General features: G+C 44.3%; 7 non-coding genes across 7 annotated transcripts; all 7 read left to right on the plus strand.

The window, feature by feature from the left end:
- The first annotated feature begins 1,360 nt into the window (after nt 1-1,360).
- On the plus strand, nt 1,361-1,432 carry TRNAC-GCA (transfer RNA cysteine (anticodon GCA)). Its single transcript has one exon. It is a non-coding gene; the product is annotated as a tRNA-Cys (tRNA).
- A 434-nt stretch (nt 1,433-1,866) lies between these two features.
- Nucleotides 1,867-1,938, plus strand: TRNAR-GCG (transfer RNA arginine (anticodon GCG)). The gene has a single exon. It is a non-coding gene; the product is annotated as a tRNA-Arg (tRNA).
- Nucleotides 1,939-4,398: 2,460 nt separating this feature from the next.
- TRNAS-GGA (transfer RNA serine (anticodon GGA)) lies at nt 4,399-4,470 on the plus strand. Its single transcript has one exon. It is a non-coding gene; the product is annotated as a tRNA-Ser (tRNA).
- Nucleotides 4,471-11,223: 6,753 nt separating this feature from the next.
- Nucleotides 11,224-11,295, plus strand: TRNAS-GGA (transfer RNA serine (anticodon GGA)). Its single transcript has one exon. It is a non-coding gene; the product is annotated as a tRNA-Ser (tRNA).
- A 936-nt stretch (nt 11,296-12,231) lies between these two features.
- TRNAC-GCA (transfer RNA cysteine (anticodon GCA)) lies at nt 12,232-12,303 on the plus strand. The gene has a single exon. It is a non-coding gene; the product is annotated as a tRNA-Cys (tRNA).
- Nucleotides 12,304-22,163: 9,860 nt separating this feature from the next.
- Nucleotides 22,164-22,235, plus strand: TRNAC-GCA (transfer RNA cysteine (anticodon GCA)). Its single transcript has one exon. It is a non-coding gene; the product is annotated as a tRNA-Cys (tRNA).
- A 935-nt stretch (nt 22,236-23,170) lies between these two features.
- TRNAC-GCA (transfer RNA cysteine (anticodon GCA)) lies at nt 23,171-23,242 on the plus strand. The gene has a single exon. It is a non-coding gene; the product is annotated as a tRNA-Cys (tRNA).
- Nucleotides 23,243-72,089: the final 48,847 nt, after the last annotated feature.

The following is a 72,089-nucleotide window of genomic DNA, read 5'->3' on the forward strand; positions in this document are numbered from 1 at the left end:
GCACAAGTTTTATTTAAACGTGACTTATGAAGTAAATTTGCTTTCTTTCTATAAAGTTTAAATAAGAAAATGAAGGAATAAAATGGAAAATTATTTCCTTTAAATAGTGATTAAAAAAATTATGTAAATCGTTTCATTTAATACATCGGACTCTCTAAAACAAAGAGTCATTCTGTGTAATAAAAATTCTTGAGTATTTTGTGTGCTTTATGCAATCATCAAAGTCTTTTTTGGAAAAACTAAAGCACATCAGAGTAAAGGAAGTGCACCACTATGTAAAAGTTTCTAAAAATCTTCAAATTTTATGTATCAAAAACAAAAAAACATTATTTCTTTTATTAATATGTAGGGGGTATAGCTCAGTGGAGAGCATTTGACTGCAGATGAAGAGGTCCTTGGCTCAAATCCGAGTGCCCCCTGTAGTATAGTTTTCATAAAAATGTAACAATTTTCAAACCTTTCAATAATATCATTTAGACAGCTTATCCATATCAGGCTGAACTTAGCACAAGTTTTATTTAAACGTGACTTATGAAGTAAATTTGCTTTCTTTCTATAAAGTTTAAATAAGAAAATTAAGGAATAAAATGGAAAATTCGTTCTTTTAAATGGTGATTAAAAAAATTATGTAAATCGTTTCATTTAATACATCGGACTCTCTAAAACAAAGAGTCATTCTGTGTAATAAAAATTCTTGAGTATTTTGTGTGCTTTATGCAATCATCAAAGTCTTTTTTTTGGAAAGACTAAAGCATATCAGAGTAAAGGAAGTGCACCACAATGTAAACATTTCTAAAAATCTTTAAATTTTATGTATCAAAAACAAAAAAACATTATTTCTTTTATTAAAATGTAGGGGGTATAGCTCAGTGGAGAGCATTTGACTGCAGATGAAGAGGTCCTTGGTTCAAATCCGAGTGCCCCCTGTAGTATGGTTTTTATAAAAATGTAACAGTTTTCAAACCTTTCAATAATATCATTTAGACAGCTTATCCACATCAGGCTGAACTTAGCACAAGTTTTATTTAAACGTGACTTATGAAGTAAATTTGCTTTCTTTCTATAAAGTTTAAATAAGAAAATTAAGGAATAAAACGGAAACTTCTTTATTTTAAATAGTGATTAAAAAAATTATGTAAATCGTTTCATTTAATACATCGGACTCTCTAAAACAAAGAGTCATTCTGTGTAATAAAAATTCTTGAGTATTTTGTGTGCTTTATGAAATCATCAAAGTCTTTTTTGGAAAGACTAAAGCACATCAGAGTAAAGGAGGTGCACCACAATGTAAAAGTTTCTAAAAATCTTCAAATTTTATGTAGCAAAAACAAAAAAACATTATTTCTTTTATTAATATGTAGGGGGTATAGCTCAGTGGCAGAGCATTTGACTGCAGATCAAGAGGTCCTTGGCTCAAATCCAAGTACCCCCTGCAGTATGGTTTTCATAAAAATGTAACCTTTTTCACACCTTACAATAATATCAGTTATACAGCTTATCCATAATAGGCTGAACTTAGCACAAGTTTTATTTAAACATGACTTATGAAGTAAATTTGCTTTCTTTCTATAAAGTTTAAATAAGAACATGAAGGAATAAAATGGAAAATTATTTCCTTTAAATAGTGATTAAAACAAATATGTAAATCATTTCATTTAATACATCGGACTCTCTAAAACAAAGAGTCATTCTGTGTAATAAAAATTCTTGAGTATTTTGTGTGCTTTATGCAATCATCAAAGTCTTTTTTGGAAAGGCTAAAGCACATCAGAGTAAAGGAAGTGTACCACAATGTAAAAGTTTCTAAAAATCTTCAAATTTTATGTATCAAAAACAAAAAAACATTATTTCTTTTATTAATATGTAGGGAGTATATCTCAGTGGCAGAGCATTTGACTGCGGATCAAGAGGTCCTTGGTTCAAATCCAAGTGCCCCCTGTAGTATGGTTTTCATAAAAAAGGAAACCTTTTTCACACCTTACAATAATATCAGTTAGACAGCTTATCCATAATAGGTTGAACTTAGAACAAGTTTTATTTAAACGTGACTTATGAAGTAAATTTGCTTTCTTTCTATAAAGTGTAAAGAAGAAAATAAAGGAATAAAATGGAAAATTCTTTCTTTTAAATGGTGATTAAAAAAATTATGTAAATCGTTTCATTTAATACATCGGACTCTCTAAAACAAAGAGTCATTCAGTGAAATAAAAATTCTTGAGTATTTTGTGTGCTTTATGCAATCATCAAAGTCTTTTTTGGAAAGACTAAAGCACATCAGAGTAAAGGAAGTGCACCACAATGTAAAAGTTTCTAAAAATCTTTAAATTTTATGTATCAAAAATAAAAAAACATTATTTCTTTTATTGGTATGTAGGGGGTATAGCTCAGTGGCAGAGCATTTGACTGCAGATCAAGAGGTCCTTGCTTCAAATCCAAGTGCCCCCTGCAGAATGGTTTTCATAAAAATGTAACCTTTTTCACACCTTACAATAATATCAGTTAGACAGCTTATCCAAAATAGGTTGAACTTAGCACAAGTTTTATTTAAACGTGACTTATGAAGTAAATTTGCTTTCTTTCTATAAAGTTTAAATAAGAAAATTAAGGAATAAAATGGAAAATTCTTTCTTTTAAATAGTGATTAAAAAAATTATGTAAATCGTTTCATTTAATACATCGGACTCTCAAAAACAAAGAGTCATTCTGTGTAATAAAAAGTCTTGAGTATTTTCTGTGCTTTATGCAATCAGCAAAGTCTTTTTTGGAAAGACTAAAGCACATCAGAGTAATGGAAGTGCACCTCAATGTAAAAGTTTCTAAAAATCTTTAAATTTTATGTATCAAAAACAAAAAAACATTATTCCTTTTATTAATATGTAGGGGGTATAGCTCAGTGGAGAGCATTTGACTGCAGATGAAAAGGTCCTTGGTTCAAATCCGAGTGCCCCCTGTAGTATGGTTTTTATAAAAATGTAACAGTTTTCAAACCTTTCAATAATATCATTTAGACAGCTTATCCACATCAGGCTGAACTTAGCACAAGTTTTATTTAAACGTGACTTATGAAGTAAATTTGCTTTCTTTCTATAAAGTTTAAATAAGAAAATTAAGGAATAAATGGAAAATTCTTTCTTTTAAATGGTGATTAAAAAAATTATGTAAATCGTTTCATTTAATACATTGGACTCTCTAAAACAAAGAGTCATTCTGTGTAATAAAAATTCTTGAGTATTTTGTGTGCTTTATGCAATCATCAAAGTCTTTTTTTTAGAAAGACTAAAGCACATCAGAGTAAAGGAAGTGCACCACAATGTAAAAGTTTCTAAAAATCTTTAAATTTTATGTATCAAAAACAAAAAAACATTTTTTCTTTTCTTAATATTTAGGGGGTATATCTCAGTGGAGAGCATTTGACTGCAGATAAAGAGAGGTCCTTGGTTCAAATCTGAGTGCCCCCTGTAGTATGGTTTTCATAAAAATGTAACACTTTTCAAACCTTTCAATAATATCATTTAGACAGCTTATCCATATCAGGCTGAACTTAGCACAAGTTCTATTTAAACGTGACTTATGAATTAAATTTGCTCTCTTTCTATAAAGTTTAAATAAGAAAATTAAGGAATAAAATGGAAAATTCTTTCTTTTAAATGGTGATTAAAAAAATTATGTAAATCGTTTCATTTAATACATTGGACTCTCTAAAACAAAGAGTCATTCTGTGTAATAAAAATTCTTGAGTATTTTGTGTGCTTTATGCAATCATCAAAGTCTTTTTTGGAAAGACTAAAGCACATCAGAGTAAAGGAAGTGCACCACAATGTAAAAGTTTCTAAAAATCTTTAAATTTTATGTATCAAAAACAAAAAACATTATTTCTTTTCTTAATATGTAGGGGGTATAGCTCAGTGGAGAGCATTTGACTGCAGATGAAAAGGTCCATGGTTCAAATCAAAGTGCCCCATGTAGTATAGTTTTCATAAAAATGTAACAATTTTCAAACCTTTCAATAATATCATTTAGACAGCTTATCCATATCAGGCTGAACTTAGCACAAGTTTTATTTAACCGTGACTTATGAAGTGAATTTGCTTTCTTTCTATAAAGTTTAAATAAGAAAATTAAGGAATAAAATGGAAAATTCTTTCTTTTAAATAGTGATTAAAAAAATTATGTAAATCGTTTAATTTAATATATCGGACTCTCTAAAACAAAGAGTCATTCTGTGTAATAAAAATTCTTGAGTATTTTGTGTGCTTTATGCAATCATCAAAGTCTTTTTTTTTGAAAGACTAAAGCACATCAGAGTAAAGGAAGTGCACCGCAATATAAAAGTTTCTAAAAATCTTCAAATTTTATGTATCAAAAACAAAAAAACGTTATTTCTTTTATTAATATGTAGGAGGTATATCTCAGTGGCAGAGCATTTGACTGGAGATCAAGAGGTCCTTGGTTCAAATCCGAGTGCCCCCTGTAGTATGGTTTTCATAAAAATATAACCATTTTTACACCTTACAATAATATCAGTTAGAAAGCTTATCTATAATAGTTTGAACTTAGCACAAGTTTTATTTAAAAGTGACTTATGATTAGAGTTGAGCGCGGTTCTAGGTTCGAGGTTCTCCAGTTCTAGGCTCGAGTGATTTTGGGGGCTGTTCGAGATCGAACTAGAACTCGAGCTTTTTGCAAAAGCTCGATAGTTCTAGATACGTTCGAGAACGGTTCTAGCAGCAAAAAGCAGGGCTTTTTACAGCTACATTGTGCAGGGAGCAATCCTGGCAGTCTGCCAGAAGCTGGTAACCAAGATAAACATCGGGTATCCAACCAAAGCGCTTTGGTTAGTAACCCGATGTTTATCCTAGTTACGTGCAGGAAGCCGACACTTCCCCGCCCAGCTCGCTCCGCCCCCTCCACCCCGCGGCATTTATACATACACACACACACACACATGGCCCCGCTCGGCTTACCTGCGGTAATGAAGTCCCGCCATCCCGACCTCAGCACTGTCACTGTCCTCCAAGGCCGCCGCTTGTCACATCACCTTCTCTCGCTTCCGACCCGAGACTGACTAGCGGTGACGTCACGGGCCTCTCGCGATACTTGCTGTGAAGACGGCGGTCATTGAACTCGCTGACAGCAGCACTTGTCATCCCCTGCAGTGACCTGGGCTGACCCATTGATGTTAGCTCAGGTCACTGCATTGCTCTTCCAGCCAATGGGGAACATCCTGCTCTTCATTGACTGGGACAGTGTGGATCGTCATGGCAACCCCTTGGATTACACCAGACCTGGATTTGTTTTTCTTTCTAATAAATTGGTTAAAGAGGGAATGTATTGGGGAGTGTTTTTTCAAATAAAAATGTGTTTGACGTCTATTTTTTTTTATTACTGACTGGGTTGGTGATGTCGGGTATCTGATAGATGCCTGACCTCACCAACCCCAGGGCTTTTTGCCAGGTGACATTACACATCTGGTATTAACCCCATATATTACCCCGTTTGCCACCACACCAGGGCGCGGGATGAGCTGGGGCGAAGCACCAGGATAGGTGCATCTAATGGATGCGCCACGTCTGGGGCGGCTGCGGCCTGTTATTTTTAGGCTGGGGAGAGTCCAATAACCATGGACCTCCCTAGTCTGAGAATATCAGACCCCAGCTGTCTGCTTTACCTTGGCTGGTGATCCAATTTTGGGGGGACCCCTACGTGTTTTTTTTTTTTTAATTATTTATTTAATTTAAAATAACAGCATGGGGTGCCCTCAGTTTTGGTATACCAGCCAAAGTGAGGTTGCCAGCTGTGGTCTGCAGGCTGCAGCCGTCTGCTTTACCCTACCTAGCTGGCTACAAAACTGGGGGGAACCCTAAGTCATTTTTTTTTTCCTTTTTTTGGCTAAATACAAAGCTAAGCACCCCTTAGTGCCACATGAAAGGCACCAAAGGGTGCAAAATTACAAAATGCAGGAGAGTGGGACATTATGTTTCTTTCTGCCATTATAATGACAGAAAAGACTGATATGAAGTGCACAAGCACAGGAAAATCACCAGAGCGCTCTACGCTGTGAAAAGCAGTAGAAAATGGCACTGGAGTGAACATGTGACCGCCTTATGTAGGATGAAGCTATGGATCCTGGGTAAATTTATGCATTTACCCTCATTCAGTTTTTTTGCAGTACACAAAAAAAACGGAAGGCACACGGATAACAAACAGATGACATACGGACCGTCTACGGAACGGAAACGGATGCCACACGGATGCACCCGTGAAAAAAAACGGACTGTTTTTTGCAGACCACAAAAATGGATCGGTCGTGTTAATGTAGCCTTATTCTCATCTGCCGTTTATAAACAGCAGGCAGAAATAAGTGAATAGCGCCCCCCGGCGTCAGAAAATCTCCGGGGTTTCAGGGCTAGCTGAGACCCTGGAGATCATGATTCAGGACGGTTTTTCCGGTCCCCGCTCACGTGATCACAGGTATACACCGTACACCGATGATCACGTTACAGTAAATGACAGCGCCGGTAAAAAATTATTTATCTCCCGTCTGGCATGAACAAACACTTCTCCACTTCTTCTCCACTTCTCCACTTTTTCTCCACTTTTTCTCCACTCTTTCTCCATTTTTTCTCCACTTTTTCTCTACTTTTTCTCCACTTTTTCTCCACTTTTTCTCCATTTTTTCTCCACTTTTTCTCCATTTTTTCTCCATTTTTTCTCCACTTTTTCTCCACTTTTTCTCCACTTTTTCTCCATTTTTTCTCCACTTTTTTTCCACTTTTTCTCCACTTTTTCTCCACTTTTTCTCAATTTTTTCTCCACTTTTTCTTCACTTTTTCTCCACTTTTTCTACATTTTTTCTACATTTTTTCTCCACTTTTTCTCCATTTGTTCTCCATTTTTTCTCCACTTTTTCTCCATTTTTTCTCCACTTTTTCTCCACTTTTTCTCCATTTTTTCTCCACTTTTTCTCCATTTTTTTTCCACTTTTTCTCCACTTTTTCTCCACTTTTTCTCCGTTCTTTTCCTATGGTCGGTCTACCCATTAGCTCTGCCATGCATAGTGTAGCTCTACACCTACTGCACATGTTACTTTATGATTGACATCTCTTTCGTACCAGAGCTGTCTAAGCCTACTCTGACCCCATATTTGTCATTACTATATTGTCCTTGTACTGTATTATGACATTTGTATCATGTGTTTCATTTCTTGCTGTGTTACAATTTTTTTGCTGCATCCCAATTGTACCTTTACATTGTTTGAGTTTATGTTATTGTTCTCTCACTCTTATGTGATACTGATTATTGTCATTTTTCATAATTACATGCAGATAAGTCCAATCTGACGAAGGCTCAGGCCGAAACGTCATTTGTAACTTGTTTTGGACAAAAACATATATGCTTATGAAAATTTTTTTTTCTTAATACGGACCAATAAAGAGTGATTTTGCATTACTATCCGTTGTGACTTACTGACTTAGTCTGGGAGATTTAGAGTGCCGAGGTTACTCACTAATTTTATCTATTATTACCTCTGAGCACCTATATACCAGTGAGCAGAGCTTCCTCTACAGTAGTTCTCCTGATTAGGCATGCCCTTACCTCATGAGCAGGGCATTGCAGCTTTGGTAGCAACCATTACGACATGGACTCTGCTGCTGTGGACCCGGGGAGAGTGAGTGCAGATTCATTGCACCCACACTCCTCACATGAAGGGTCCGCACTCCTAGAAAATGGGGGATACGTTCCCTGAGTGTCTCCCCCCCATATTTTATATGGTCCAGAGTCGTCGTGGGACCCCTTTATTTTTTTTCTTACAATAAATTGGTGAAAGAGGAAATGTTTTGGGGACTGTTTTTTCAAATAAATTTCTTTTGTCGATTTTTTGTTTTTGTTAGTACTGACAGTTTATGATGTTGGGTATCTAATAGACGCCATGACATCACAAACTGCTGGGCTTGATCTCAGGTGACTTTACAGCTAGTATCAACCCGATTTATTACCCCGTTTGCCACTGCATCAGGGCACGGGATGAGCTGGGGTGAAGAGCCAGGATTGGCGCATCTAGTGGATGCGCCACGTCTAGGGTGCCTGCGGCCTGCTATTTTTAGGCTGTGAAGGCCCAATAACTATGGACCTTCCCACCCTGAGAATACCAGACCACAGCTGTCCACTTTACCTTGGCTGGTGATCCAATTTGGAGGGGACCCTACTTTTTTTGTGTAATTATTAATATTTATAAAATAATTATAAAAAAAGAGCCTGGGGGGACCTCCACATTGGATCCCCAACCACGGTAAAGCTGCCAGCTGTGGTTTTCAGGCTACAGACATCTGCTTTACCCTAGCTGGCTATCAAAAATGGGGGGACCCAACGTCATTTTTTTTTTAACTATTTTTTAAATAGAAAAAATTAATGGGCTTCCCTGTATTTTGATTGCCAACCAAGGTAACGACAGGCAGATGGGGGTGGCAACCCATAGCTGTCTGCTTTATCTGTGCTGAGAATCAAAAATACCGCGGAGCGCTATGTCATTTTTTTTAAAGATTTATTTTTACAGCACTGTGATGTCCAGCAATCAAAATACAGGGAAGCCCATTTTGTTTTTAGTTATTTAAATAAATAATTAAAAAAAATATATATGGGCTCCCGCTGCATTTTTTGTATTGCTAGCTAAGGGTAATCCAAGCAGCTACTGGCTGCTAACCCCCACTGCTTGGTGTTACCTTCACTGGCAATGGAAAATCCAGGGAAGCATTTTTTAATTTTTTGGCCAAAAAACTACAAAAAAAGGACGTGAGCTTCGCCATATTTTTGTATGCTAGCCAGGTATAGCAGGCAGGTGCTGGAAGAGTTGGATACAGCGCCAGAAGATGGCGCTTCTATGAAAGTGCCATTTTCTGAGGCGGCTGCAGACTGCAATTCGCAGCAGTGGGGCCCAGAAAGCTCAGGCCAACCTGTGCTGCGTATTCCAATCCCCAGCTGCCTAGATGTACCTGGCTGGACACAAAAATGGAGCGAAGCCTACGTCATTTGTTTTCTAACTATTTCATGAAATTCATGAAATAATAAAAAAAGGGCTTCCCTTTATTTTTGGTTCCCAGCCGGGAAACTGGGGGTTGGGGGCAGCCGTACCTGCCTGCTGTACCTGGCTAGCATACAAAAATATGGCGAAGCCCACATAATTTTTTCAGCAAAAAACTTCTGCATACAGTCCTGGATGGAGTATGCTGAGTATGCTGAGCCTTGTAGTTCTGCAGCTGCTGTGTGTCTGTATGGAGAAGAGCAGACAGCAGCTGCAGAACTACAAGGCTCAGCATACTCCATCCAGGACTGTATGCAGAAGTTTTTTGCCCACCAAAAAAATGACGTGGGCTTCGCCATTTTTTTGTATGCTAGCCAGGTACAACATGCAGCCACGGGCTGCCTCCAACCCCCAGTTGCCTATTTGTACCCGGCTGGGAACCAAAAATATAGGGAAGCCCTTTTTTTTAATTATTTCATGAAATAATTAAAAAACAAATGACGTGGGCTTCGCCCCATTTTTGTGTCCAGCCGGGTACAACTAGGCAGCTGGGGATTGGAATCCGCAGCACAGGTTAGCCCGAGGTTTCTGGGCGCCTCTGCTGCGAATTTCAGTCCGCAGCCGTCCCAGAAAATGGCGCTCTCATAGAAGCGCCATCATCTGGCGCTGTATCCAACTCTTCCAACAGCCCTGGAGCCGGGTTGCTTGTTGGGTAATCATGAGCTAATACTGGCTTTGTTTTACTAGCCAGTATTAAGCCAGAGATTCTTAATGTCAGGCACGTTTGACCCGGCCATTAAGAATCTCCAATAAAGGGTTAAAAAAAAGACACCACACAGAGAAAAAATACTTTAATAGAAATAAATACACAGACACATTAGAGACTCCATCTTTATTACCCCCTGTCAGCCCAATAAATCCCCAATAAACCAGCGCTGATAAGAGGTTTTTAATAGAGGCTTAAATTATAAGCAGCAATTTCAGCGTTCCAAGTGCCTTTAAATGAATTTGAAGAAACTGCACTTCAGGATTGTAGAGAGGATTGTAGTGAGGATGAGGTGCCCCAGCCCATTACTTGATGGGCTGGGGCACCTCATCCTCACTACAATCCTCACTAGTGTAGTAGTAGTGACAATTGTAGTGAGGATGAGGTGCACCAGCCCATCATGGGCTGGGGCACCTCATCCTCACTACAATCCTCAATACAATCGGGAAGCAGCGTGCAGCCTTCACTCCGTGAGTGATCAGTGCTGCTAGCGGTAACAGCGGTAACGCTGACAGACGCGTTACCATAGCAACGGTGCTCCCGGAGCCGCGGTTAGCGGTGACGTCACCGTTAACTGCATTGCTATGGCAACGGTGATCTCCGTTAATGACCGGCTGTGTCAGCCGGTCCCTAACGGAACGGGGAGTCAACCGTGTGCTAGAGCATATCGCCGGTACACGGCGATACACAAATGTGCACCATGTACCGGAGAGATGCACTCGCAGGTCCTACATGACGTTTCATAGTCATGTGACCAGTCTGTAGCCAATGAGATAATAGCCACGTGACTGGTCACATGGCTATTTTGACGTCACGATAGGTCCTGCATCTCTGCTGGCAGTGCCGGTCACCGGGAGGATTCAGCAATCATCGGATGGAATAGCGGCAGGAGACAGAGTGCAGGAGGGATCGCGGGGACCGGTAAGTGTTATGGCAATGTTTATTAACTGTTTGTGTACATTTATCATGCATTTTTATGTGTTTGTGATTGCCTCCCATTATAGCCTATTGGTTCGAATTCGGTTTGTCGAACGTTTGACGAACCGAACTCGAACGGGACCCCAGTTCGGCGAACCGACCTCGAGCCGAACCGCGACCGGTTCGCTCATCTCTACTGATGATGTAAATTTGCTTTCTTTCTATAAAGATTAAATAAGAAAATTAAGGAATTTAATGGAAAATTCTTTTTTTTAAATAGTGATTAAAAAAATATGTAAATCATTTCATTTAATACATCGGACTCTCTAAAACAAAGAGTCATTCAGTGAAATAAAAATTCTTGAGTATTTTGTGTGCTTTATGCAATAATCGAAGTCTTTTTTGGAAAGACTAAAGCACATCAGAGTAAAGGAAGTGCACCACAATGTAAAAGTTTCTAAAAATCTACAAATTTGATGTATCATAAACAAAAAAACATTCTTTCTTTTATTAATAAGTAGGGGGTATAGCTCAGTGGCAGAGCATTTGACTGGAGATCAAGAGGTCCTTGGTTCAAATCCTTGTGCACCCTGTAGTATGGTTTTCATAAAAATGTAACCATTTTCACACCTTACAATAGTATCATTTAGACAGCTTATCCATATCAGGCTGAACTTAGCATAAGTTTTATTTAAACGTGACTTATGAAGTAAATTTGCTTTCTTTCTATAAAGTTTAAATAAGAAAATTAAGGAATAAAATGGAAAATTCTTTCCTTTAAATAGTGATTAAAAAAATTATGTAAATCGTTTCATTTAATACATCGGACTCTCTAAAACAAAGAGTCATTCTGTGTAACAAAAATTCTTGAGTATTTTGTGTGCTTTATGCAATCATCAGTCTTTTTTGAAAAGACTAAAGCACATCAGAGTAAAGGAAGTGCACCACAATGTAAAAGTTTATAAAAATCTTCAAATTTTATGTTTCAAAAACAAAAAAACATTCTTTATTGTATTTTTATGTAGGGGGTACAGCTCAGTGGCAGAGCATTTGATTGCAGATCAAGAGATCCTTGGTTCAAATCCGAGTGCCCCATGTGGTATAGTTTTCATAAAAATGTAACCATTTTCACACCTTACAATAATATCATTTAGACAGCTTATCCATATCAGGCTGAACTTAGCACAAGTTTTATATAAACGTGACTTATGAAGTAAATTTGCTTTCTTTATATAAAGTTTAAATAAGAAAATTAAGGAGTAAAATGAAAAAATCTTTCCTTTAAATAGTGATTAAAAATTATGTAAATCGTTTCATTTAATACATCGGACTCTCTAAAACAAAGAGTAATTCTGTGTAATAAAAATTCTTGAGTATTTTGTGTGCTTTATGCAATCATTAAAGTCTTTTCTGGAAAGACTAAAACACATCAGAGTAAAGGAAGTGCACCACAATGTAAAAGTTTCTAAAAATCTTTAAATTTTATGTATCAAAAACAAAAAAACATTCTTTCTTTTATTAATGTGTAGGGGGTATAGCTCAGTGGCAGAGCATTTGACTGCAGATCAAGAGGACCTTGGTTCAAATCCGAGTGCCTCCTGTAGTATGGTTTTCATAAAAATGTAACCATTTTTACACCTTACAATAATATCATTTAGACAGCTTAACCATATCAGGTTGAACTTAGCACAAGTTTATTTAAACGTGACTTATGAAGTAAATTTGCTTTCTTTCTATAAAGTTTAAATAAGAAAATTAAGGAATAAAATGGAAAATTCTTTCCTTTAAATAATGATTAAAAAAATTATGTAAATCGTTTCATTTAATACATCGGACTCTCTAAAACAATGAGTCATTCTGTATAATAAAAATTATTGAGTATTTTTTGTGCTTTATGCAATCATCAAAGTCTTTTTTGGAAAGACTAAAGCAAATTAGAGTAAAGGGAGTGCACCACAATGCAAAAGTTTCTAAAAATCTTTAAATTTTATGTATCAAAAACAAAAAAACATTATTTCTTTTATTAATATGTAGGGGCTATAGCTCAGTGGCAGAGCATTTTACTGCAGATCAAGAGGTCCTTGGTTCAAATCCGAGTGGCCCCTGTAGTATGGTTTTCATAAAAATGTAACCATTTTCACACCTTACAATAGCATCATTTAGACAGCTTATCCATATTAGGCTGAACTTAGCACAAGTTTTGTTTAAACGTGACTTATGAAGTAAATTTGCTTTCTTTCAATAAAGTTTAAATAAGAAAATTAAGGAATAAAATGGAAAATTCTTTCCTTTAAATAGTGATTAAAAAAATTATGTAAATCGTTTAATTTATTACATCGGACTCTCTAAAACAAAGAGTCATTCTGTGTAATAAAAATTCTTGAGTATTTTGTGTGCTTTATGCAATAAACAAAGTCTTTTTTGGAAAGACTAAAACACATCAGAGTAAAGGAAGTGCACCACAATGTAAAAGTTTCTAAAAATCTTTAAATTTTATGTATCAAAAACAAAAAAACATTATTTTTTTATAAAAATGTAGGGGGTATAACTCAGTGGCAGAGCATTTGACTGCAGATTAAGAGTAGAGTTGAGCGCGGTTCAAGTGATTTTGGGGGCTGTTGTAGATCGAACTAGAAATCGAGCTTTTTGCTAAAGTTTGATAGTTCTAGTTATGTTCGAGAACTCTTCTAGCAGCAAAAAGCAGGGCTTTTTACAGCTACAGTGTGCAGGAGCCATCGCTGGCAGCCTGCCAGAAGCTGGTAACCAAGATAAACATCGGGTATCCAGCCAAAGCGCTTTGGTTAGTATTCCGATATTTATCCTAGTTACGTGTGCAGGAAGCCGACACTTCCCCGCTCAGCTCACTTCGCCAACTCCTGCACACAGCATGTACGTGTACACACACACACACACTAACCTGTCCCCAGCCAAGCAGTCCACGACACTGACATACTCAGCGCCACATGACCCCGCTAGGCTCCACCCACTTGGCACTCCACCGCCAGTACACGTGGATCCGCCCACCTGGCACTCTGCACAGATGGTTCCGCTAGGCTCCGCCCACCTGGCACTCTGCACACATGGTCCCACTAGGCTCCACCCACCTGGCACTCTGCACACATGGTCCCGCTAGGCTCCGCCCACTTGGCACTCTGCACACATGGCACTGCTAGGTTCCGCCCACCTGACACTCTGCACACATGGTCCCGCTATGCTCCGCCCACCTGGCACTCTGCACACATTACCCCGCTAGGCTCCGCCCAACTGGCACTCTGCACACATGGCGCTGCTAGGCTCTGCCCACCTGGCACTCTGCACACATTGCCCCACTAGGCTCCGCTCACCTGGCACTCTGCACACATGGCGCTGCTAGGCTCCGCCCACCTGGCACTCTGCACACATGGTCCCGCTAGGCTCCGCCCACCTGAGACTCTGCACACATGGCGCTGCTAGGCTCCGCCCACCTGTCACTCGGCACACATTACCCTGCTAGGCTCCGCCCACCTGGCACTCTGCACACATGGTCCCGCTAGGCTACGCCCACCTGGCACTCTGCACACATTGTCTCGCTAGGCTCCGCCCACCTAGCACTCTGCACACATGGCGCTGCTAGGCTCCGCCCAGCTGACACTCTGCATACACGGACCCGCTAGGCTCCGCCTACCTGGCACTCTGCACACATTACCCCGCTAGGCTCCGCCCACCTGTCATTCTGCACACATTACCCCGCTAGGCTCCGCCCACCTGGCACTCTGCACACATGGTCCCGCTTATCTTACCTGCGGTGATGAAGTCACGACCTCAGCGCTTTCACTGTCCTCCATTGCCGCCGCTTGTCACATCACCTTCTCTCACTTCCAACCCGAGACTGACTAGCGGTGACGTCACGGGCCTCTCGCGATACTTGACTGTGAAGGTCATTGAACTCAGTGTCAGGTGCTGTCAGCAGTGCAGGAGATCAGCGCAGGTAATGTACCTCGCTGATAGCAGCACTTGTCATCCCCTGCAGTGACCTGGGCTGACCCATTGATGTTAGCTCAGGTCACTGCACTGCTCTCCCAGCCAATGGGGAACATCCTGCTCTTCATTGACTGGGACAGTGTGGATCGTCATGGGAACCCCTTGGATTACACCAGACCTGGATTTGTTTTTCTTTCTAATAAATTGGTTAAAGAGGGAATGTTTTGGGGAGTGTTTTTTTCAAATAAAAATGTGTTTGTCGTCTATTTTTTATTTCTTACTGACTGGGTTGGTGATGTTGGGTATCTGATAGACGCCTGACCTCACCAACTCCAGGGCTTGGTGCCAGGTGACATTACACATCTGGTATTAACCCCATATATTACCCCGTTTGCCACCGCACCAGGGCACGGGATGAGCTGGGGCGAAGCACCAGGATTGGCGCATCTAATGGATGCGCCACTTCTGGGGCAGCTGCGGCCTGCTATTTTTAGGCTGGGGAGAGTCCAATAACCATGGACCTCCCTAGTCTGAGAATATCAGACCCCAGCTGTCTGCTTTACCTTGGCTGGTGATCCAATTTTGGGGGGACCCCTACGTGTTTTTTTTTTTAAAATTATTTAATTTAAAATAACAGCGTGGGGTGCCTCAGTTTTGCATTACCAGCCAAGGTGAAGCTGCCAGCTGTGGTCTGCAGGCTGCAGCCGTCTGCTTTACCATAGCTGGCTACAAAAATAGGGGGAACCCTACGTCATTTTTCTGTTTCATTTTTTTGGCTAAATACAAAGCTAAGCACCCCTTAGTGCCACATGAAAGGCACCAAATGATGCAAAATTACAAAATGCAGGAGAGTGGGACATTATGTGTCTTTCTGCCATTATAATGACAGAAAAGACTGATATGAATTGTACAAGCACTGTAAAATCACCAGAGCGCTCTACGCTGTGAAAAGCAGTAGAAAATGGCACTGGAGTGAACATGTGACCGCCTCATGTAGGTTGAAGCTATGGATCCTGGGTACATTTATGTATTTTCCCTCCTTCAGTTTTTTTGCAGTACGCAAAAAAAACGGAAGGCACACGGATAACAAACAGATGACATACGGACCGTCTACGGAACGGAAACGGATGCCACACGGATGCACCCGTGAAAAAAAACGGACTGTTTTTTGCAGACCGCAAAAATGGATCGGTCGTGTTAATGTAGCCTTATTCTGATCTGCCGTTTATAAACAGCAGGCAGAAATAAGTGAATAGCGCCCCCCAGCATTTTTCAGGCATAGCTGAGACTATGGAGATCCTGATTCAGGACAGTTTTTCTGGTCCCCGCTCACGTGATCACAGGTATACACCGTACACCGATGATCATGTTAGAGTAAATGACAGAGTCGGTAAAAAATTATTTATCTCCCATCTGGCATGAACTAACATGATAAATATCCTCCCCGGTCCCCTCCGGTCCCCCGGTGTTGCCAAAGTGCCCCCCCTGATGCCCTACCAGAAATCCAAGATGGCCACGCGCACAGCAGCGCGCCGGCTGCATTCACCCTACTCCTCTGATTTCTGTCGCATGTGCCATGACACATGCGACAGAAAACTCCTCCCCAGGCCGTGCCAGGTCACCCCCTATAACCCCACCGGTGTTCCCCAGTGTCCCTCGGTACTTGTGCAGCGTTGATCCCCCGCGGCCCTCTCCTTCACAATAGACACTGCCGCATGCACAGAGCGGCTGTCAGCTCAAGTTCCTGTGTTCAGACATAGTGAGTGGTGGTTATGCATTTGTAAGCTAAATGGGCGGCACAGTGGCTCTGTGGTTAGCACTGCAGTGTTGCAGCGCTGAAGTCGTGGGTTCAATTCCCACCAAGGACACCATCTGCAAGGAGTTTGTATGTTCTCCCCGTGTTTGCGTGGGTTTTCTCTTGGTACTCTGGTTTCCTCCGACACTCCAAAGACATACAGATAGGGAATTTAGATTGTTAGCCCTAATGGGGACAGTGTGTCCAATGTATGTAAAGCGCTATGGAATTAATAGCTCTATATAAATGAATAAATTATTATTATTACTGCAATGCCCTGCTCATGAGGTAAGGAACATAGTTGATCAGGAGAGCTATATACTACATTTCCAAATGGAGGGATTTGATCTTATAGTTTCCCTGCTGAATGACTACCAAACATGAGAGTCCGTTATACGCCACAAGAAAACACATCTAAATAGCGAGCTCTGTTTTTTAGTATTCATTCAGCTGGATAACTGGACTTAAAGGGGTATTCCATCTCCAAGATCCTATCCCCTATATATAGTAGGTGGAATAGCAATAATATCAGCAAATACCAATATTTGGAAATGTAGAATAGTTCTCCTGATTAGGCATGCCCTTACCTCATTAGCAGGGCATTGCAGCTTTGGTAGCAACCGTTACGACATGGACTCTGCTGCTGTGGACCCGGGGAGAGTGGGTGCAGATTCATTGCACCCACACTCCTCACATGGAGGGTCTGCACTCCTAGAAAATGGGGGATACATTCCCGTTTTTTCCTTATAATAATTTTGTGAAAGAGCGAATGTTTTGGGGAGTTTTCTTTTAAATACATTTTTTTTGTCGATTTTTTTTGTTAGTACTGACAGTTTGTGATGTCAGGTATCTGATAGACACCATCACATCACAAACTGCTGGGCTTGATGTCAGGTGACTTTACAACTAGTATCAACCCCATTTATTACCCCATTTGCCACTGCACCAGGGCATGGGATGAGCTGTGGTGAAGCGCCAGGATTGGCGCATCTAGTGGATGCGCCACATCTGGGGTGTCTGTGGCCTGCTGTTTTTAGGCTGTAGAAAAGAAAAAGAACTGGAGCATTCAAAGGGCTGCTTATAAAACATCCAAAACTTTATTGCACATAAATATTAAAAGTAGGTTTCAATTGTTACATATATGAAAGTGCTATTGAAGAACAAAGGTGAATAACCACAAAAAGTATGGGGAGCAGAGGAGAAAACCACCCTAGTAAGGGGAAATAAATTAGACAGGGACCAGGAAAAATAGGTAGGTATTCATAAGTGGCCAGCAGGTATGGCGCCCTTATCCTGACATGGTATATCACGATGTACAGCCCAATCAGCGTCAGACCATTAAACCAGGGCAGAGGCACCAAAACACAGCCAGTCACATAGAAAGAGTTAAGTAACAGTCCCAGAGCTTACAGGGAAGTAGAATAGACAGGGACCAGGAGAAATAGGTAAATATTCATAAGTGGCCAGCAGGTATGGCGCCCTTATCCTGACATAGTATATCAAGATGTACAGCCCAATCAGCGTCAGACCATTAGACCAGGGCAGGGGCACCAAAACGCAGCCAGTCACATAGAAAAAGTTAAGTAACAGTCCCAGAACTTACACATGATGATGAAGGTGGTCACCAAAGCATCCCACACCAGAGAAAAGGAGCCTTCCTACGCGCGTTTCGCAACACGGGTTATGTCTGGCTTCATGAGGGAAGGTATGAAGAAAATGCCGTTCAAGGACCTTAAGTAAGAGGTCACATGACCTCATTGGACTGACCAGGACCTAGAAAATGTGTTCCGACCAATCGGATCCCCGCGTACGCGCATGCGCACCGCACGCCAGGCATCACACGCCCCACAGCCGTCCAATGAGAAGGGAGGCCCGGAGCCCAGCATTATCTGGACTCCAAAGCCACCCCCACCCATCAGAAGGACGGCCAGGGGGCGGGCAAGGCCAGCGAGCGGCGCGCACGGGTCACGGGGATCAGAGGGCGGGACACAGCTCCCAGCCAGAGCCCGTCTTTCAGCCAATCGGGTTGCTATAATGGCGCGCAGACATCGCGCGGCGAGAATCCGCAACTGATCCCCAGCAGTCCAGCGAGGAGGGACGCAGCGAGCCCCCTGGCCCAGGGGCCCACAGCATCCCCCCACACCCAAAAGGGACGCCGGGCAAGCAGTGCGGATAAATCGGCGAAGGCGCGCACAGGAACCAGAGGACGGGACGGGCAAATGGCTGGGAAAGTATAAATAAGCCAAGTGGCAATAAATAAGTACCCATGTCATCCCATAACAATGCTACGATGGCATAGATGAACAATGACATAATAAACAAGAATATACAAAACAATAGAAATGGGAGGAAAGGGGAATATTATGAAAGAATCTTCTTAAAGTGACAGTGCATCAATATCACGGGAGAGCCATAATGGAACAATTTTCCGATATAGATGTTAGGTCCAAGTCCAATATGCAAACCACAGTAGATTTTTAATGTCAAAAGATCCTATGAAGGCAAAAGGAATAAATTTAGAACACTGGGAGTATGAAATGGGGACAATAGAAACCAATTAAGAACATTAAAAAGGAAAATTTTTACCTAAGTTAAAAAGAAAGAACGGTGCAATATATTGAATCTCAAATGACACCTCATAAAAAAGGGGCAAAATTTAGGGCCTCATTAAGGCCCTTCGGTGTTACTGTGTCCAAAATGGTGATCCATTTTAGTTCACGTTGGGCCAAAAGTTTTTTATTTTTAGGCTGTGAAGGCAAGGCCCAATAACTATGGACCTTCCCACCCTGAGAATACCAGACCACAGCTGTCCGCTTTACCTTGGCTGGTAATCCAATTTGGGGGGGACCCTACTTTTTCTTTGTAATTATTATTATTTATAAAATAATTATAAAAAAAGAGCCTGGGGTGACCTCCACATTGGATCCCCAACCACGGTAAGGCTGCCAGCTGTGGTTTTCAGGCTACAGACGTCTGCTTTACCCTAGCTGGCTATCAAAAATAGGGGGACCCAACATCATTTTTTTTTAACTATTTTTTAAATAGAAAAAATTAATGGGCTTCCCTGTATTTTGATTGCCAGCCAAGGTAATGCCAGGCAGATGGGGATGGCAACCCATAGCTGTCTGCTTTATCTGCACTGAGAATCAAAAATACCGCGGAGCGCTACGTAATTTTTTTTAAAGATTTATTTTTACAGCACTGTCATGTCAGGCAATCAAAATACAGGGAAGCCCTTTTTGTTTTTAGTTAGTTAAATAATTAATTAATTAAAAAAAATATATATGGGCATTTTTTGTATTGCTAGCTATGGGGTAATCCAAGCAGCTACTGGCTGCTAACCCCCACTGCTTGGTGTTACCTTCACTGGCAATGGAAAATCCAGGGAAGCATTTTTTATTTTTTTTGCCAAAAAACTACAAAAAAAATGACGTGGGCTTTGCCATATTTTTGTATGCTAGCCAGGTACAGCAGGCAGGTATGGCTGCCCCCAACCCCCAGCTGCCTATTTGTACCCGGCTGGGAACTAAAAATATAGGGAAGCCCTTTTTTTAATTAATTCATGAATTTTATGAAATAATTAAAAAAAAAAACGACGTAGGCTTTGCCCCATTTTTGTGCCCAGCCGGGTACAACTAGGCAGCTGGGGATTGGAATCCACAGCACAGGTTAGCCCGAGGTTTCTGGGCCCCTCTGCTGTGAATTGCAGTCTTCAGCCGCCCCAGAAAATGGTGCTCTCATAGAAGCGCCATCATCTGGCGCTGTATCCAACTCTTCCAACAGCCCTGGAGCCGGGTGGCTTGTTGGGTAATCATGAGTTAATACTGGCTTTGTTTTTCTAGCCAGTATTAAGCCAGAGATTCTTAATGTCAGGCACGTTTGACCCGGCCATTAAGAATCTACAATAAAGGGTTAAAAAAAAACACCACACAGATAAAAAATACTTTAATAGAAATAAATACACAGACACATTAGAGACTCCATCTTTATTACCCCCTGTCACCCCTCCACGATCCTGCTCTTCTGTCTTCTTTTCCCATTCAACACATGCAGCTCTGCTCCATCAGACAGCACAGCTGCATGGAGGAAGACGCTGTGCTCCGTGCAGAAATCACTCTGTGAGAGTGTCCACAGGCTCCCGGCTGTAAGCGGTGGCACTGGTTGCCATAGCAACGCTGCTCCGATCACGTGATTCCGGTGCCGCTGCGTGTTGGTAGCGGGACGTCCCCGTCACCGCTACCAAGCGCATTGCTATGGCAACGGTGATCTCCGTGATTGACCGGCTGTGTCAGCCGGTCAGGAGCCGGCTTCTGCGGATGCTGGTAACTACGGTAAACATCGGGTATTCAAGAAGCCCTTTCCTTGGTTACCCGATGTTTACCGTAGTTACCAGCATCCACCGCTCTCACGCTGCCAGTGCCATCCCCCTGCACACATAGCCAGACTACACATCGGGTTAAATTAACCTGATTTGTAGTCTGGCTAGGAGTGCAGGGAGCCAGCCCTAAGTGGTGTGAGCTGGTAACCAAGGTAAATATCGGGTTGGTTACCTGATATTTACCTTAGTTACCAAGCGCAGCATCGTTTTCACGCGTGCTGCTTGCTGGGGGCTGGTCACTGGTTGCTGGTGAGATCTGCCTGTGTGACAGCTCACCAGCAACCCGTGTAGTAACGCTCCAGCGATCCCTGCCAGGTCAGGTTGCTGGTGGGATCGCTGGAGCGTCGCTTAGTGTGACGGTACCTTAAGGGAACGGGGAAGCAGAGCGGGGAGTCGAGCTAGAGCATGTCGCCGGTACACGGTGGTACACAAACGTGCACCGTGTAACAGAGAGATGCAATGACAGGTCCTACATGACGCGTCATAGTCATGTGACCAGTCTGTAGCCAATGAGATAACAGGCACGTGACTGGTCACATGGCTATTTTTCACATCACGATAGGTCCTGCATCACTGCTGGCAGTGCTGGTTACCGGGAAGATTCAGCGATCATCGGATGGAATAGCGGCAGGAGACAGAGTGCAGGAGGGATCGCGGGGACCGGTAAGTGTTATGGCAATGTTTATTAACTGTATGTGTACATTTATAATGTGTTTTTATGTGTTTGTGATTGCCTCCTATTGTTTCCTATGCGGTTCGAGTTCGGTTCGTCGAACGTTCGCCGAACCGAACTCGTATGAGACCTCCGTTCGGCGAACCGAACTCGAGCCGAACCACGGCCGGTTCGCTCATCTCTAATCAAGAGGTCTTTGGTTCAAATCCAAGTGCCCCCTGTTGTATAGTTTTCATAAAAATAAAAAAAATTCACACCTTACAATAATATCATTTAGACAGCTTAACCATATCATGTTGAACTTGGCACAAGTTCTATTTAAATGTGACTTATGAAGTAAAATTGATTTCGTTCTCTAAAGTTTAAATAAGAAAATTAGGAATAAAATGAAAAATTCTTCACTTTAAATAATGATTAAAAAAATTATTTAAATAGTTTCATTTAATACATCGGACTCTCTAAAACAAAGAGTCATTCTGTGTAATAAAAATTCTTGAGTATTTTGTTTGCTTTATGCAATAATCAAAGTCTTTTTTGGAAAGACTAAAGCACATCATCAGAGTAAAGGAAGTGCACCACACTGTAAAAGTATCTAAAAATCTTCAAATTTTATCTATCAAACCAAAAAAACATTCTTTCTTTTATTAATATATAGGGGGTATAGCTCAGTGGCAGAGCATTTGACTGCAGATCAAGAGGTCCTTGGTTCAAATCTGAGTGCCCCCTGAAGAATGGTTTTCATAAAAATGTAACCATTTTCACATCTTACAATAATATCATTTAGACAGCTTATCCATATCAGGTTGAACTTAGCACAAGTTTTATTTAAACGTGACTTATGAAGTATATTTGCTTTCTTTCTATAAAGTTTAAATAAAAAAATTAAGGAATAAAATGGAAAATTCTTTCCTTTAAATAGTGATTAAAAAAATTATGTAAATCGTTTCATTTAATACATCGGACTCTCTAAAACAAAGAGTCATTCTGTGTAATAAAAATTCTTGAGTATTTTGTGTGCCTTATGCAATCATCAAAGTTTTTTTGGATAGACTAAAGCACACCAGAGTAAAAGATGTGCACCACTATGTAAAATTTTTTAAAATCTTCAAATTTTATGTATCAAAAACAAAAAAACATTCTTTCTTTTATTAACATGATGGGGGTATAACTCAGTGGCAGAGCATTTGACTGCAGATACAGGTCCTAGATTCAAATTCAAGTACCACCTGTAATATGGTTTTCATAAAAATGTAACCAGTTTCACATCTTACAATAATATCATTTAGACAGCTTATCCATATCAGGTTGAACTTAGCACAAGTTTTATTTAAACGTGACTTATGAAGTATATTTGCTTTCTTTCTATAAAGTTTAAATAAAAAAATTAAGGAATAAAATGAAAAATTCTTTCCTTTAAATAGTGATTAAACAAATTATGTAAATCATTTAATTTAATACATCGGACTCTCTAAAACAAAGTCATTCTGTGTAATAAAAATTCTTGAGTATTTTGTGTGCCTTATGCAATCACCAAAGTCTTTTTTGGAAAGACTAAAGCGCATCAGTGTAAAGGAAATGCACCACAATGTAAAATTTTCTAAAAATCTTCAAAGTTTATGAATCAAAAACAAAAAAAACATTCTTTCTTTTATTAATATGAAGGGGGTATAGCTCAGTGGCAGAGCATTTGACTGCAGATCAAGAGGTCCTTGGTTCAAATCCAAGTGCCCCCTGTAGTATGGTTTTCATAAAAATGTAATTATTTTCACACCTACAATAATATCATTTACTGTAAAAAAGATAGTAGCGCATATGAGGAGCACCCGTGGATTGATTTCTTTGGATATATTTAATAGAATTGCTCACCTGATTAGGTTGTGCGCCCTCGCACAACCTCGGTGGTCGGTGTGTAATTCCTCTGGGGGATGAGGGACTAACTCAGCTGGCGCTATCCGATGTTTTCTGGGTGGATCTGGACAGATTACTGCTGATGGTTCCTGGTTCACCGACTCCTTGATTCCTGGAACTCAGAGCAGCCCTGCGTGCTCCCGCTGGGTTGTTCAGAGTGGACTGATAAGATCTATTACTCGCAGCAGCTCTAGCCGGATTCCCTTGTGGGAATATGCATATGTAGGAAAAAGGAGATGACCGATCTTGTGAGCTCTAGTGATAAATCTTTAGTCTTAGATTTTTGTAGATTATAAGGCTTTATTGTGATAAAATAAAGCTCTTGTTTTCACAACGCGTTTCAGCAAGATCCACTTGCCATCCTCAGGTCCAGACGGGTTTCTGTGTTGAGACTCCTAACAGAGGCTCCACTGACCTTTTTGATTTGCATATTTCCCATAGGGCAATGTACCTAGGATTTCACTGTCTTGAGCGCCCTCGCTGGCTGCCGGCAGTGTTTTCTCTGGCTGGTCTCCCCGAGATCAGTGATTGTTTTGTTTTACTAATACATGTAGGCACAAACGACACGGCAAGAAATGACCTACCAACTATCTGCAAAGACTTTGAAATTTTTTGGGAAGAAAACAAAGGAACGGAGCGTACAAGTTGTTTTCCTCCCAGTCGATGATCATGGCATCAGAAGATGGAATAGGATACTTGAGGTGAACAACTGGCTATGGCGATGGTGCAGCCAGCAAGGATTTGGATTCTTGAACCATGGAGTGAGTTTCTTCTATGATGGACTCCTCGCTAGAGACAGGATACACCTCACAAAACCTGAGAAACACACATTCAACAGAAGACTTGCCACACTCATCAGGAGGGCTTAAGCTAGAAGAAGAGGGAATAGGAGGAAAAACAGCGGACAAGAATATGCAGCAGAATGACAAACTAATCAAGGGTACTAGATGCCGTAAAGAGGACCCAAGATAGGATACTCAGAAGGAAGCTAAGAAAAAGAAAGCAAAACTTCTTTCCTGCATGCTGACCAAAGCAAGAAGCCTGACCAATAAGATCGAAGAACTGGAGCTGGTAATGTATGAGATAAAGTTCGACATAGTAGGAATAACTGAGATATGGTTAGATGACAGCTATATCTGGGCGGCTAACTTGTGAGGATATAAATTGTTTAGGAGGGATCGTAAAAATGGAAAGGCGGTGGAGTATGTCTATATATAAAGTCCAGTTTAAAGCCCATACTAAGAGAAGATATACAAGAGAGAAATGAAGAGGTGGTATCTCTATGGGTGGAGATACAAGGAGGGAAAACTGATAATAAATTCCTCATAGGGGTTTGTTATAAGCCACCAAATATAACAGGAACAACTGAAAATGTATTATTGAAACAAATAAACAAAGCAGCAAATCACAATGAGGTGATTATTAATGGGGACATCACCTACCCCGATATACACCGTGTGCAGAAGTATTAGGTAAGTTGTATTTTAGAGGATTTTTTTTATTATTGATCAACAACTATGTTCTCAATCAACCCAAAAGACTCATAAATACCAAAGCCTAATATTTTTGGAAGTTGGAGTGAGGTTTTTTTAGATTTGGCTATCTTAAGAGGATATCTGTTTGTGTAGGTAACTATTACTTTGCAGAATTATTAGGCAACTTAATAAAAACCAAATATATTCCCATCTCACGTGTTTATTTTCACCAGATAAACCAATATAACTGCACAAAATTTAGAAATAAACATTTTTGACATGCAAAAACAAAACCCAAAAAATTAGTGACCAATATAGCTACCTTTCTTTTTGATGACACTCAATAGCCTACCATCCATAGATTCTGTCAGTTGCTTGATCTGTTTACGATCAACATTGTGTGCGGCAGCCACCACAGCCTCCCAGACAATGTTCCGAGAGGTGTACTGTTTTCCCTCCCTGTAGACGTCACATTTTATGAGGGACCACAGGTTCTCTATGGGGTTCAGATCAGATGAACAAGGGGGCCATGTCATTATTTTTTCATCTTTCAGACCTTTACTGGCCAGCCACGCTGTGGAGTAGTTGGATGCATGGGATGGAGCATTGTCCTGCATGAAAATCATGTTTTTCTTGAATGATACCGACTTCTTCCTCTACTACTGCTTGAAGAAGTTGTCTTCCAGAAACTGGCAGTAGGTCTGGGAGTTGAACTTCACTCCATCCTCAACCCGAAAAGGTCCCACAAGTTCATCTTTGATGATATCAGCCCATACCAGTACCCAATCTCCACCTTGCTGTACCCAACCTCCACCTTGTCTGAGTCGGAGTGGAGCTCTCTGCGCTTTACTGATCCAGCCTCTGGCCCATCAAGAGTCACTCTCATTTCATCAGTCCATAAAACCTTTGAAAAATCAGTCTTAAGATATTTCTTGGCCCAGTCTTGACATTTTATCTTATGTTTCTTGTTCAAAGGTGGTCGTTTTTCAGCCTTCCTGACCTTGGCCATGTCCCTGAGTATTGCATACCTTGTGCTTTTTGATACTCCAGTAATGTTGCAGCTCTGAAATGTGGCCAAACTGGTGGCAAATGGCATCTTGGCAGCTTCCCGCTTGATTTTCCTCAATTCATGGGCAGTTATTTTGCGCCTTTTTTGCCCAACATGCTTCTTGCGACCCTGTTGGCTATTTGCCATGAAACGCTTAATTGTTTGGTGATCACGCTTCAATCGTTTGCAATTTCAAGACTGCTGCATCCGTCTGCAAGACATCTCACAATTTTGGACTTTTCAGAGCCCATCAAATCTCTCTTCTGACCCATTTTGTCAAAGGAAAGGAAGTTGCCTAATAATTAAGCACACCTCATATACGGGGTGTTGATGTTATTACACCACACCCCACGTCATTACAGAGATGCACATCACCTGATTTACTTAATTTGTAGCTGGCTCTCAAGCTAATACAGCTTGGAGTAGGACAACATGTATAAAAAAGTATCATGTGATCAAAATACTCATTTGCCTAAAAATTCTGCACACAGTGTAGACTGGGAAATTGAAACCTGCGTATCTCAGAAAGGAAATCGGTTTCTGTAAGTAACCAAGAATAATTATCCGTCACAACTTGTGCAGGGCCCAACTAGGGGGACAGCCCTTCTGAACTTAATTTTAAGCAACAGGCCAGATAGAATAACAGAAGTAGAAGTCGATGGACACCTAGGGAATTGTGAGCACAATATAATACAATTCCACTTGTCCTTCAGAAAGGTGCCTTGAAGGTGGATTACAAAAACACTGAATATCAGGAAAGGAAAGATTGATCAGCTTATAGAGGACCTTTGCCGAATTGATTGGGACAATATCCTTAAAAATCGAAGCACAGAAAATAAATGGGGAATTTTTAAATCAGTATTAAACACCCACTGCGAGCTAGATATACCGTACGGAAATAAAAGGGCTAGGAACAGGAGAAAACCAATGTGGCTAAATAAGGATGTTAAAGGGGCAATAATAATAAGAGCAAGGCTTTTAAGAAGCTAAAACAAGAAGGCAGCAAAGAAGCATTAAAAAGTTATAGAGAAAAAATAAAATGTGTAAAAAACAAATACGTTTAGCAAAAGTGGAAACTGAGAGACTCATTGCTAAGAAAAGCAAAACAAATCCCAAACTATTCTTTAATTACATAAACAGTAAAATTATTAAAATTGATGGTGTCGGCCCTTTAGAAAACAATGAGAGTAAAATCATAGCGAGCGATGTGGGAAAAGCAAATTTTTTAAATACTTTTTTCTCAAATGTGTTCTCACAGGAAAAGGATATGCCAGGAGAAATGCAGAGTGATAAAGTAAATGCCCCATTAGGTATTACCTGCCTAACCCAGGAAGAAGTGCAGAACCGACTTAGTAACATTAAAATTGACAAATCACCAGGCCTTGATGGCATTCACCCTCTGGTATTAAGGGAGTTAAGTAATGTGATAGACAGGCCTCTATTCCTTATATTTAAAGACTCTATTGAAACCGGGTCTGTTCCACTGGATTGGTGGCAAGCAAATGTAGTACCAATATTCAAAAAGGGGTCTAAAAGGGAACCTGGAAACTATAGGTCGGTAAGCTTAACATCTCTTGTGGGTAAAATGTTTGAAGGATTTTTAAGGGATACTATTATGGAATATCTCAATGTTAATAAATGTTTAACTCCATATCATCATGGATTTATGAAGGATAGCTCCTGTCAAACTAACCTGATCAGCTTCTACGAGGATGTAAGCTCTCAAATGGACCGAGGACAATCAGTGGATGACATTTATCTCGACTTCGGTAAAGCATTTGACACTGTCCCACATAAAAGATTGATAAGTAAACTGAGAAAGCTTGGGCAAGGAGAAAATGTGTGTAGATGGGTAGGTAGCTGGCTTAGTGATAAAAAGCAAAGAGTGGTTATTAAAGGTGCATACTCAGATTGGGCCAGTGTTACTAGTGGGATACCACAGGGTTTTGTATTGGTCCCCAAACTATTTAATATATTTATTAATGATATGGTGGATGGCTTACAGAGTAAAATATCAGAATTTGCAGATGATACAAAACTACGTAAGGTAGTTAACACAAAGAAGGACAGTTTACAACAACAGATGGATTTGAGAACATTAGAGAATTGGGCTGAAAAAGGGCAAATGAGATTTAACACAGATAAGTGTAAGGTTATGCACATGGGAAGGAGAAACAGATGCTATGATTACTTACTAAATAGGAAACTGCTGGGGAAATCAAACATAGAAAAAGACATAGGCATCTTAGTCAATAAGAAGCTAAATTGGAGTGCCCAGTGTAAGGCAGCTGACACTAATGCAAATAGGCTCATGGGATGCATTAGGAAAGGTCTGGGGGCACAAGATGAAACATAGTTCTCCCTCTGTACAAATCACTCGTCAATAGAGATGAGCGAACCGGTCCCAAATCAGCTCGAGGTCGGTTCGCCGAACGAAGGTCCCGTTCGCGTTTGGTTCGTCGAACGTTCGACGAACCGAACTCGAACTGCATAGGAAACAATGGCAGGCATTCACAAACACATAAAAACACCTAGAAAACACCCTCAAAGGTGTCCAAAAGGTGACAAACAACTCACAACACAACACAAACACATGGGAAAGTGACAATGACATATACTCATGCGAAAACAAAAGAGCAGGACAAGGAAAAAGTGGAGGACACACAGATATAGGCATGGCACGCCCTTCTAAAATCATGTAAAACACCGCAAGGTGACTCCAAGCGGAGTCTTCCTTTTTTCCCAAAATTTTGCCCCACACACACCCACCCCTTCAGTGGCAGCAGTTGTGCCCCAGTTGTACAATTCACAGCTACATTTGCATCAAGCACATTCAAAAATACGCTATTCTTAACCGTCCCCAGGATGACACCGGGGTACGTAGCAAAGTCTATCCTGATCCCAGCTCTGTTCATCTTGGCTTCTTTTAAAAACAATGTAAGCAAGGGTTACTCCAAGCGGAGTTTTCCTTTTTTCCAAAAATTGGGCCCCACACACACCCACCCCTTCAGTGGCAGTAGTTGTGCCCCAGTTGTACAATTCACAGCTACATTTGCATCAAGCACATTCAAAAATACGCTATTCTTAACCGTCCCCAGGATGACACCGGGGTTGGTAGCAAAGTCTTTCCTGATCCCAGCTCTGTTCATCTTGGATCATTTTTAAAAAACACAGCAAGCAAGGGTTACTCCAAGCGGAGTCTCCCTTTTTTCCAAAAATTGGGCCCCACACACACCCACCCCTTCAGTGGCAGCAGTTGTGCCCCAGTTGTACAATTCACAGCTACATTTGCATCAAGTACATTCAAAAATACGCTATTCTTAACTGTCCCCAGGATGACACCGGGGTAGGTAGCAAAGTCTTTCCTGATCCCAGCTCTGTTCATCTTGGCTTCTTTTAAAAACAATGTAAGCAAGGGTTACTCCAAGCGGAGTCTTCCTTTTTTCCAAAAATTGGGCCCCACACACACCCACCCCTTCAGTGGCAGCAGTTGTGCCCCAGTTGTACAATTCACAGCTACATTTGCATCAAGCACATTCAAAAATACGCTATTCTTAACCTTCCCCAGGATGACACCGGGGTAGGTAGCAAAGTCTTTCCTGATCCCAGCTCTGTTCATCTTGGCTTCTTTTAAAAACAATGTAAGCAAGGGTTACTCCAAGCGGAGTCTTCCTTTTTTCCAAAAATTGGGCCCCACACACACCCACCCCTTCAGTGGCAGCAGTTGTGCCCCAGTTGTACAATTCACAGCTAGATTTGCATCAAGCACATTCAAAAATACGCTATTCATAACCGTCCCCAGGATGACACCGGGGTAGGTAGCAAAGTCTTTCCTGATCCCAGCTCTGTTCATCTTGGCTTCTTTTAAAAACAATGTAAGCAAGGGTTACTCCAAGCGGAGTCTTCCTTTTTTCCAAAAATTGGGCCCCACACACACCCACCCCTTCAGTGGCAGCAGTTGTGCCCCAGTTGTACAATTCACAGCTAGATTTGCATCAAGCACATTCAAAAATACGCTATTCTTAACCATCCCCAGGATGACACCGGGGTAGGTAGCAAAGTCTTTCCTGATCCCAGCTCTGTTCATCTTGGATCATTTTTAAAAAACACAGCAAGCAAGGGTTACTCCAAGCGGAGTCTCTTTTTTTTCCAAAAATTGGGCCCCACACACACCCACCCCTTCAGTGGCAGCAGTTGTGCCCCAGTTGTACAATTCACAGCTACATTTGCATCAACCACATTCAAAAATACGCTATTCTTAACCATCCCCAGGATGACACCGGGGTACGTAGCAAAGTCTTTCCTGATCCCAGCTCTGTTCATCTTGGCTTCTTTTAAAAACAATGTAAGCAAGGGTTACTCCAAGCGGAGTCTTCCTTTTTTCCAAAAATTGGGCCCCACACACACCCACCCCTTCAGTGGCAGCAGTTGTGCCCCAGTTGTACAATTCACAGCTAGATTTGCATCAAGCACATTCAAAAATACGCTATTGTTAACCGTCCCCAGGATGACACCGGGGTAGGTAGCAAAGTCTTTCCTGATCCCAGCTCTGTTCATCTTGGCTTCTTTTAAAAACAATGTAAGCAAGGGTTACTCCAAGCGGAGTCTTCCTTTTTTCCAAAAATTGGGCCCCACACACACCCACCCCTTCAGTGACAGCAGTTGTGCTCCAGTTGTACAATTCACAGCTACATTTGCATCAAGCACATTCAAAAATACGCTATTCTTGACCTTCCCCAGGATGACACCGGGGTAGGTAGCAAAGTCTTTCCTGATCCCAGCTCTGTTCATCTTGGCTTCTTTTAAAAACAATGTAAGCAAGGGTTACTCCAAGCGGAGTCTTCCTTTTTTTCCAAAAATTGGGCCCCTCACACACCCACCCCTTCAGTGGCAGCAGTTGTGCCCCAGTTGTACAATTCACAGCTAGATTTGCATCAAGCACATTCAAAAATACGCTATTCTTAACCGTCCCCAGGATGACACCGGGGTAGGTAGCAAAGTCTTTCCTGATCCCAGCTCTGTTCATCTTGGCTTCTTTTAAAAACAATGTAAGCAAGGGTTACTCCAAGCGGAGTCTTCCTTTTTTCCAAAAATTGGGCCCCACACACACCCACCCCTTCAGTGGCAGCAGTTGTGCCCCAGTTGTACAATTCACAGCTAGATTTGCATCAAGCACATTCAAAAATACGCTATTCTTAACCGTCCCCAGGATGACACCGGGGTAGGTAGCAAAGTCTTTCCTGATCCCAGCTCTGTTCATCTTGTCTTCTTTTAAAAACAATGTAAGCAAGGGTTACTCCAAGCGGAGTCTCTTTTTTTTCCAAAAATTGGGCCCCACACACACCCACCCCTTCAGTGGCAGCAGTTGTGCCCCAGTTGTACAATTCACAGCTACATTTGCATCAACCACATTCAAAAATACGCTATTCTTAACCGTCCCCAGGATGACACCGGGGTAAGTAGCAAAGTCTTTCCTGATCCCAGCTCTGTTCATCTTGGCTTCTTTTAAAAACAATGTAAGCAAGGGTTACTCCAAGCGGAGTCTTCCTTTTTTCCAAAAATTGGGCCCCACACACACCCACTTCTTCAGTGGCAGCAGTTGTGCCCCAGTTGTACAATTCACAGCTAGATTTGCATCAAGCACATTCAAAAATACGCTATTCTTAACCGTCCCCAGGATGACACCGGGGTAGGTAGCAAAGTCTTTCCTGATCCCAGCTCTGTTCATCTTGGCTTCTTTTAAAAACAATGTAAGCAAGGGTTACTCCAAGCGGAGTCTTCCTTTTTTCCAAAAATTGGGCCCCTCACACACCCACCCCTTCAGTGGCAGCAGTTGTGCCCCAGTTGTACAATTCACAGCTAGATTTGCATAAAGCACATTAAAAAATACGCTATTCTTAACCATCCCCAGGATGACACCGGGGTAGGTAGCAAAGTCTTTCCTGATCCCAGCTCTGTTCATCTTGGATCATTTTTAAAAAACACAGCAAGCAAGGGTTACTCCAAGCGGAGTCTCTTTTTTTTCCAAAAATTGGGCCCCACACACACCCACCCCTTCAGTGGCAGCAGTTGTGCCCCAGTTGTACAATTCACAGCTACATTTGCATCAACCACATTCAAAAATACGCTATTCTTAACCGTCCCCAGGATGACACCGGGGTACGTAGCAAAGTCTTTCCTGATCCCAGCTCTGTTCATCTTGGCTTCTTTTAAAAACAATGTAAGCAAGGGTTACTCCAAGCGGAGTCTTCCTTTTTCCAAAAATTGGGCCCCACACACACCCACCCCTTCAGTGGCAGCAGTTGTGCCCCAGTTGTACAATTCACAGCTAGATTTGCATCAAGCACATTCAAAATTACGCTATTCTTAACCGTCCCCAGGATGACACCGGGGTAGGTAGCAAAGTCTTTCCTGATCCCAGCTCTGTTCATCTTGGCTTCTTTTAAAAACAATGTAAGTAAGGGTTACTCCAAGCGGAGTCTTCCTTTTTTCCAAAAATTGGGCCCCACACACACCCACCCCTTCAGTGGCAGCAGTTGTGCCCCAGTTGTACAATTCACAGCTACATTTGCATCAAGCACATTCAAAAATACTCTATTCTTAACCTTCCCCAGGATGACACCGGGGTAGGTAGCAAAGTCTTTCCTGATCCCAGCTCTGTTCATCTTGGCTTCTTTTAAAAACAATGTAAGCAAGGGTTACTCCAAGCGGAGTCTTCCTTTTTTCCAAAAATTGGGCCCCACACACACCCACCCCTTCAGTGGCAGCAGTTGTGCCCCAGTTGTACAATTCACAGCTAGATTTGCATCAAGCACATTCAAAAATACGCTATTCTTAACCGTCCCCAGGATGACACCGGGGTAGGTAGCAAAGTCTATCCTGATTCCAGCTCTGTTCATCTTGGCTTCTTTTAAAAACAATGTAAGCAAGGGTTACTCCAAGCGGAGTCTTCCTTTTTTCCAAAAATTGGGCCCCACACACACCCACCCCTTCAGTGGCAGCAGTTGTGCCCCAGTTGTACAATTCACAGCTACATTTGCATCAAACACATTCAAAAATACGCTATTCTTAACCGTCCCCAGGATGACACCGGGGTAGGTAGCAAAGTCTTTCCTGATCCCAGCTCTGTTCATCTTGGCTTCTTTTAAAAACAATGTAAGCAAGGGTTACTCAAAGCGGAGTCTCCCTTTTTTCCAAAAATTGGGCCCCACACACCCACCCCTTCAGTGGCAGCAGTTGTGCCCCAGTTGTACAATTCACAGCTACATTTGCATCAAGCACATTCAAAAATACTCTATTCTTAACCGTCCCCAGGATGACACCGGGGTAGGTAGCAAAGTCTTTCCTGATCCAAGCTCTGTTCATCTTGACTTCTTTTAAAAACAATGTAAGCAAGGGTTACTCCAAGCGGAGTCTTCCTTTTTTCCAAAAATTGGACCCCACACACACCCACCCCTTCAGTGGCAGCAGTTGTGCCCCAGTTGTACAATTCACAGCTACATTTGCATCAAGCACATTCAAAAATACGCTATTCTTAACCGTCCCCAGGATGACACCGGGGTAGGTAGCAAAGTCTTTCCTGATCCCAGCTCTGTTCATCTTGGCTTCTTTTAAAAACAATGTAAGCAAGGGTTACTCCAAGCGGAGTCTTCCTTTTTTCCAAAAATTGGGCCTCACACACACCCACCCCTTCAGTGGCAGCAGTTGTGCCCCAGTTGTACAATTCACAGCTACATTTGCATCAAGCACATTCAAAAATACGCTATTCTTATCCGTCCCCAGGATGACACCGGGGTAGGTAGCAAAGTCTTTCCTGATCCCAGCTCTGTTCATCTTGGATCATTTTTAAAAAACACAGCAAGCAAGGGTTACTCCAAGCTGAGTCTCTTTTTTTTCCAAAAATTGGGCCCCACACACACCCACCTCTTCAGTGGCAGCAGTTGTGCCCCAGTTGTACAATTCACAGCTACATTTGCATCAACCACATTTATAAATACGCTATTCTTAACCGTCCCCAGGATGACACCGGGGTACGTAGCAAAGTATTTCCTGATCCCAGCTCTGTTCATCTTGGCTTCTTTTAAAAACAATGTAAGCAAGGGTTATTCCAAGCGGAGTCTTCCTTTTTCCAAAAATTGGGCCCCACACACACCCACCCCTTCAGTGGCAGCAGTTGTGCCCCAGTTGTACAATTCACAGCTAGATTTGCATCAAGCACATTTAAAAATACGCTATTCTTAACCGTCCCCAGGATGACACCGGGCTAGGTAGCAAAGTATTTCCTGATCCCAGCTCTTTTCATCTTGGATCATTTTTAAAAAACACAGCAAGCAAGGGTTACTCCAAGCTGAGTCTCCCTTTTTTCCAAAAATTGGGCCCCACACATACCCACCCCTTCAGTGGCAGCATTTGTGCCCCAGTTGTACAATTCACAGCTAGATTTGCATCAAGCACATTCAAAAATACGCTATTCTTAACCGTCCCCAGGATGACACCGGGGTAGGTAGCAAAGTATTTCCTGATCCCAGCTCTGTTCATCTTGGATCATTTTTAAAAAACACAGCAAGCAAGGGTTACTCCAAGCTGAGTCTCCCTTTTTTCCAAAAATTGGGCCCCACACACACCCACCCCTTCAGTGGCAGCAATTGTGCCCCAGTTGTACAATTCACAGCTAGATATGCATCAAGCACATTCAAAAATACGCTATTCTTAACCGTCCCCAGGATGACACCAGGGTTGGTAGCAAAGTCTTTCCTGATCCCAGCTCTGTTCATCTTGGATCATTTTTAAAAAACACAGCAAGCAAGGGTTACTCCAAGCGGAGTCTCCCTTTTTTCCAAAAATTGGGCCCCACACACACCCACCCCTTCAGTGGCAGCAGTTGTGCCCCAGTTGTACAATTCACAGCTACATTTGCATCAAGCACATTCAAAAATACGCTATTCTTAACCGTCCCCAGGATGACACAGGGTTAGGTAGCAAAGTCTTTCCTGATCCCAGCTCTGTTCATCTTGGCTTCTTTTAAAAACAATGTAAGCAAGGGTTACTCCAAGCGGAGTTTTCCTTTTTTCCAAAAATTGGGCCCCACACACACCCACCCCTTCAGTGGCAGTAGTTGTGCCCCAGTTGTACAATTCACAGCTAGATTTGCATCAAGCACATTCAAAAATACGCTATTCTTAACCGTCCCCAGGATGACACCGGGGTTGGTAGCAAAGTCTTTCCTGATCCCAGCTCTGTTCATCTTGGATCATTTTTAAAAAAACACAGCAAGCAAGGTTTACTCCAAGCAGAGTCTCCCTTTTTTCCAAAAATTGGGCCCCACACACACCCACCCCTTCAGTGGCAGCAGTTGTGCCCCAGTTGTACAATTCACAGCTACATTTGCATCAAGCACATTCGAAAATACGCTATTCTTAACTGTCCCCAGGATGACACCGGGGTAGGTAGCAAAGTCTTTCCTGATTCCAGCTCTGTTCATCTTGGCTTCTTTTAAAAACAATGTAAGCAAGGGTTACTCCAAGCGGAGTCTTCCTTTTTTCCAAAAATTGGGCCCCACACATACCCACCCCTTCAGTGGCAGCAGTTGTGCCCCAGTTGTACAATTCACAGCTACATTTGCATCAAGCACATTCAAAAATACGCTATTCTTAACCGTCCCCAGGATGACACCGGGGTAGGTAGCAAAGTCTTTCCTGATCCCAGCTCTGTTCATCTTGGCTTCTTTTAAAAACAATGTAAGCAAGGGTTACTCCAAGCGGAGTCTTCCTTTTTTCAAAAAATTGGGCCCCACAGACACCCACCCCTTCAGTGGCAGCAGTTGTGCCCCAGTTGTACAATTCACAGCTAGATTTGCATCAAGCACATTCAAAAATACGCTATTCTTAACCGTCCCCAAGATGACACCGGGGTAGGTAGCAAAGTCTTTCCTAATCCCAGCTCTGTTCATCTTGGCTTCTTTTAAAAACAATGTAAGCAAGGGTTACTCCAAGTGGAGTCTTCCTTTTTTCCAAAAATTGGGCCCCACACACACCCACCCCTTCAGTGGCAGCAGTTGTGCCCCAGTTGTACAATTCACAGCTAGATTTGCATCAAGCACATTCAAAAATACGCTATTCATAACCGTCCCCAGGATGACACCGGGGTAGGTAGCAAAGTCTTTCCTGATCCCAGCTCTGTTCATCTTGGATCATTTTTAAAAAACACAGCAAGCAAGGGTTACTCCAAGCGGAGTCTCTTTTTTTTCCAAAAATTGGGCCCCACACACACCCACCCCTTCAGTGGCAGCAGTTGTGCCCCAGTTGTACAATTCACAGCTACATTTGCATCAACCACATTCAAAAATACGCTATTCTTAACCGTCCCCAGGATGACACCGGGGTACATAGCAAAGTCTTTCCTGATCCCAGCTCTGTTCATCTTGGCTTCTTTTAAAAACAATGTAAGCAAGGGTTACTCCAAGCGGAGTCTTCCTTTTTTCCAAAAATTGGGCCCCACACACACCCACCCCTTCAGTGGCAGCAGTTGTGCCCCAGTTGTACAATTCACAGCTAGATTTGCATCAAGCACATTCAAAAATACGCTATTCTTAACCGTCCTCAGGATGACACCGGGGTAGGTAGCAAAGTCTTTCCTGATCCCAGCTCTGTTCATCTTGGCTTCTTTTAAAAACAATGTAAGCAAGGGTTACTCCAAGCGGAGTCTTCCTTTTTTCCAAAAATTGGGCCCCACACACACCCACCCCTTCAGTGGCAGCAGTTGTGCCCCAGTTGTACAATTCACAGCTACATTTGCATCAAGCACATTCAAAAATACGCGATTCTTAACCTTCCCCAGGATGACACCGGGGTAGGTAGCAAAGTCTTTCCTGATCCCAGCTCTGTTCATCTTGGCTTCTTTTAAAAACAATGTAAGCAAGGGTTACTCTAAGCTGAGCCTCCTTTTTTTCCAAAAATTGGGCCCCACACAGACACCTTATCAGTGGCAGCACTTGTGCCCTAGTTGCAAACAGGATGTTTTGATTTGCATCAAGCACATTCCAAATCCACAAGCATTTACTCTCCCCAGGATGACACAGGGGTAGTAAATTCCTTCTGGATCCATGACTTGTTCATTTTGATGAACGTCAGTCTGTCCACATTGTCACTGGACAGACGCGTGCGCTTATCTGTCAGCACACACCCAGCAGCACTGAAGACACGTTCAGAGACAACGCTGGCAGCTGGACACGACAAAATCTCCAAGGCGTAACTGGAGAGCTCTGGCCATTTTTCTAGATTTGAAGCTCAAAAGGAGCAAGGCTCCATTTGCAAAGTCATGGCATCGATGTTCATTTGGAGATACTCCTGTATCATCCTCTCCAGCCGTTGACTATGTGTCAGACTTGTTGTCTCTGGTGGCCTTGCAAAGGAGGGTCTAAAAAAATTATGAAAAGATTCCATAAAATTGCTGTTACCAGCACCAGATACGGTCCTACTGGTACGGGTAGACTGTTGAAGATGACGAGACTGTCCCATGTTTGTCAAGTTGCAACTGGGAGAATCACTCCCTGCACCTGCACGGTTGTTTGGTGGAAAAGCCGAGCTAAGATCGAGTAACAGCTTCTGCTGATACTCCTGCATACGTGCGTCCCTTTCTATGGCTGGAATTATGTCACAAAATTTGGACTTGTACCGGGGATCTAATAGTGTGGCAATCCAGTAGTCATCATCACTTCTAATTTTGACAATACGAGGGTCATGTTGGAGGTAGTGCAACAAAAAGGCACTCATGTGTCTTGCGCAGCCATGCGGACCAAGTCCACGCTGTGTTTGTGGCATAGAGGTGCTAACCGTTCTTTCTTCCTCTGACATCTCCCCCCAACCTCTTTCAACTGAAATTTGACCAAGGTCTCCCTCATCTGCTGAGTCTTCCATGTCCATGGACAGTTCGTCCTCCATTTCTTCATGTTCTCCTGCACCTTCCTCAACATCTCGCCTGCTACCATGTGCCCTTGTTGATCCCTGTCCCCCATGGTCCCATGCCTGCCGCCTTGGTGATGATGAACGTCTGGACCTTGGTGATGTTGTTGTGTACTCTATAACCAAAGAAAGAGATATGTGCTCTTTCAGTAGGGGTATAATCACTAAAATACCAACAAAGGCCCCTATTTTATAAAAAATATAATTTTATTAAACATACCACAACAAGGAATAAGTGCAAAAATTAAAAATTGTTAATGCAAGTATTGGTATGGTGAGAGTACTGTGGGCAAATTCCCTACAACTCTCCCTACCTACCCGTGGGGGTCGGCACCCTGTGACGTCACGTTAGTGGTGCCCCCACTCTCCGTCGACTGGCCCTAGTAGCACCCTGTGCTCGACACTAATAGGTGCTGCTATTCTGTGGGGTTTCTATTCATGTATGGTGAATCCCATTCATACTACCATCATATCTCACTGTCGATCCAATATGGGTCAGCTATTATTTATATTGTATGGTTTCAAATATTCGCAGTGAATCCTGCAACCTTCAAGGATTCATTAAGAGCCAGGGTCTGGTAGGTAGGGAGAGTTGTAGGGAATTTGCCCACAGTACTCTCACCATACCAATACTTGCATTAACAATTTTTAATTTTTGCACTTATTCCTTGTTGTGGTATGTTTAATAAAATTATATTTTTTATAAAATAGGGGCCTTTGTTGGTATTTTTATTGATGTTGTTGTGTCTTGCGCATATGAATCCTCCTGTAGTTCATCCCCTTCCTGTTGTCCCACCCCCCGACTCCGAATAGTGTTTAGCGTGTGCTCCAGCATGTAAATGACTGGAATTGTCATGCTGATAATGGCATTGTCAGCGCTAAACATATTCGTCGCCATGTCGAAACTGTGCAGAAGGGTGCATAGGTCCTTGATCTGAGACCACTCCATCAGGGTGATCTGCCCCACCTCTGCATCTCGTTGGCCCAGGCTATACGTCATGACGTATTGCACCAGGGCTCGGTGGTGCTGCCACAGTCGCTGTAACATGTGGAGAGTTGAATTCCAGCGTGTCGCCACATCGCATTTCAGGCGATGAACCGGCAGGCCGAAAGACTTCTGGAGCAATGCAAGTCGCTCAGCTGCGGCGCTTGAACGGCGGAAGTGAGCAGACAGTTTTCGTGCTCTGTTCAAAAGGCCATCTAGGCCGGGATAGTGTGTTAAAAATTGCTGGACAACAAGGTTCAACACGTGAGCCATACAAGGTACGTGTGTCACATTGCCCAGGCGAAGGGCCGCACCCAGGTTTGCAGCATTGTCGCACACGGCCTTACCAGGCTGCAGGTTGAGTGGAGACAACCATTTATTAAACTCGGACCGCAGAGCTAACCACAACTCCTCAGCTGTGTGACTCTTATTCCCAAGACATGTCAAGCTAAACACCACCTGATGCCGTTGCGCTCTGCTGCCAGCATAGTAATGAGGGGTGCGTGATTCCTTCTGCGCAGTGAGAACGCTGGTAGCCTGACCAGGCAGGCTTGGGGCAGAGGTGGAGGACCCAGATGAGGTGGAGGAGGCAGAAGCAGTGGCGGAACTTGGACAGACAGAGGATTGACACACAAGTCGTGGGGATGGCAAGACTTGTGCAGCAGACCCTTCACCATCTATCACCATAGTTACCCAGTGCCCAGTCAGCGACATGTAACGTCCCTGTCCATGCTTACTGGTCCAAGTATCGGTGGTGAAATGCACCCGTTGACACACAGAGTTTCTCAAGGAAGCGGTGATGTTGTGTGCGACATGCTGGTGTAGCGCGGGCACACCTTTCTTAGAGAAGTAGTGGCGACTAGGCATCTGGTACTGGGGCACAGCAACAGACATAAGGTCTCTAAAATCCTGTGTGCCCACCAGGCGGAAAGGCAGCATTTCGGTAGCCAAGAGCTTACAGAGGGATAGAGTCAACCTCTTAGCTTTGTCATGGGTTGCAGGAAGTGGCCTTTTATTTGACTACATCTGAGGGACAGAGATCTGGCTGCTGTGTGTAGACGGTGTTGAGTAGGGTGTCCCTGGAAAAATGCAGGTTTGTGAGGAAAGTGCAGGCGGAGACATGATGTTGCCTTCATCCAACGTTGGTGCTATCGATGTCTGAGAGAGCTGTACACACTCACTTGTTTCCCCTTCCAAACCAACTGACGACCTACCAAGCAAACTGCCTGTTGCGGTTACAGTGGTGGAAGTTGTGAGTGGAAAAACAGGTGTGACAGCTGTCCCCACAGTCCTAGAAGATGAAGAGCGCGCGGATGCACTGGAAGGGGCAGGCGGTGGATGGTTCGCTCCGCTAGGCCGCATTGCAGCACGGTGAGCTTCCCACCGGGACATATGATATTTATTCATGTGACGATTCATGGAAGAAGTTGTCAAACTGCTGAGGTTTTGACCTCTACTAAGAGAACCATGACAAATTTTACAGATCACATAATTTGGGCGATCTTTTGCTATGTCAAAAAAGGACCAGGCTAGGCAAGGCTTAGAGGGCATGCGACCTGTTGATCCACCCCGACTAGTGCTCAGAGGCAGAGTGGTGGCTGAGGATGCAATTGTAGACGTGCTAACAGTACTCCGACTCTGTCCAGGAAGGCGCAAGGTAACTTCGTCATCAGTTGCATCCTCCTCCACCACCTCTGTTGACCTCCTCGAGTGCCTGACTGTGGGTTGACAGTAGGTGGGATCTAGAACTTCATCATCAATTGTTGTGTTTTCACTCCCCTCCCCCTCAGACTGAGCCTCTTCTTGCCCTGACCGAATATTTAAGTTGTCATCCCAATTGGGTATCTGCGTTTCATCTTCATCAGTATGTTCCTCATTGTCTATAACCACAGGTGTTACAGTTTGTGACAAAGGGTCAACATTATGCTCAGAAACTTGGTCCTCACGGCCTGAATCAGAGTCACAAAGGTTCTGGGCATCACTGCAGACCATTTCCTGTTCTGTACTCACTGTAGCTTGGGAGCAGACCTCTGATTCCCAGGCTATAGTGTGACTGAACAGCTCTGCAGACTCAGCCATCTCAGTTCCACCATACTGTGCAGGGCGGATGGAGACTTCAGAGCTGGGAGAAAGCAAGTTTGATTGGGATGACAACTCAGAGGACTGGTGTTTTTTGGATGCGGTACTTGAAGTGGCTGAGAGGGCACTTGGTGGACCACTTGAGATCCATTCAAGCATTTTCCTTTTTTGGCCATCATCTACCTTTGTTCCTGTTGTTCGTGTCCGTAAAAAAGGGAGCACATCAGATTGTCCACGGTAAGTAGTAGACATCTTACTTTTGCTGGTAGATGGTCTATTTTCAGCAGATGATAATGGAGCTTTGCCACCTTCCCCACGGACAAACCCTTTTTTTCCTTTTCCACCACGCCTCTTCCCCTTTCCACCAGCATCTGTCATTTTGCCACTCATGTTGATTGCAACAAGATTGTGCACTGAAAATGTAGTAGTAAAAATTGAGAGGTGGTGTAGATTGCAGCGGTGGTCTAGCTTTATTAACAGCAGAATAATAAAGAAAAAATATCCCTGACAATGCAACTACGGCCCTTAAACTGACAGCATAAATTGCTAGTATAATGGATTAGTAACTGTGAGTTGGAGTGTGCAATGCAGGCAGAGGTGCTGCAAATATCTGTGCACTACTGGGACTATACAGAAGTCCAACAGCCACGTTTAGGATGACACTAAGTTCACTCAGTGTTTGCTAGTATAATGGCTTAGTTATAATGAGTTGGAGTGTGCAATGCAGGCAGAGGTGCTGCAAATATCTGTGCACTACTGGGAATATATAGAAGTCCAACAGCCACGTTTAGGATGACACTAAGTTCACTCAGTGTTTGCTAGTATAATGGCTTAGTTATAATGAGTTGGAGTGTGCAATGCAGGCAGAGGTGCTGCAAATATCTGTGCACTACTGGGACTATACAGAAGTCCAACAGCCACGTTTAGGATGACACTAAGTTTACTCAGTGTTTGCTAGTATAATGGCTTAGTAACTATCAGTTTGAGTGTGCAATGCAGGCAGAGGTGCTGCAAATATCTGTGCACTACTGGGACTATACAGAAGTCCAACAGCCACGTTTCGGATGACACTAAGTTCACTCAGTGTTTGCTAGTATAATGGCTTAGTTATAATGAGTTGGAATGTGCAATGCAGGCAGAGGTGCTGCAAATATCTGTGCACTACTGGGACTATACAGAAGTCCAACAGCCACGTTTAGGATGACACCAAGTTCACTCAGTGTTTGCTAGTATAATGGCTTAGTTATAATGAGTTGGAGTGTGTAATGCAGGCAGAGGTTCTGCAAATATCTGTGCACTACTGGGACTATACAGAAGTCCAACAGCCACGTTTAGGATGACACTAAGTTCACTCAGTGTTTGCTAGTATAATGGCTTAGTAACTATCAGTTTGAGTGTGCAATGCAGGCAGACGTGCTTCAAATATCTGTGCACTACTGGGACTATACAGAAGTCCAACAGCCACGTTTAGGATGACACTAAGTTCACTCAGTGTTTGCTAGTATAATGGCTTAGTTATAATGAGTTGGAGTGTGCAATGCAGGCAGAGGTGCTGCAAATATCTGTGCACTACTGGGACTATACAGAAGTCCAACAGCCACGTTTAGGATGACACTAAGTTCACTCAGTGTTTGCTAGTATAATGGCTTAGTTATAATGAGTTGGAGTGTGCAATGCAGGCAGAGGTGCTGCAAATATCTGTGCACTACTGGGACTATACAGAAGTCCAACAGCCACATTTAGGATGACACTAAGTTCACTCAGTGTTTGCTAGTATAATGGCTTAGTTATAATGAGTTGGAGTGTGCAATGCAGGCAGAGGTGCTGCAAATATCTGTACACTACTGGGACTATACAGAAGTCCAACAGCCATGTTTAGGATGACACCAAGTTCACTCAGTGTTTGCTAGTATAATGGCTTAGTTATAATGAGTTGGATTGTGTAATGCAGGCAGAGGTTCTGCAAATATCTGTGCACTACTGGGACTATACAGAAGTCCAACAGCCACGTTTAGGATGACACTAAGTTCACTCAGTGTTTGTTAGTATAATGGCTTAGTAACTATCAGTTTGAGTGTGCATTGCAGGCAGACGTGCTGCAAATATCTGTGCACTACTGGGACTATACAGAAGTCCAACAGCCACGTTTAGGATGACACTAAGTTCACTCAGTGTTTGCTAGTATAATGGCTTAGTTATAATGAGTTGGAGTGTGCAATGCAGGCAGAGGTGCTGCAAATATCTGTGCACTACTGGGACTATGCAGAAGTCCAACAGCCACGTTTAGGATGACACTAAGTTCACTCAGTGTTTGCTAGTATAATGGCTTAGTTATAATGAGTTGGAGTGTGCAATGCAGGCAGAGGTGCTGCAAATATCTGTGCACTTCTGGGACTATACAGAAGTCCAACAGCCACGTTTAGGATGACACTAAGTTCACTCAGTGTTTGCTAGTATAATGGCTTAGTTATAATGAGTTGGAGTGTGCAATGCAGGCAGAGGTGCTGCAAATATCTGTGCACTACTGGGACTATACAGAAGTCCAACAGCCACGTTTAGGATGACACTAAGTTCACTCAGTGTTTGCTAGTATAATGGCTTAGTTATAATGAGTTGGAGTGTGCAATGCAGGCAGAGGTGCTGCAAATATCTGTGCACTTCTGGGACTATACAGAAGTCCAACAGCCACGTTTAGGATGACACTAAGTTCACTCAGTGTTTGCTTGTATAATGGCTTAGTTATAATGAGTTAGAGTGTGCAATGCAGGCAGAGGTGCTGCAAATATCTGTGCACTACTGGGACTATACAGAAGTCCAACATCCACGTTTAGGATGACACTAAGTTCACTCAGTATTTGCTAGTATAATGGCTTAGTAAATATCAGTTTGAGTGTGCAATGCAGGCAGAGGTGCTGCAAATATCTGTGCACTACTGGGACTATACAGAAGTCCAACAGCCTTGTTTAGGATGACACTAAGTTCACTCAGTGTTTGCTAGTATAATGGCTTAGTTATAATGAGTTGGAGTGTGCAATGCAGGCAGAGGTGCTGCAAATATCTGTGCACTACTGGGACTATACAGAAGTCCAACAGCCACGTTTAGGATGACACTAAGTTCACTCAGTGTTTGCTAGTATAATGGCTTAGTTATAATGAGTTGGAGTGTGCAATGCAGGCAGAGGTGCTGCAAATATCTGTGCACTACTGGGAGTATACAGAAGTCCAACAGTCACGTTTAGGATAACACTAAGTTCACTCAGTGTTTGCTAGTATAATGGCTTAGTTATAATGAGTTGGAGTGTGCAATGCAGGCAGAGGTGCGGCAAATATCTGTGCACTACTGGGACTATACAGAAGTCCAACAGCCACGTTTAGGATGACACTAAGTTCACTCAGTGTTTGCTAGTATAATGGCTTAGTTATAATGAGTTGGAGTGTGCAATGCAGGCAGAGGTGCTGCAAATATCTGTGCACTACTGGGACTATACAGAAGTCCAACAGCCCCGTTTAGGATGACACTAAGTTCACTCAGTGTTTGCTAGTATAATGGCTTAGTTATAATGAGTTGGAGTGTGCAATGCAGGCAGAGGTGCTGCAAATATCTTTGCACTACTGGGACTATACAGAAGTCCAACAGCCACGTTTAGGATGACACTAAGTTCACTCAGTGTTTGCTAGTATAATGGCTTAATAACTATCAGTTTGAGTGTGCAATGCAGGCAGAGGTGCTGCAAATATCTGTGCACCACTGGGACTTTACAGAAGTCCAACAGCCACGTTTAGGATGACACTAAGTTCACTCAGTGTTTGCTAGTATAATGGCTTAGTTATATCGAGTTGGAGTGTGCAGAGGACAGGAGGGTACAGTGCCAGGGTTGTGGGGCTCTGGGTAGAGGAAAGGAAGCCTGCCTTTCTACTCCCTCCTAATGGGGAAATGCAGCGAGGAAATCCCTGACCTTAGCTACACAGACGCTGTCTCTGTTTTCAGGACCTGTCACCTATGGCTCTGACCCTGCCGGTACGAGCCCTTAAAAGGACTGATAGAATGTGCTATCCCTAAGCTGTCCAGCGCTGTGTATGGAGCGCATACAGCAGTATCGGCGATAGGACAAAGGACAGAGCTGCGCCAGTGATGTCTGACACCAAGGACGCAGAAGAGATAATGGCGTCCGGACGGGCAGATACTCGTTTTTATAATGCAGGGACATGTGACATGGACATCCTATCACACATGCCATTGCTTCTCTGGCTAAAAGTCCACTTAGCTGTGTGTGTGTCTGGGATTGGCCGACATAATGGCCCTCCCCACTACACGCGCGCGCTTAGGGAAGGAAGACAAGGAGAAAAAAAAAAAAATGTCGATCGCCATTATACAAACAGCAGTGATCTGAAGGCGCTGTTCCCGCACACTATACACTGAAATTTCATAATAGTGTGAGTCACAGAGTGACTTACACTATTACAGCGGAAAGCCAGCTAGGAATTAGCTGTTTTTTTGCTGCTAGAACCGTTCTCGAACGTTTCTAGAACTATCGAGCTTTTGCAAAAAGCTCGAGTTCTAGTTCGATCTAGAACAGGCCCCAAAATCACTCGAGCCTAGAACTGGAGAACCTCGAACCGCGAACCGCGCTCAACTCTACTCGTCAGATCACACTTGGAGTATTGTGTGCAATTTTGGGTGCCGTTGTTCAAGAAAGACATTACTGAACTTAAAAGGGTTCAGAGGCGGGCTCCTAAAATAATAAATGGAGTGGGTGCATTACAATACCCAGAAAAATTAGCAAAATTAGGTCTATTTACTCTAGAAAAGAGAAGATTTAGGGGAGACCTAATAAATATGTACAAGTATATCAGAGGGCAATACAGAGATCTCTCCCATGATCTGTTTGTACCAAGGACTGTGATAAGAACAAGGGGGGCATTCTCTTAGATTGGAGGAAAGAAAATTTCTTAACCAGCATAGAAGAGTGTTCTTCACAGTAAGACCTTTGAGGCTTTGGAACGCTCTTCGTGAGGCAGTGGTGATGGCCAACTCACTGAATGAATTTAAGAGAGGAATGGATGCTTTTCTTGTTAGTAACAGTATAGAAGGTTATGAATAACATAATATTACAGGTAGATAGTTGACCCAGCTTAGGAGTCGGGAAGGAATTTTTTTCCCTAGGGAGAAAATTGGCTTTTACTCTGTGGGTTTTTGCCTTCCCCAGGTTTAACACTGCAGAACAGCTGCACTAAAAATTGGCTGAACTAGATGGACATAAGCTCTTCCTTCAGCCTTAGAAACTATGTTACTTTGTTACATAGTTACATATTTACTTAGGTTGAAAAAATACCTAGGTCCATTTAGTTCAACCTTCCTCCACTAGTTCTACATTTGGTCACTAAGTGGTACTTTGCACACTACAACATCGCAGCTGCGATGCCAGTGGGGTCAAATTAAAAGTGACGCACATCCGGCATCGCAGACGATATCGTAGTGTGTAAAGCCTAGACGATACGATTAACGAGGGCAAAAGCGTCGTAATCGTATCATCGGTGCAGTGTCGGCATAATTCATAATTACGCTGACGCGACGGTCCGATGTTGTTCCTCGTTCCTGCGGCAGCACACATCGCTGTGTGTGAAGCCGCAGGAGCGAGGAACTTCTCCTACAGGCATCACTGCGGCTTCCGTAGAATATGCGGAAGGAAGGAGGTGGGCAGGATGTTTACATCCCACTTATCTCCGCCCCTCCGCTCCGATTGGCCGCCTGCCGTGTGACGTCGCAGTGACGCCGCACGACCCGCCCCCTTAACAAGGAGGCGGGTCGCCGGCCAGAGCGACCGTTGCAGGGCAGGTGAGTGCATGTGAAGCTGGCGTAGCGATAATTTTTGCTACGCCAGCTATCACAATATATCAAACCTGCGACGGGAGCGGGGACTATCACGTGCGACATCGCAGCATCGGCTTGCGATGTCGCAACGTGCAAAGCCCGCCAAAGTCATTTATAACCAACAATGTTGTGTGTACTGAGGAAATCATCCAGCCCTTTTTTAAAAGCTGTTATAGTATCTGCCATTACTACCTCTTGTGGTAGGGCATTCCACAGTCTGACTGCTCTAACTGTAAAGAACCCTTTCCTATTTAGCTGTCAGAATCACTTTTCTTCCACTCGCAGTGAGTGCTCCCTGGTCCTTAGTATTGTCTTTGGAAGAAATAAGTCATGTGCCAGTCCTTTATATTGACCACACATGTATTTATGCAAATAAATGAGATCTCCTCTAAGACGTCTTTTTTCTAAGGTAAAAATATCTAACATTTTTAACCTGTCATTATATGGGAGGCCTTCCATTCCTTGTAGTAGTCTAGTTGTCTGCCTTTGAACTGACTCTAACTTCTGAATGTCATTTTTAAAATGTGGATCCCAAAACTGGATCCCATATTCCAGATGTGGCCTTACAAGTGATTTATAGAGGGGTAACAATACGTTGGGATCACGGGATCTAATTTCTCTTTTTATACACCCTAAAATCTTCTTTGCTTTAGCAGCTGCTGATTGACATTGAGTACTTTTGCTCAGCTTATTGGTAATGAGAATAGAAGTCCTTCTCTTGTTCTGTAGTCCCGAGTAGAGATGAGCGAACCAATCGCGTTTTGGCTCGAGCTTGGTTCGCCGAACCGAGATCTGGTTCGAGTTTGGTTTGGCGAACAGAGATCTGGTCCGAGTTTGGTTCGGCGAACCACTCAAACCCCATTGGAAACAATGGGAGGCAATCACAAACACATAAAAACACCTAGAAAAAATCCTCAAAGGTGTCCAAAAGGTGACAAACAACTCACAACACAACACAAACACATGGGAAAGTGACAAGGACATATACCCATGCGAAAACAAAAGAGCTGGACAAGGAAAAAGAGGAGGAGACACAGATATATGAGTATATGCAAGGGAACATCGATGCCATTACTGTGCAACTTGAACCCTGCTCATTTTAGACTTCCAATCTGGATAAATTGCCTGAGCTCATCACGTATGCCTTGGGGATCTTGTTGTGTCCCGCAGCCAGCGTTCTCTCTGAATATGTCCTCAGTGCTGCTGGGGGTGTGCTGACAGATAAGCACACGTGTCTGTCCACTGACAATGTGGATATAAAAAAATTGTTTAAAAGAACAGAGAGTCCTCAGTGGTTGATACCTTTTAATGGCTAACTGAAAAGATGGTAATAATTGCAAGCTTTCGAGACTACTCAGGTCTCTTCATCAGGCATGGTATAACACAAAATCTGAAGAGTCACGTATTTATACACAACAGGTCTAAGTCCTGTTGTGTATAAATACGTGACTCTTCAGATTTTGTGTTATACCATGCCTGATGAAGAGACCTGAGTAGTCTCGAAAGCTTGCAATTATTACCATCTTTTCAGTTAGCCATTAAAAGGTATCAACCACTGAGGACTCTCTGTTCTTTTAAACAATTTTTTTATCTCTACTGGCTAACACGGTACAAAGATATATTTTACTTGTATCAATGTGGATATACTAACGTTCACCAAGATGAACAAGTCATGGCTCTCAGAGGACTTTCCTTCCCCTGGTTCAGCCAGGGGAGGCGAAAGGCACGCATATTTTTGAGAGTGCTTCATGCAAAGCATCTTTTTCATCTTGAAATTGGGGGTCAACTGATGCCAGTCAAGTGGGTTGTGTGTAGCCCAATTAGTGGAAACGAGGGAGACTGTGGTTGGAGTCCCCTCGCTTTTGAAAAAAGAACCAAGATGAACAAGTCATGGCTCTCAGAGGACTTTTCTTCCCCTGGCTGAGCCAGGGGAGGCGAAAGGCACGCGTATTTTTGAGAGTGCTTCATGCAAAGCATCTTTTTCATCTTGAAATTGGGGGTCAACTGATGCCAGTCAAGTGTGTGTGGACCAATTAGTGGAAACGAGGGAGACTGTGGTTGGAGTCCCCTCGCTGTTTTTTACATGATTTTTGAAGTGCATGACATGCCTAAGAGGTTTAGTTTCAGCATCTCAAACTTGTTGGCTACAGAAAAGCTGCCTTTACACCCTTTTGTCACCAAGGATTTTCGAGACCTTATGCCCATTGCAGTGCCTTAAGAGCCGATGGCCATTTGCCACTCTTTCTCCAAGAAAGGGGTGCCCGCGCTAACACAGTAGGTCGCACACAACATCACCGATTCCTTGAGAAACTCTGTGTGTGACAGGGTGCATTTCTCCACAGATACTTGGAACAGTAAGCATGGACAGGGGAGTTACATGTTGCTAATTGGGCACTGGGTAACTATGGTGAGAGATGGAGAAGGGTCTGCTGTACAAGTCTTTCCGTCCCCACGAGTTGTGTGTCAATCCTTCCTCTGTATGTACAAGTTCCTCCACTGCTTCTGCCTCATCAACCTCATGTTGTTCCTGCACCTCAGCCCAAACCCTGTGTGGTCAGGCCACCCTTCCTTGTAACTGCGCCCAAGGAATCCCACACACCTCCTTACTATGCTGGCAGCAAAGCTCAAGGCCATCAGGCGGTGAAATGATTACTTTGAAATGTAGGGGAAATGTGTGACACCGCTGAGGAGTTGTGGATGGTTAGCTCTGTAGAGTGAGACCTAGTTTCATCAATGGTTGTCTCCACTCAACCAGCAGCCAGGGAATGCCGGGTGCGACAATGATACAAAACAGTCTGCGGCCCTTCTTCAGGGCAATGTGACATACGTGCCTTGTATGGCTCACGTGTTAAACCTGGTTGTCCATAAATTTTTAAACCACTATCCCAGCCTACATGGCCTTCTGCAGAGGGCACGGTGTAACACCTGCCTGGGTCGACATACTCAGACCGGCTGTAAAGGATAGGCTAGAGGGAAGCCACTCACCAAGCTGGACACCCAGAACCCTGAAACTCTTTATCCCCTATACAGTGATTTTGAATGACACAGGGCCCAAGTTGATCAATACCTGTGGAAGGCTGCAGTTCCAGAGAATAGTAGTCATGCAGGGTCAAAACATTAATTGAGGAAGAGGAACAGAATTGTAGGGACTGGACTTAATCAGAAAAAAAGCAGAGGTGAAATGCAAATGGGCCAACGAGGTACAAAAACAGCAAGCAGAAAAAGTAGCCAGGTAACAAGCACACAAAATCATAAAACTGAACTGGGGGTAACAATAACCAGAGGTTCATAGCTATGTCTGGCAGTGGTCTGCAGACAGGAGGGGCTTAAAAAAGGGTGTGGTGTCTTCCCATTGGTTGTAGCTGAATGATGGTACTTCATTTGTAAGATACCCACCACCTGCATTCAGCCATTGGTTCTGCATCTGTCAAGGTAACGCATCCCAGTGGGTGACCATAACCTTTGTCCACCTGCGCTGCTGGCGTCAACTCCTCTCCCATCATCAGCACTATGCACGAAAGGAACACATTGTCACCTTGCGACAGGAGTACAAATTGACGTAGCGGACTCCGGTGGTGACTTTACAGCTGTGTGCGGCAATGATGCAAACCTGGCTGCGGGCCTTCGTCAGGGCAATGTGACACGTGACTTGTATGGCTCACGTGTTTAATCTGATTCTCCAGCAATTTTTAAAACAACATCCCGGCCTACATGGCCTTGTACAGCGGGCACGCTCGCTATGTGCTCACTTCCATCGTTCGCACTCAGCAGCTCAACAACTTTCATCGCTCCTGAAGTCTTAAGGTCCGGCGGTTAAATGCCTGAAATGCGATGTTACGACATGCAGGAATTGGAATCTGCACATGTTGCAGCGTCTGTGGCAGCACTGCAGAGCCCTGCTGAAATACGTTATGATGTATACCCTGGGCTAACTTGATCCAGAGGTGGTGCAGATCACGCTGCTGGAGTGGTGTCAGATCAAGGACCTATGCACCGTTCTACACAGTTTACAAATTTCGACGAAGATGTTTAACACTGGCGATGCCATTCTCAGCGTGACAATTTTGGTCATCTACATGATGGAGCACACTGTAAGCATTATTCGGAGTCTCGTGTTGGTACAAGAGGAAGGGGAAGAATTACTGGAGGAGTCATATGCGGAAGGGATAACAAGATCTACAAGGTCCAGATGGTCAGCGGCACCTTGGCGGCAGTCATGGTACGGTGGGGGAGAGGAATTATCAAGGGCACATAGTATCAGCAAAACTGTTGAGGAATGTGCAGGAGCCCAGGAAGAAATGGAGGACGAACTGGCGATGGGCATGGAAGACTCATCAGATGAGTGAGAGCTTGCTCACATTTCGGTTGTGCGAGGTTGGGGGGAGAGGGCAGAGGAAGGAGGCACGATTCTCACCTCTCCACCACCAACACACCAAGGACTTGGTCCTACTGGATGCACAAGACACATGAGCGCCTTCTTGCTGCACTATCTACAACATGACCCTCGGATTGTACAAATTACAAGTCATGCTGACTACTGGGTTGCCACACTGTTAGATCCCTGGTAGAACACAAAATTTTGCGAAATAACTCCTGCCATAGAAAGGGACGCACGTATGCAGGAGTATCAGCAGAGGGTGGTACGCAATCTTAGATCTGCTTTTCCACTAAACACCAGTGGTGCACAGAGTGAATCTCAACGCTTTGTCATGGATAGGAGGAAACGGTCTTACTTGTCCACATCTGAGGGACCGAGGGCTGGCTGCTGTGCTGAGACGGCGTTGAGTACAGTGTCCCTGCAGAGTTGCACTTTTGGTCATATACAAACTGAGTTGAAAAAGGAGAGATGCTGGTGGAAAGGGGAACAGGTGTGTGGCAAAGGGTAAAAAAGTTTGTGTCCGTGGGTTTGGTGGTTAAGCAACATTAACATTTGCTGAAGAAACAACATCTGTTATGGTGGCACTGGCAGATTTGGAAAAGGTGGTATATACTATGTGACCGCTATATAAAAAAATTAAGAAGAAAAGAAAGGGAAAGGTAGATATCCCAATCGCCATTCAGTGTTCTCCGTGCTCACAGATGGGAAAGGAGAGGTTGGCAACTGGAAGGTTAGGTGGAGGACACAGAGCAGGTTGACTCTGAAACAATTAGTAACCTGAACCGAGTTAGACGCCACTCAGATCTGGAGACTGGGAGCCCTGTTAGCGTCACAGAGTCCACACGACCACCCAGCCCCGGAACTCCCTGTTAACAACACAGGGGCCATTGGGTACACTGTCCATGTGCGTAGGGGACACAACTGTGGACAGCAGGCGCATCAGCAGCAGCAGGCCTGTTTATGCCACTGGGCTGCAATAGCAGGACTGGTAGGACAGGAGCTGTTCTTAAACGTTCTGCCTTACCAACTGTGGTGGCGGCCTGCATCGATGACCTATCCCTGCCTACCTCTGGGCTAAAGCCACAATGTGTTCAACACATGGAGGTGTGCTCTTTCGTAGCATAATAGACGACTGGGCACCTTCTTGTTGGCTCCAGCCCCTTTTATAACCTGGGTCCACCCTAAACCAGGGTGGACCACAATGCACCTCCTGGAAACAAAAGCAGAGTGACACGTCATGAGTGGCATAACTAGCGTCCTATTTGGAACCGCCACTTGAATGATGACTACATGGCTGCCATGAACAAAACACCTCAACAGTCATCGTCTGACCAACAACAATGAGGTGACAAGTCACAGGGGTGGGCCTCTGCAAGCCTGTTGGGAGTGGCCTGGCCAAATTGTCAGGACACCTGATGCCCTGTGGTCTATATGGGCCCCCCACATCAGGGGCAGGGACAAAGAGTTCATTACCGGACCTAGCCTCTGATGCAGTAAGTGCCTGAGCATGCTCAGTAGCATGAAATACAGTTTCTGAAAAAAAGACTATCCGCTTCAGAATGCTGTCTAGGCACAACACAGGACTTAGACCCAGCACGGAGTGCAAGTACCTGTGCAAAGAGGCTTTTCGCAGTAAGTGTGAAGCCCCACAGGTGTTGTGTTGGTGCATTAACTTCAGGGACTCCACGTGGAGGAAACGTCTGGTCACACTTAGGTTGCTTCTTTACATGTATTTTTGTGACGCCACTCTCGGTATTGTGGTCAGTGGGGACCACCACTGCAGTGTAACGGGACACCGGGGGCTGATGTTGGGTGCAGTTAGTTTTAGTGGCCTCCCGAGAGTGAGTCAAGCCCCAGGGCCTTGTGTAAGTGTGTTGAGCCGCAGGTCGCAGAATGACTCAGGCACAGTCCAAACGAGCATTCGCTGTAGCCCAAAATGAAGACTTTGCCTCAGGAATGACACAGTCATGCTGAGCATACTCAGTAGGCGAAACACTGGAGTTAGGCTGCAGCTGGGGTAACTCGGCACACGCATGCGCACTGGCTGCCTCTCCACACTTACACGTGGTTGAGAAAGCAGCCAGCTGAACAACCCAAGGCACAGCCCTAAATGGCAGCTGACGCCTGGGAGCAACTGGAACCGCAGCAGGTTGCTTGCGTTTACGGCAGCATCAAATCATAACAACAAATAACAGCTAAAATAACAGGTGAACTTCTTCCCGTAGATAATCTGATATGATCATTTTTTCACGGACACGACCATTGTTAACAAAAGTAGAGGAGGCACCCAAACAGCAGCTGCTTGAATGGATGTGAAGTGCACAATAAAATGGGCTCTCCTCCACCTCAAGTTCAATATCACAAATACTACATACCACAGTGGTATAAACCCAATCGCAATTGCTTCATAACTGCTCTTAAGTTTTTACCAGCACTACTGAATAAGGGGTAACAGAGATGGTTGAGTCTGCAGAGCTGTCCAGTCACACTGGAGCCTGGGAATCAGAGGTCTGCTCTAGAGATGAGCGAACCGGTCCCGGTTCGGCTCGAGGCGGTTCGCCGAACAGGGGGTCTGGCTCGAGTTCGGCTCGTCGAACGTTCGACGAACCGAACTCGAGCCCATAGGAAACAATGGCAGGCAATCACAAACACAGTAAAACACCTAGAAAACACCCTGAAAGGTGTCCAAAAGGTGACAAACAACTCACAACATAACACAAACACATGGGAAAGTGACAAGGACATATACTCATGTGAAAACAAAACAGCTGGACAAGGAAAAAGAGGGAGACACACAGATATATGAGTATATGCAAAGAAACATCGATTCCATTATTGTGCAACTTGAGCCCTGCTCATTTTAGGCTTCCAATCTGGATAAATTGCCTGAGCTCGCCACGTACGCCTTGAGGATCTTGTCGTGTCCTGCAGCCAGCGTTCTCTCGGAACCTGTCTTCAGTGCTGCTGGGGGTCTGCTGGCAGATAAGCACACGTGTCTGTCCACTGACAATGTGGACCTGGCTCTCAGAGGACTTTTCTTCCCCTGGGTCAGCCAGGGGAGGCGAAAGGCACGCGTATTTTTGAGAGTGCTTCATGCAAAGCATCTTTTTCTTTGTCAAAAGGGGGGCTCAACCGATGCCAGTCAAGTGGGGTGTGTGTGGCCCAGTTAGTGGCAACGAGGGAGACTGTGGTTGGAGTCCCCTCGCTGTGTCTCTAAAAGAACCAAGATGAACAAGTCATGGCTCTCAGAGGACTTTTCTTCCCCTGGGTCAGCCAGGGGACGGGAAAGGCACGCGTATTTTTGAGAGTGCTTCATGCAAAGCATCTTTTTCTTTTTCAAAAGGGGGCTCAACCGATGCCAGTCAAGTGGGGTGTGTGTGGCCCAGTTAGTGGCAACGAGGGAGACTGTGGTTGGAGTCCCCTCGCTGTGTCTCTAAAAGAACCAAGATGAACAAGTCATGGCTCTCAGAGGACTTTTCTTCCCCTGGGTCAGCCAGGGGACGGGAAAGGCACGCGTATTTTTGAGAGTGCTTCATGCAAAGCATCTTTTTCTTTGTCAAAAGGGGGGGTCAACCGATGCCAGTCAAGTGGGGTGTGTGTGGCCCAGTTAGTGGCAACGAGGGAGACTGTGGTTGGAGTCCCCTCGCTGTGTCTCTAAAAGAACCAAGATGAACAAGTCATGGCTCTCAGAGGACTTTTCTTCCCCTGGGTCAGCCAGGGGACGGGAAAGGCACGCGTATTTTTGAGAGTGCTTCATGCAAAGCATCTTTTTCTTTTTCAAAAGGGGGCTCAACCGATGCCAGTCAAGTGGGGTGTGTGTGGCCCAGTTAGTGGCAACGAGGGAGACTGTGGTTGGAGTCCCCTCGCTGTGTCTCTAAAAGAACCAAGATGAACAAGTCATGGCTCTCAGAGGACTTTTCTTCCCCTGGGTCAGCCAGGGGACGGGAAAGGCACGCGTATTTTTGAGAGTGCTTCATGCAAAGCATCTTTTTCTTTGTCAAAAGGGGGGGTCAACCGATGCCAGTCAAGTGGGGTGTGTGTGGCCCAGTTAGTGGCAACGAGGGAGACTGTGGTTGGAGTCCCCTCGCTGTGTCTCTAAAAGAACCAAGATGAACAAGTCATGGCTCTCAGAGGACTTTTCTTCCCCTGGGTCAGCCAGGGGACGGGAAAGGCACGCGTATTTTTGAGAGTGCTTCATGCAAAGCATCTTTTTCTTTTTCAAAAGGGGGCTCAACCGATGCCAGTCAAGTGGGGTGTGTGTGGCCCAGTTAGTGGCAACGAGGGAGACTGTGGTTGGAGTCCCCTCGCTGTGTCTCTAAAAGAACCAAGATGAACAAGTCATGGCTCTCAGAGGACTTTTCTTCCCCTGGGTCAGCCAGGGGACGGGAAAGGCACGCGTATTTTTGAGAGTGCTTCATGAAAAGCATCTTTTTCTTTGTCAAAAGGGGGGGTCAACCGATGCCAGTCAAGTGGGGTGTGTGTGGCCCAGTTAGTGGCAACGAGGGAGACTGTGGTTGGAGTCCCCTCGCTGTGTCTCTAAAAGAACCAAGATGAACAAGTCATGGCTCTCAGAGGACTTTTCTTCCCCTGGGTCAGCCAGGGGACGGGAAAGGCACGCGTATTTTTGAGAGTGCTTCATGCAAAGCATCTTTTTCTTTGTCAAAAGGGGGGGTCAACCGATGCCAGTCAAGTGGGGTGTGTGTGGCCCAGTTAGTGGCAACGAGGGAGACTGTGGTTGGAGTCCCCTCGCTGTGTCTCTAAAAGAACCAAGATGAACAAGTCATGGCTCTCAGAGGACTTTTCTTCCCCTGGGTCAGCCAGGGGACGTGAAAGGCACGCGTATTTTTGAGAGTGCTTCATGCAAAGCATCTTTTTCTTTTTCAAAAGGGGGCTCAACCGATGCCAGTCAAGTGGGGTGTGTGTGGCCCAGTTAGTGGCAACGAGGGAGACTGTGGTTGGAGTCCCCTCGCTGTGTCTCTAAAAGAACCAAGATGAACAAGTCATGGCTCTCAGAGGACTTTTCTTCCCCTGGGTCAGCCAGGGGACGGGAAAGGCACGCGTATTTTTGAGAGTGCTTCATGCAAAGCATCTTTTTCTTTGTCAAAAGGGGGGGTCAACCGATGCCAGTCAAGTGGGGTGTGTGTGGCCCAGTTAGTGGCAACGAGGGAGACTGTGGTTGGAGTCCCCTCGCTGTGTCTCTAAAAGAACCAAGATGAACAAGTCATGGCTCTCAGAGGACTTTTCTTCCCCTGGGTCAGCCAGGGGACGGGAAAGGCACGCGTATTTTTGAGAGTGCTTCATGCAAAGCATCTTTTTCTTTGTCAAAAGGGGGGGTCAACCGATGCCAGTCAAGTGGGGTGTGTGTGACCCAGTTAGTGGCAACGAGGGAGACTGTGGTTGGAGTCCCCTCGCTGTGTCTCTAAAAGAACCAAGATGAACAAGTCATGGCTCTCAGAGGACTTTTCTTCCCCTGGGTCAGCCAGGGGACGGGAAAGGCACGCGTATTTTTGAGAGTGCTTCATGCAAAGCATCTTTTTCTTTTTCAAAAGGGGGCTCAACCGATGCCAGTCAAGTGGGGTGTGTGTGGCCCAGTTAGTGGCAACGAGGGAGACTGTGGTTGGAGTCCCCTCGCTGTGTTTTACATGCTTTTAGAAGGGCATGAAATGGCTTGGAGGTTGACTTTCATCATATGCAAACTGTTGGCTACCAAAATGCTGCCTTTCCAACAACTGTGGTTATAGGCAATGAGGAACATACTGATGAAGATGAGACGCAGATACCCGATTGGGATGACAACTTAAATATTCGGTCAGGGCAAGAAGAAACTCGGTCTGAGGGGTAGGGGAGTGCAAACACAACAATTGATGATTAAGTTCTAGATCACACCTACTGTCAACCCACAGTCAGACACTCGAGGAGGTCAACAGAGGCGGTGGAGGAGGATGCAACCGACGTCGAAGTAACCTGGCGCCTTCCTGGACACAGTCGGAGCACTGGTAGCACGTCTACAACTGCATCCTCAGCCACCACTCTGCCTCTGAGCATTATTCGGGGTGGATCAACAGGTCGCATGGCCTCTAAGCCTTGCCTAGCCAGGTCCTTTTTTGACATAGAAAAAGATCGCCCAAATTATGTGATCTGTAAAATTTGTCATGGTTCTCTTAGTAGAGGTCAAAACCTCAGCAGTTTGACAACTTCTTCCATGAATCGTCACATGAATAAATATCATATGGCCCGATGGGAAGCTCACCGTGCTGCAATGCGGCCTAGCGGAGCGAACCATCCACCGCCTGCCCCTTCCAGTGCATCCGCGCGCTCGTCATCTTCTAGGACTGTGGGGACAGCTGTCACACCTGTTTTTCCACCCACAACTTCCACCACTGTAACCGCAACAGGCAGTTTGCTTGGTAGGTCGTCAGTTGGTTTGGAAGGGGAAACAAGTGAGTGTGTACAGCTCTCTCAGACATCGATAGCACCAACTTTGGATGAAGGCAACATCATGTCTCCGCCTGCACTTTCCTCACAAAGCTGCATTTTTCCAGGGACACCCGACTCAACACCGTCTACACACAGCAGCCAGATCTCTGTCCCTCAGATGTGGTCAAATAAAAGGCCACTTCCTGCGACCCATGACAAAGCGAAGAGGTTGACTCTATCCCTCTGTAAGCTGTTGACTACAGAAATGCTGCCTTTCCGCCTAGTGGACACACAGGATTTTAGAGACCTTATGTCTGTCGCTGTGCCCCAGTACCAGATGCCTAGTCGCCACTACTTCTCTAAGAAAGGTGTGCCCGCGCTACACCAGCATGTCGCACACAACATCACCGCTTCCTTGAGAAACTCTGTGTGTGAACGGGTGCATTTCACCACCGATACTTGGACCAGTAAGCATGGACAGGGACGTTACATGTCGCTGACTGGCCACTGGGTAACTATGGTGATAGATGGTGAAGGGTCTGCTGCACAAGTCTTGCCGTCCCCACGACTTGTGTGTCAATCCTCTGTCTGTCCAAGTTCCGCCACTGCTTCTGCATCCTCCACCTCATCTGGGTCCTCCACCTCCGCCCCAAGCCTGCCTGGTCAGGCCACCAGCGTTCTCACTGCGCAGAAGGAATCACGCACCCCTCATTACTATGCTGGTAGCAGAGCGCAACGGCATCAGGCGGTCTTTAGCTTGACATGTCTTTGAAATAGGAGTCACACAGCGACTGAGTTGTGGGCAGCTCTGGAGACTGATTTTGATAAATGGTTGTCTCCACTCAACCTGCAGCCTGGTAAGGCCGTGTGCGACAATGCTGCAAACCTGGGTGCGGCCCTTCGCCTGGGCAAGGTGACACACGTGCCTTGTATGGCTCACGTGTTTAACCTTGTTGTCCAGCAATTTTTAACACACTATCCCGGCCTAGATGGCCTTCTGACCAGGGCACGGAAACTGTCTGCAGTGCTCACTTCCGCCGTTCAACCGCCGCACCTGAGCGACTTGCATCGCTCCAGAAGTCTTTCGGCCTGCCGGTTCATCGCCTGAAATGCGATGTGGCGACACGCTGGAATTCAACTCTCCACATGTTACAGCGACTGTGGCAGCACCGGCGAGCCCTGGTGCAATACGTCATGATGTATAGCCTGGGCCAACGAGATGCAGAAGTGGGGCAGATCACCCTGATGGAGTGATCTCAGATCAAGGACCTATGCACCCTTCTGCACAGTTTCGACATGGCGACGAATATGTTTAGCGCTGACAATGCCATTATCAGCATGACGATTACAGTCATTTACATGCTGGAGCACACGCTAAACACTATTCGTAGTCAGGGGGTGGGACAACAGGAAGGGGAGGAACTACAGGAGGATTCATATGCGCAAGACACAACAACATCACCAAGGTCCAGACGTTCATCATCACCAACGCGGCAGGCATGGGACCATGGGGGACAGGGATCAACAAGGGCGCATGGTAGCAGGTGAGATGTTGAGGAAGGTGCAGGAGGACATGAAGATATGGAGGACGAACTGTCCATGGACATGGAAGACTCAGCAGATGAGGGGGACCTTGGTCAAATTTCAGTTGAAAGAGGTTGGGGGGAGATGACAGAGGAAGAAAGAACGGTTAGCACCTCTATGCCACAAACACAGCGTGGACTTGGTGCGCATGGCTGCGCAAGACACATGAGTGCCTTCTTGTTGCACTACCTCCAACATGACCCTCGTATTGTCAAAATTAGAAGTGATGATGACTACTGGCTTGCCACACTATTAGATCCCCGGGACAAGTCCAAATTTTGTGACATAATTCCACCCATAGAAAGGGACGCATGTATGCAGGAGTATCAGCAGAAGCTGTTACTCGATCTTAGCTCGGCTTTTCCACCAAACAACCGTGCAGGTGAAGGGAGTGATTCTCCCAGTTGTAACTTGACAAACATGGGACGGCCTCGTCATCTTCAACAGTCTACCCGTACCAGTAGGACCGTATCTGGTGCTGGTAACAGCAATTTTATGGAATCTTTTCATAATTTTTTTAGACCCTCCTTTGCAAGGCCACCAGAGACAACAAGTCTGACACATAGTCAACGGATGGAGAGGATCATACAGGAGTATCTCCAAATGAACATCGATGCAATGACTTTGCAAATGGAGCCTTGCTCCTTTTGTGCTTCAAATCTAGAAAAATGTCAAGAGCTCTCCAGTTACGCCTCGAAGATTTTGTCGTGTCCAGCTGCCAGCGTTGTCTCTGAACGTGTCTTCAGTGCTGCTGGGTGTGTGCTGAAAGATAAGCGCACGCGTCTGTCCAGTGACAATGTGGACAGACTGACGTTCATCAAAATGAACAAGTCATGGATCCAGAAGGAATTTACTACCCCTGTGTCATCCTGGGGAGAGTAAATGCTTGTGGATTTGGAATGTGCTTGATGCAAATCAAAACATCCTGTTTGCAACTAGGGCACAAGTGCTGCCACTGATAAGGTGTCTGTGTGGGGCCCAATTTTTGGAAAAAAAGGGAGACTCCGCTTGGAGTAACCCTTGCTTGCTGTGTTTTTTAAAAATGATACAAGATGAACAGATCTGAAGGCAAGATGAAGCCAACATCATGTCTCCGCCTGCACTTTTCTCACAAACCTGCATTTTTCCAGGGACACCCTACTCAACACCGTCTACAGACAGCAGCCAGATCTCTGTCCCTCAGATGTGGTCAAATAAAAGGCCACTTACTGCGACCCATGACAAAGCTAAGTGGTTGACTCTATCCCTCTGTAAGCTGTTGGCTACCGAAATGCTGCCTTTACGCGTAGTGGACACACAGGATTTTACAGACCTTATGTCTGTCGCTGTGCCCCAGTACCAGATGCCCAATCACCACTGCTTCTCCAAGAAAAGCATGCCCGCGCTACACCGGCATGTCGCACACAACATCACCACTTCCTTGAGAAAATCTGTGTGCGACAGGGTGCATTTCAACACAGATACTTGGACCAGTAAGCATAGACAGGGTCATTACATGTCACTGACTGGGCACTGGCAAACTATGGTGAGAGATGGAGAAGGGTCTGCTGTACAAGTCTTGCCGTCCCCACGAGTTGTTTCAATCCTTGTTCTGTATGTAGAAGTTAATACACTGCTTCTGCCTCTTCAACCTCGTGTGGGTCCTCTACCTTTGCGCAAACCCTGTGTGGTCAGGCCACCCTTCCTTGCAACTGCGCACAAGGACTACCACACACCTCCTTACTATGCTGGCAGCAGAGCTCAATGCCATCAGGCGGTCAAAGTTTTACTTTGAAATGTATGGGAAATGTGAGTCACACCGCTATTACAGAGAATAGTAGTCAGGCAGGGTCAAAACATTAATTGAGGAACAGGAACAGAATGGGACGGCCAGGACTTAATCAGAAAACAAGCAGAGGTGAAATGCGTATCGGCCAACAAGGTACATAAACAGCAAGCAGTAAAAGTAGTCAGGTAACAAGCACACAAAATCATAAAACTGAACTGGGGGTAAAATTAACCAGAGGTTCATAGCTATGTCTGGCAGTGGTCTGCAGACAGGATGGGCATAAAAAAGGGTGTGGTGTCTTCCCATTGGTTGTAGCTGAATGATGGTATTTCATCTGTGAGATACCCACCAGCTACATTCAGCCAGAGATTCTGCATCTGTCAAGGTAATGCAGCCCAGTGGGTGAGCATAACCTGCGTCCACCTGCGCCGCTGGCATCGACTACTCTCCCATCATCAGCACTATTCATGAAAGGAACACGTTGTCACCTGGCGACCGGAGTACAAATTGACGGAGCGGACTCCGTTGGTGACTTAATAGCCGTGTGCGGCAATGATGCAAACCTGGCTGCGGGCCATCCTCAGGGCAATGTGACACACGTGCCTTTTATGGCTCACGTGTTGATCCGAATTCTCCAGCAATTTTTAAAACACCATCACGGCCTACATGGCCTTGTGCAGCGGGCACGCTCGCTATGTGCTCACTTCCATCGTGCGCACACAGCAGCTCAACAACTTTCATCACTCCGGAAGTCTTAGGGTCTGGCAGTTAAACGCCGGAAATGCGATGTTCCGACACGCAGGAATTGGAATCTGCACATGTTGCAGCGTGTGTGGCAGCACCGCAGAGCCCTGCTGAAATACGGTAAGACATATAGCCTGGGATAAGTTGATCCAGAGGTGGTGCAGATCACGCTGCTGGAGTGGTGTCAGATCAAGGACCTATGCACCCTGCTACACAGTTTTGAAATGTCGACGAAGATGTTTAGCACTGGCAATGTCATTCTCAGCGTGACAATTCTGGTCATCTACATGATGGAGCACACTGTAATTATTATTCGGAGTCAGGTGTTGGGACAAGAGGAAGGGGAGGAAGTACAGGAGGAGTCATATGCGGAAGGGATAACAAGATCTACGAGGTCCAGATGGTCAGCGGCACCTATGCGGCAGTCATGGTGAGGGAGAGGGATTAACAAGGGCGCATAGTATCAGCAAAAAGTGTTGATGAAAGTGCAGGAGCCCATGAAGAAATGGAGGACGAACTGGCGATGGGCATGGAAGACTCAGCAGATGAGTGAGAGCTTGCTCACATTTCGGTTGTGCGAGGTTGTGGGTAGAGGGCAGAGGAAGGATGCACGATTCTCACCTCTCTGCCACCAACACACCAAGGACTTGGTCCTCCTGGATGCACAAGACACATGAGCGCCTTCTTGCTGCACTACCTACATGACCCTCGGATTGTATGAATTTGAAGTAATCCTGAATACTGGGTTGCCACACTGTTAGATCCCCGGTACAAGACAAAATTTGGCGAACTAATTCCTGCCATAGAAATAGACGCACGTATACAGGAGTATCTGCAGAATGTGGTACGCAATCTTAGATCTACTTTTCCACTAAACACCAGTGCTGCACAGAGTGAATCTCAACACTTTGTCATGGATAGGAGGAAATGGTCTTTTACTTGTCCACATCGGAGGGACCGAGGGATGGCTGCTGTGCTGAGATGGCGTTGAGTACGGTGTCCCTGCACAGTTGCACTTTTGGTCATATCCCAAAATGAGTTGAAAAAGGACAGATGCTGTTGGAAAGGGGAACAGGTGTGTTGGAAAGGGGAAAAAAATTTTGGTCCGTGGATTTGGTGGTTAAACAACTGTAACATTTGCTGAAGAAACAACATCTGTTACAGTGGGACTGGCAGATTTGGATAAAGTGGTATATAATCTGTGACCGCTATATAACAAAAATTAATAAGAAAAGAAAGAGAAAGGTATATATCACCTTCAGCAGTCAGTGTCCACCGTGCTCCCAGTTGGAAAAGGAGAGGTTGGCAACTTGAAGGTTTGGTGGAGGATACAGAGCTGTGTGGCTATGAAACTAATAGTAGCCTGAACCGAGTTAGACGCCATTCGGATCTGGAGACTGTGAGCCCTGTTAGCGTCACAGGGTCCACATGCCCACCCAGCCCAGGAACTCCCTGTTAACAACACAGGGGCCATTGAGTACGCTGACCGTGTGCGTAGGGGCCACACCTGTGGACAGCAGGCGCATCAGCAGCAGCAGGCCTGTTAATGCCACTGGGCTGCACAAGCAGGACTGTTAGGACAGGAGCTGGTCTTAACCGTTCTGCGTTACCAACTGTGGTGGTGGCCTGCATCCACCACCCTATCCCTGCCTACCTCTGGCCTAAAGCCGCAATGGGTTCAACACATGGAGGTGTGCTCTTTCGGAGCATAATAGAAGACTGCGCACCTCCTTGTTGGCTCCAGCCCCTTTTATAACCTGGGTCCGCCCCAAACCAGGGTGAACCACAATGCACCTCCTGGAGACAAAAGCAGAGTGACACGTCATGAGTGGCATAACTAGCGTCCTATTTGGAAACGCAACTTCAATGATGACCTCATGGCTGCCATGACCCAAACACCTCACCAGTCATCGTCTGACCATCAATAATGCGGTGACAAGTCATAGGTGTGGGCCTCTGCAAGCCATTTGGGAGGACACCTGATGCCCTGTGGTCTATATGGGACCCCCACATCAGGGCCAGGGCCAAAGAGTTCATTACCGGACCTAGTCTCTGATGCAGGAAGTGCCTGAGCATGCTCAGTAGCATGAAATACAGTCTCTGAAAAAAGACTATCAGCTTTAGCATGGTGTCTAGGCACAAAACAGGACTTAGACCCGGCACAGAATGCAAGCACCTGTGCAAAGAGGCTTTTCACACTTAGTGTGGGAGCATGCGCTGTATCCCGAAATGAAGACTTAGCGTCAGGAATGGCACAGTCAGGCTGAGCATACTCACTAGGCGAAACACTGTAATTATGCTGCAGCTGGGGTACATCGGCACACGCATGCGCACTAGCTGCCTCTCAACACTTAGACGTGGAGGGGAAATTTGTCTTGGAGATGCTGTCTATGAACAGAAGGAAAAGCTAAAGGAAGCCTGACTTTCTATCCCTCCGAATTATGAAATGCAGCAATGAATTCCATGAGTTTGCTATAACATTAGCGTAGCTAAATGTGCATGAGGGTGTGATGTAGAGGTGCTAGAAATAGCTTGTCACCAGTGGGGCACTAATGGAATACAACAGCCAGTTCTATGATGCCACAAAATGGCAGTATTTTGTGCTATCATTATAGCTTATTAAAAACAGAGCACGAGGTTGTCATGCAGAGGTGCTGCACATAGATTTGCAGTAGTGTGAATAGACAAAAGTACAATAGCCACGTTTAGGATACAACTAGGTACAGTGAGTGTTTGCTAGTATAATGGCTGAGTTTAAAAAAGTTTGAGTGTGCAATGCAGGCAGATGTCCTGCAAATATCGTTCCAATACTGTGAATTGACAAAAGTACAATAGCCACGTTTAGGATACAACTAGGTACACTGAGTGTTTGCTACTATAAATGGCTGAGTTTAAAAAAGTTTGAGTGTGCAATGCAGGCAGACGTGCTGCAAATAACGTTCCAATACTGTGAATTGACAAAAGTACAATAGCCACGTTTAGGATACAACTAGGTACACTGAGTGTTTGCTACTATAAATGGCTGAGTTTAAAAAAGTTTGAGTGTGCAATGCAGGCAGACGTGCTGCAAATAACGTTCCAATACTGTGAATTGACAAAAGTACAATAGCCACGTTTAGGATACAACTAGGTACAGTGAGTGTTTGCTAGTATAATGGCTGAGTTTAAAAAAGTTAGAGTGTGCAATGCAGGCAGACGTGCTGCAAATATCGTTCCAATACTGTGAATAGACAAAAGTAAAATAGCCACGTTTAGGATACAACTAGGTACACTGAGTGTTTGCTAGTATAATGGCTGAGTTTAAAAAAGTTAGAGTGTGCAATGCAGGCAGACGTGCTGCAAATAACGTTCCAATACTGTGAATAGACAAAAGTACAATAGCCACGTTTAGGATACAACTAGGTACACTGAGTGTTTGCTACTATAAATGGCTGAGTTTAAAAAAGTTTGAGTGTGCAATGCAGGCAGACGTGCTGCAAATAACGTTCCAATACTGTGAATTGACAAAAGTACAATAGCCACGTTTAGGATACAACTAGGTACAGTGAGTGTTTGCTAGTATAATGGCTGAGTTTAAAAAAGTTTGAGTGTGCAATGCAGGCAGACGTGCTGCAAATAACGTTCCAATACTGTGAATTGACAAAAGTACAATAGCCACGTTTAGGATACAACTAGGTACAGTGAGTGTTTGCTAGTATAATGGCTGAGTTTAAAAAAGTTTGAGTGTGCAATGCAGGCAGACGTGCTGCAAATAACGTTCCAATACTGTGAATTGACAAAAGTACAATAGCCACGTTTAGGATACAACTAGGTACAGTGAGTGTTTGCTAGTATAATGGCTGAGTTTAAAAAAGTTAGAGTGTGCAATGCAGGCAGACGTGCTGCAAATATCGTTCCAATACTGTGAATAGACAAAAGTAAAATAGCCACGTTTAGGATACAACTAGGTACACTGAGTGTTTGCTAGTATAATGGCTGAGTTTAAAAAAGTTAGAGTGTGCAATGCAGGCAGACGTGCTGCAAATAACGTTCCAATACTGTGAATAGACAAAAGTACAATAGCCACGTTTAGGATACAACTAGGTACACTGAGTGTTTGCTACTATAAATGGCTGAGTTTAAAAAAGTTTGAGTGTGCAATGCAGGCAGACGTGCTGCAAATAACGTTCCAATACTGTGAATTGACAAAAGTACAATAGCCACGTTTAGGATACAACTAGGTACACTGAGTGTTTGCTACTATAAATGGCTGAGTTTAAAAAAGTTTGAGTGTGCAATGCAGGCAGACGTGCTGCAAATAACGTTCCAATACTGTGAATTGACAAAAGTACAATAGCCACGTTTAGGATACAACTAGGTACACTGAGTGTTTGCTAGTATAATGGCTGAGTTTAAAAAAGTTAGAGTGTGCAATGCAGGCAGACGTGCTGCAAATATCGTTCCAATACTGTGAATAGACAAAAGTACAATAGCCACGTTTAGGATACAACTAGGTACACTGAGTGTTTGCTACTATAAATGGCTGAGTTTAAAAAAGTTAGAGTGTGCAATGCAGGCAGACGTGCTGCAAATATCGTTCCAATACTGTGAATAGACAAAAGTACAATAGCCACGTTTAGGATACAACTAGGTACACTGAGTGTTTGCTAGTATAATGGCTTAGTAACAATGAGTTGTAGTGTGCAATGCAGGCAGACGTGCTCTGCAAATGTCTTTGCACTAGTGGGACTATAGCAAAGTCCAATAGCCACGTTTAGGATGCCACTAGGTACACTGAGTGTTTGCTAGTAAAATTGCTTAGTTTAAAAAAGTTGGAGTGTGCAATGCAGGCAGATGTGCTCTGCTAATATCTTTGCACTAGTGGGACTATAGCAAAGTCCAATAGCCACGTATAGGATGCCACTAGGTACACTGAGTGTTTGCTAGTATAATGGCTTAGTTAAAATGAGTTTGAGTGTGCAATGCAGGCAGACGCGCTATGCAAATGTCTTTGCACTAGTGGGACTATAGCAAAGTCCAATAGCCACGTATAGGATGCCACTAGGTACACTGAGTGTTTGCTAGTATAATGGCTTGGTTTTAATGAGTTGGAGTGTGCAATGCAGGCAGACGCGCTCTGCAAATGTCTTTGCACTAGTGGGACTATAGCAAAGTCCAATAGCCACGTATAGGATGCCACTAGGTACACTGAGTGTTTGCTAGTATAATGGCTTGGTTAGAATGAGTTGTAGTGTGCAATGCAGGCAGATGTGCTCTGCTAATGTCTTTGCACTAGTGGGACTATAGCAAAGTCCAATAGCCACGTATAGGATGCCACTAGGTACACTGAGTGTTTGCTAGTATAATGGCTTAGTTAAAATGAGTTTGAGTGTGCAATGCAGGCAGACGCGCTATGCAAATGTCTTTGCACTAGTGGGACTATAGCAAAGTCCAATAGCCACGTATAGGATGCCACTAGGTACACTGAGTGTTTGCTAGTATAATGGCTTGGTTAGAATGAGTTGTAGTGTGCAATGCAGGCAGATGTGCTCTGCTAATGTCTTTGCACTAGTGGGACTATAGCAAAGTCCAATAGCCACGTATAGGATGCCACTAGGTACACTGAGTGTTTGCTAGTATAATGGCTTAGTTAAAATGAGTTTGAGTGTGCAATGCCGGCAGACGCGCTATGCAAATGTCTTTGCACTAGTGGGACTATAGCAAAGTCCAATAGCCACGTATAGGATGCCACTAGGTACACTGAGTGTTTGCTAGTATAATGGCTTGGTTTTAATGAGTTGGAGTGTGCAATGCAGGCAGACGCGCTCTGCAAATGTCTTTGCACTAGTGGGACTATAGCAAAGTCCAATAGCCACGTATAGGATGCCACTAGGTACACTGAGTGTTTGCTAGTATAATGGCTTGGTTAGAATGAGTTGTAGTGTGCAATGCAGGCAGACGCGCTCTGCAAATGTCTTTGCACTAGTGGGACTATAGCAAAGTCCAATAGCCATGTATAGGATGCCACTAGGTACACTGAGTGTTTGCTAGTATAATGGCTTGGTTAGAATGAGTTGTAGTGTGCAATGCAGGCAGACGCGCTCTGCAAATGTCTTTGCACTAGTGGGACTATAGCAAAGTCCAATAGCCACGTATAGGATGCCACTAGGTACACTGAGTGTTTGCTAGTATAATGGCTTAGTTATCAGTTGGAGTGTGCAGAGGACAAGAGGGTACAGTGGCAGGATTGTGGTGCTCTGGGTAGAGGAATGGAAGCCTGCCTTTCTATTCCCTCCTAATGGTGAAATGCAGGTAGGAAATCCCTGACCTGGGCTACACAGACGCTGTTGCTGTTTGCAGGACCTGTCACCTATGGCTCTCTGACCCTGCCGGTTGGAGCCCTTAAAAGGACTGCTATAAAGTGCTCTCCCTAAGCTGTCTAACGCTGTGTATGCAGCGCATACAGCTGTATCGGCTATAGGACTCAGGAAGACGGAGCTGCGACAGTGATGTCTGACACCAAAGACGCAGAAGGCAGATAATGGCGTCCGTGAAGAAAATGTCCGGTTTTATAATGCAGGGACATGTGACATGCAGATCCTATCACACATGCCGTTGCTTCTCTGGCTCAAAGTCCACTTAGCTGTGTGTGTGTCTGGGATTGGCTGACATGCTGGCCCGCCCCACAAGACGCGCGCGCTTAGGGAAGGAAGACAAGAAAAAAAAAAAAAAAAAATGGCGATCGCCATTATAGAAACAGCAGTGATCTGAAGGCGCTGTTCACGCACACTATACACTGAAATGTGATAATAGTTTGATTCACAGAGTGACTTACACTATTACAGCAGAAACCAAGCTATGATTTAGCTGTTTTTTGGCTGCTAGAACCGTTCTCGAACGTTTCTAGAACTACCGAGCTTTTGCAAAAAGCTCGAGTTCTAGTTCGATCTAGAACATGCCCCAAAATCACTCGAGCCGCGAACTGGAGAACCACGAACCACGAACCGCGCTCAACTCTAGTCTGCTCTAAAGCTCCAGTGAGTACAGACAAAGAAGTTCTTATTATTAGTATTATTATTATTATTTATAGAGCACCATTGATTCCATGGTGCTGTACATGACAAGGGGGTTACATACAGAATACATATACAAGTAACAATAGACAAACTGGTACAGAGGGCAGAGGACTCAGCCCTTGCGGGATTACATTGTAAAGTATTTTGTGGAGTAGACAGTAGGTGGGGTGTAGGTTGGGCAGAAGCTCCGCACCGTGGTGGTGTCATTTAATTGTTATAGTAATTTATGAACAGATGAGTTTTCAGGTTCCGTTTAAAGCTTGCGGGTGTAGCAGATAATCTGACGTGTTGAGGCAGTGAGATCCAGGAGACAGGGGAAATGATCTGCACAGATGGCCAGAAGGTTTGTGAGTTGGATCCAGGCCCCGATGAAGAAGGTGCTGATCATAATGTACACCCTCATTTCCAAACCGTACATCATTCTGGTGGAGACAATGGGTAACATGATGAGGAGACTCAGATACCTGATTGTAAAGTCAACTTTGCTATTTGGTCATGGCAGGAAGAGGTTGTCATGGAGGACTCAGGACGAGGGGAATGAAAACACACAGGGTGATGATGAGGTTGGAGACACCACTTACTGTCAAACCAAAGTGAGCCAATCGATGACGTCAGCAGTGGAGGTGGAGGAGGATGCTACTGACGACGAGTTTACGTTGTGTCTTCATGGACAAAGACAAAGTACTGGAAGCAAGTCAACAACTGAATCCTCGGCCACAACTCTGCCTATGAGCATAAGTCATGTTGGCTATGCAGTTCGCATGGGCTGTAAGCCTTGCCTTGCCTGGGAATTTTTTGGACATAGCAAAGGATCACACAAGTCATGTAATCTGTAACAATCTCTAAGTAGAAGGCAAAGAATTTCAACTTTGAGTACTACCACCATGAAGTGTCACATGGATATAAATTAATAGCGTGAGGATGTATTGCTCAGCTTTAGCCACTGTCAATACAACATGCTTATTTGCCGTTCATTGCATGCATTGTTGCAGACTACACACAAGGGGCTGCAGTTTTTTTGGAGATGCTTTTGTCTGTTTGTTCACTATAGCAATAGCAAAACGATCTTCGGGTGTGGACTTGGAAATGCTGTCTATGAACAGAATGAAAAGATAAAGGTGTGTGTTAAAGCAAGGAGCAACCGCGGAAACACTTCGTTCAATTGTGAGGGGAGTCATTTTGGAGTTTGGTGAGGAGTACCGTAACGCCAGTTAGCAGCATCCTGTGCCACAGACAAACATTCTTCCGGTGCTGTCTATACTGTCTACTATGATAGGAGCGTAAAGTCTGTAGTTATGGCAAATGGACATCACAGTACCCGGGTACGGTAGGCTGTGCCCTGACAGTAATGCGTGCACGCAACACTTTGTTTTATTATGAAAACACATATCTGTTCTGGGTAGGCCGACTATTTATAGACAATAAGACTTGCTGCCTCTGCACTGTCAAATTGTCACGTACAGTTTAAATCATAGAGGGACAGCGACAAATGTTTGCATTGACTGTTGCTTTTCAAGATTTCCATGACTGTGTTTCAGAGCTGTGTGGTTTGTATTCACACTGTTATCATCTGCCTTATTTGTGAGGCTTCAGCTAACATGGGTATTCAAGGTGGGTGATGTGTTTTGTCTATGTTTAGGTAGATAACTGGGAAGCTCTTGTGATGCGCCACTAGTAAGTTGTGTTTGCACACACACACACACAAACACACACACAAACACACACAAACACACAATTACTGCTGCTACGCAGAGGGCTTAGCAAGTAATAGGCAACTGATTAGATTGTTCTATTATTTCAATTTTATGCATGGTTCTTATTGTTTGTTTTGTGAAAGTGAAACAATCATTTATGAACCGAACTGCATACAGTGCTTTTTATGTTGCGTGGTTTTGCTGCATACTGGGGAGCCCACCATATACAAGACTTAAAATGAAGCATAAGTCGCAATGGGAATTTCACTGTGCTACAATGCGGCCTAGCGGGGCTGTGCAACCACCGCCTGCCCCATCAAGTGCATCTGCGTGCTCTTCATCCTCTGTGACTGTGGGGACAGCAGTCACACATGCTTTTTCACACTGAACTTACACCCCGTTACCCGTAAGCGGGAGTGTGATTGGCAGGTCGTCACTTGTTTTGTAAGTGCAAACAGATAGTATTGTTGAGCTGTCAGACATTGAGAGAACCACCATTGGATGAAGGAAACATTATATCCACGCCTGTACCTTCGTCAAAGTTTGGCTGGACTACCTGCAGTTAATTATTGTGTTCCACAAATGGAAAGGAGTGTAGAATGCCCATGTGTTGCACCTTGCTTGGCAGCAAAGGAACAATAACTTAGTATTCCAAACAACTTTAGGATGGCAGAAAAAGAGTCAGCTCTTTGGGAAAATTAAATAGCGTGGCAAAAGTGGGCAGGTGGGTACAGTGGCCGTGTTCTGTGGGTGCCAGGACAGTAAAGGAAGCCTCACTTTCTATCCCTCCTAATGATGAAATGCAGCAAGGAGTTCCATGAGTTTGCTATAAAAATAGCGTAGCAAAATGAGCAGGAGGGTGTAATGCAGAGGTGCTGTAAATTGCTTGCCACCAGTGGGAAGAAATGGAGTACAACAGCAGCTTTTTAGATGCCACTAACTTGCAGCTTTTTTTGCTATTATTATAGCTAATTAAAAATGAGCAGGAGGGTGTAATGCAGAGGTGCTGCAAATTGCTTGCCACCAGTGGGGCAGAAATGGAGTACAACAGCTACTTTTTGGATGCCACTAACTTGTAGCTTTTTTTGCTATTATTATAGCTAATTAAAAATTAACAGGAGGGTGTAATGCAGAGGTGCTGTAAATTGCTTGCCACCAGTGGGGCAGAAATGGAGTACAACAGCCACTTTTTGGATGTCACTAACTTGCAGCTTTTTTGCTATTATTATAGCTAATTAAAAATAACAGGAGGGTGTAATGCAGAGGTGCTGTAAATTGCTTGCCACCAGTGGGGCAGAAATGGAGTACAACAGCCACTTTTTGGATGCCACTAACTTGCAGCTTTTTTTGCTATTATTATAGCTAATTAAAAATGAGCAGGAGGGTGTAATGCAGAGGTGCTGTAAATTGCTTGCCACCAGTGGGGCAGAAATGGAGTACAACAGACACTTTTTGGATGCCACTAACTTGCAGCATTTTTTGCTATTATTATAGCTAATTAAAAATGAGCAGGAGGGTGTACTGCAGAGGTGCAGGAAATTGCTTGGCACCAGTTGAACACTAATGGAGTACAACAGCCACTTTTTGGATGCCACTAACTTGCAGCTTTTTTT

This window comes from Anomaloglossus baeobatrachus, chromosome 1, assembly GCF_048569485.1.
Source record: "Anomaloglossus baeobatrachus isolate aAnoBae1 chromosome 1, aAnoBae1.hap1, whole genome shotgun sequence".
Classification (NCBI taxonomy): Eukaryota; Metazoa; Chordata; class Amphibia; order Anura; family Aromobatidae; genus Anomaloglossus; species Anomaloglossus baeobatrachus.